General features: G+C 33.0%; 3 protein-coding genes and 3 long non-coding RNA genes across 6 annotated transcripts; 2 read left to right on the forward strand and 4 right to left on the reverse strand.

The window, feature by feature from the left end:
* The first annotated feature begins 9,868 nt into the window (after positions 1-9,868).
* LOC104883010 (trafficking protein particle complex II-specific subunit 120 homolog) lies at positions 9,869-24,748 on the forward strand. The gene is made up of 10 exons (XM_010667452.4): positions 9,869-10,501; positions 12,048-12,254; positions 12,355-12,537; positions 13,944-14,053; positions 15,691-15,750; positions 16,550-16,835; positions 18,784-19,076; positions 20,323-21,194; positions 22,852-23,766; positions 24,221-24,748. Exons 1-10 carry the CDS (start codon positions 10,091-10,093, stop codon positions 24,439-24,441), a joined length of 3,558 nt encoding a protein of 1,185 aa, XP_010665754.2. The 5' UTR covers positions 9,869-10,090; the 3' UTR covers positions 24,442-24,748.
* LOC109136559 (uncharacterized) lies at positions 24,702-29,503 on the reverse strand. Its single transcript, XR_002041453.3, has 3 exons — positions 26,550-29,503; positions 25,804-25,856; positions 24,702-25,256 (listed from the first exon to the last, which is right to left on the reverse strand). It is a non-coding gene; the product is annotated as an uncharacterized LOC109136559 (long non-coding RNA).
* A 1,448-nt stretch (positions 29,504-30,951) lies between these two features.
* On the reverse strand, positions 30,952-32,475 carry LOC130590389 (uncharacterized). Its single transcript, XR_008968210.1, has 2 exons — positions 31,590-32,475; positions 30,952-31,502 (listed from the first exon to the last, which is right to left on the reverse strand). It is a non-coding gene; the product is annotated as an uncharacterized LOC130590389 (long non-coding RNA).
* A 21,458-nt stretch (positions 32,476-53,933) lies between these two features.
* Positions 53,934-57,395, reverse strand: LOC104884327 (transcription factor MYB1-like). Its single transcript, XM_010668965.2, has 3 exons — positions 57,257-57,395; positions 56,836-56,965; positions 53,934-54,476 (listed from the first exon to the last, which is right to left on the reverse strand). Exons 1-3 carry the CDS (start codon positions 57,393-57,395, stop codon positions 54,026-54,028), a joined length of 720 nt encoding a protein of 239 aa, XP_010667267.2. The 3' UTR covers positions 53,934-54,025.
* Positions 57,396-61,419: 4,024 nt separating this feature from the next.
* On the reverse strand, positions 61,420-64,629 carry LOC125495228 (uncharacterized). The gene is made up of 2 exons (XR_007271907.2): positions 62,076-64,629; positions 61,420-61,676 (listed from the first exon to the last, which is right to left on the reverse strand). It is a non-coding gene; the product is annotated as an uncharacterized LOC125495228 (long non-coding RNA).
* A 96-nt stretch (positions 64,630-64,725) lies between these two features.
* Positions 64,726-70,211, forward strand: LOC104882999 (homeobox protein knotted-1-like 3). Its single transcript, XM_010667442.4, has 6 exons — positions 64,726-65,560; positions 67,840-67,960; positions 68,462-68,655; positions 68,749-68,880; positions 69,423-69,559; positions 69,656-70,211. Exons 1-6 carry the CDS (start codon positions 64,979-64,981, stop codon positions 69,657-69,659), a joined length of 1,170 nt encoding a protein of 389 aa, XP_010665744.2. The 5' UTR covers positions 64,726-64,978; the 3' UTR covers positions 69,660-70,211.
* Positions 70,212-72,089: the final 1,878 nt, after the last annotated feature.

Genomic DNA, 72,089 nt, shown 5'->3' on the forward strand with positions numbered 1-72,089 from the left:
ATAGAGATTTGTAATTTGGAAAGGGAAGGGGGGCATAATAGTCTATTCAAAAAAGGACACCACACCTCCCCCCTTCCCTTATGTAATAGATATATATATATATATATATATACATATATATATATATATATATACATATATATAATATATATACATATATATATATATATATACATATATATATATATACATATATATATATACATATATATATATATATACATATATATATATATATACATATATGTTATTTTTCTATATAAAAGTATAATCGAGCCTGTTCACGAGCTCTCAAGTCGAGCTTTGCCTAACTCATCTCGGCTCGTCAAACTCTTGAGCCGAGTTTGAAACCAAGTCGAGCCACCACGAGCTTGTCCCACTCCGAAAAAAGAGAAAGAGTATTCCCAGTAAGTTTAGTGGGCTCCTCCTCCAGGCGCCTATTACCAGGGTGTCAAAAAATACCCGATCCGAACCACTGATCCAAAAGTCGAATGAACCGGTCCAAAATTATGGATATCCGATCCGATTTTAAGTTTTTGGATATTTCAGATCGAATATCGGGAAAAGGTTCAGATTTTCGGATTGGCTACGGATCGAATTTTCCCAAAAAAGGCAACGGTACGATCTAAAAACCCGGTGATCCGATCTGAAAATTTTGGATTCGGATCACAATTTCCTCTGATCCGATATCCGACATTGAACAACCCTACATATTACCAGTTGGCTAGAGGATAGAACTCACCAACCTTATATGTAGTCAAACTCTCCTCAAGCATGAGCTTGTGTTAGGTTCAATGGAATTTATCATGGTATGAGAGTGGACGATTTGGACACACTGTTGTTTCCACATTGGGATAACTTAGTAAGTTGAAAATGTATTGGAATATGTAGCCCAATGATAGTGTTTGCCCCATGTGGTAGTTTCAGATGGACCTAAATGTAAAAAAAGGAGTGTTAAGGTGTTAACTCGCATGTGAGTTTGTCCCACATTGAATAAATAGATTGGATGACTAACATATAAGTTTAATGTACTATTCCTATTATTTCCAATTGGTTTTAGGATGAAATATCGCCAACCTTATATGTGGTTAAACTATCCTCCAACTTGGACTAGTGTTAGGCCTAATGAAGTTTATTAGAGAGTAAACTCAAGTCGTGGATTGAAAATTCTATTGGGTCCCGGGAGCACGGTGCACACCATGCACACTAGTAAATTTGTTGTATTTTCGATGAGTAAATGTTCTATTTCAACAAATGTTCATTTTAAGCATATTTTTTCAGCAAACAATATGTTCAATTTTTGTAAAAAATGTTTTGTTTTCAATAAGCAAATAGTATTTAGGCTCGGGCAATGCCCCTTTGTTTTTTTTTTTTGCTACAATCTAATAGTAGTTAAATAAGTATTCTCATACTCATTTTAAAAAGTCATCTTATTCGTTATGTGTATTTCAAACGTTTTCCATTCATATGTCATCATTAATTTTGATTGAAAAATCGATAATGGTATGGTGGATTAATGGTCGGATTTCTTACTTTCATACTTGAGGTTGTGGGTTTGAATCTTCACGTAAACAATTATTCTTTTTTTTCACTATATGAGAAAGATATGGATAGAATGTTATTGAATGAGGGATGGTGACACGTGGCATGTATACGTTCTTAGGAACGCCTTTCAATATATTAGTACTAGCTTTTTATGCACGCGATGCGTGCGATGACATTTTTAGGTCTAATTATTACTAAGTACTAAAAAAAGGGAAAATGCAAGCTAGTATTTAAGTTTACCTCCATTTTGTGAATAAGATTCTTTGAAATACAATCAAATAGTATTTAAAAACACTTTAATAAATAAAAATAAGTAATGAAATTGTATTTGTAACTACTTTTTTGTTGACATTAACTAATTTTCTTGAAAATCCACGCACACTCATCAGCCCAGTCAACTTCAAATATGTAATCAACGGTGTGGAACTGATTAATCTCCATGGTGTTACTTGGTGGATGTAAAAACCATGAGTATTCTTTGAAACCGAAAACTTTCATAACTTTGTTGAAAACTGCTGCTCTTCCATTAGGCTGCAATTAATAGAGATATTAGTTTTTAGTTGTAAAACGATACGTAAAAAAAATTGGAATACTTGACAAACCTGTTGAAGTAGTGATTTGATTTCAGTCGGAGTATGTGTTGAGTTAGGTCATTCAAATGTTACTCCCATTCTGCCACTCTTGTCAAAAATAATGAGTCGAAGCATTAATCTGACAACGGGAAAACACAATTAATAAACATTTGTGAATATTTGTAATATATGTAGATTAATGTTATAAAGTTTATACCTTGGAATAGTTGCAACATTTGTTAGATTGCACCGTACACATTTATAGACCGTTTGGGTGATGACAATTTTTCTTAGACAACGATTACATGCTTCGTAAATAATCTCATCAGGTTGTGACTCAATACGCCTCGCATGAGCGACTAATCGACAATAATGAACCTATCATAGAAAACAACAAATATTTGTTATTTTGTTTTGTATTGATAATTCCACTAATAAACAAATTGAAAAGGTTTATAGTTATTTACACTCTTTATAGTAGGTAATTTAGATATCCGAGTACGAATGACATTATAAACTGCAATTGATGAATGCATTGCAAATGGACATGAGCATAAAGCCGCAACCCGTTTCTGTGCCAGTTTCTCGGTGTCATACCTAAATCGACAGTATGTGAGAATCAATTTGCTATACATAGTAATGGTGCGTATAATAAACTGGTAATTTAGTTGATTGGTGTGAAACTGAATGTTGCATACCATGCAGATAATAAACTGGTAAATTTGTTCTTTGTATTTAAGTATATTTTGCTGTAATAGTCGGTCGTAAGATATACCCCTGTTAACATAAATGATTCCAAAAATTAATCTTGGTCAACCATATACATATACAAATTAAAAGCAATATCTTTGATGTATGAAAAGGGATGTTATTCATACCGTGGTAATTTTTATTATGAAGCCCACATGCGACAACAATTGAATGTTGTTTCCCATAATCAAATGGTCCATCTCTGAAGACATGAACACAATCATTCCAAACATAATCATTCCAACTTCAGTTTTTTCTTGGGTCGATTTTATCTCAAAGAAAGGTAATTCGCAAATTAATGTAATTTTTGTTTTAATCCGAAAAGTATAAATCAATCTTTCCAAAATTTAATCCGAAAAGTATAAATCTTTTTATTTTTTCCCCCTGCCTAACATCTAAATTATGATTTCACAAACTTATATTTAAAATTTTCATCAAAGATGAAATTTGAAATTTTCTGTCAGAGTTTGATATTGGAATTTTTTTGAAATAACAAAAATCATTACTTTTATCTTGTTTTTCTGATTTAACATGAAAGTGAATTAAAGTTAAATTGTATAAAAGCCCTTTTTTTCCATTTCAAAAATTTACAGTTGTCTTGGTGCTTAATTTCGCTGTTTGTTTTCGCAAAATAATCTATTTTTTTTTTCTGAAAATGGTTTTAGCAAATTAATGTAATTTTTTATCCGAAAATTGATTTTTGCAAAAGTGATTTTTTTTATCCTAAAAAAACTAAATTTGTTACTTTTATCTTGTTCTCTCATTTCATGTTAAAATAAAGAGTTAAATTTAATCCATTTAGTTATGATCTACTCTATGGTTAATGTTCATAAATGTAAAAATTATTATCTCCCTTATTTTTGTTAGTCGACTACATAACAATTGCTATTGTTTTTCAATTAATTTGAAATAAATTGCAAGATTCAAAGAATTGTGTACCTTTTTGGAAGTTTGCAAATTGTCGATGGACAAATGTGTGATATCCCGTCGAAATTTTATGTTTGTTTTACAGATTGTTATGCATATCGTGTATAGGTAAAGAATGATTTGTAAGTGAATTTTGTGAGTTTTTTAGAACAATTGTAAGTGAATTTTGTGAATGTTTATTATGTATTGACACCCTACTATAAATGATTTGTGAGTTAATTTTGTGAGTTTTTGAGAACAATGGTTTGTAAGTTATTTTTTAGTTTTTTTGTAAAGTTTAGTGATTTGTGTGATTTCTTCAACGTGATTTTCTCAATTCGTTTCCTGATATAAGTGATTTGTGAGTGATATAAGTGATTTGCGTAATATTTGTAAAGTTTCCTGATAATATTTGTGAGTGAGAGATTTTCTCAATGTCTAATTTATGTGATTTTGTTTGATGTAATAGAGATTTGTAATTTGGAAAGGGAAGGGGGGCATAATAGTCTATTCAAAAAAGGACACCACACCTCCCCCCTTCCCTTATGTAATAGAATATATATATATATATATATACATAATATTATATATATACATATATATATATATATATAATATATATAATATATATACATATATATATATATACATATAATATATACATATATAATATATACATATAATATATATACATATATGTTATTTCTATATAAAAGTAAAATCGAGCCTGTTCAAGAGCTTTCAAGTCGAGCTTTGCCTAACCATCTCGCTCGTCAAACTCTTGACCGAGTTTGAAACCAAGTCGAGCCACCACGAGCTGTCCCACTCCGAAAAAAGAGAAAGAGTATTCCCAGTAAGTTTAGGGGCTCCTCCTCCAGGCGCCTATTACCAGGTGTCAAAAAATACCCGATCCGAACCACTGATCCAAAAGTCGAATGAACCGGTCCAAAATTATGGATATCCGATCCGATTTTAAGTTTTGGATATTTCAGATCGAATATCGGGAAAAGGTTCAGATTTTCGATCGGCTACGGATCGAATTTTCCCAAAAAAGGCAACGGTACGATCTAAAAAACCCGGTGATCCGATCTGAAAATTTTGGATTCGGATCACAATTTCCTGATCCGATATCCGACATTGAACAACCCTACATATTACCAGTTGGCTAGAGGATAGAACTCACCAACCTTATATGTAGTCAAACTCTCCTCAAAGCATGAGCTTGTGTTAGGTTCAATGGAATTTATCATGGTATGAGAGTGGACGATTTGGACACACTGTTGTTTCCACATTGGGATAACTTAGTAAGTTGAAAATGTATTGGAATATGTAGCCCAATGATAGTGTTTGCCCCATGTGGTAGTTTCAGATGGACCTAAATGTAAAAAAAGGAGTGTTAAGGTGTTAACTCGCATGTGAGTTTGTCCCACATTGAATAAATAGATTGGATGACTAACATATAGTTTAATGTACTATTCCTATTATTTCCAATTGGTTTTAGGATGAAATATCGCCAACCTTATATGTGGTTAAACTATCCTCCAACTTGGACTAGTGTTAGGCCTAATGAAGTTTATTAGAGAGTAAACTCAAGTCGTGGATTGAAAATTCTATTGGGCTCCCGGGAGCACGGTGCACACCATGCACCTAGTAAATTTGTTGTATTTTCGATGAGTAAATGTTCTATTTCAACAAATGTTCATTTTAAGCATATTTTTTCAGCAAACAATATGTTCAATTTTTGTAAAAAATGTTTTGTTTTCAATAAGCAAATAGTATTTAGGCTCGGGCAATGCCCCTTTGTTTTTTTTTTTTGCTCAATCTAATAGTAGTTAAATAAGTATTCTCATACTCATTTTAAAAAGTCATCTTATTCGTTATGTGTATTTCAAACGTTTTCCATTCATATGTCATCATTAATTTTGATTGAAAAATCGATAATGGTATGGTGGATTAATGGTCGGATTTCTTACTTTCATACTTGAGGTTGTGGGTTTGAATCTTCACGTAAACAATTATTCTTTTTTTTCACTATATGAGAAAGATATGGATAGAATGTTATTGAATGAGGGATGGTGACACGTGGCATGTATACGTTCTTAGGAACGCCTTTCAATATATTAGTACTAGCTTTTTATGCACGCGATGCGTGCGATGACATTTTTAGGTCTAATTATTACTAAGTACTAAAAAAAGGGAAAATGCAAGCTAGTATTTAAGTTTACCTCCATTTTGTGAATAAGATTCTTTGAAATACAATCAAATAGTATTTAAAAACACTTTAATAAATAAAAATAAGTAATGAAATTGTATTTGTAACTACTTTTTTGTTGACATTAACTAATTTTCTTGAAAATCCACGCACACTCATCAGCCCAGTCAACTTCAAATATGTAATCAACGGTGTGGAACTGATTAATCTCCATGGTGTTACTTGGTGGATGTAAAAACCATGAGTATTCTTTGAAACCGAAAACTTTCATAACTTTGTTGAAAACTGCTGCTCTTCCATTAGGCTGCAATTAATAGAGATATTAGTTTTTAGTTGTAAAACGATACGTAAAAAAAATTTGGAATACTTGACAAACCTGTTGAAGTAGTGATTTGATTTCAGTCGGAGTATGTGTTGAGTTAGGTCATTCAAATGTTACTCCCATTCTGCCACTCTTGTCAAAAATAATGAGTCGAAGCATTAATCTGACAACGGGAAAACACAATTAATAAACATTTGTGAATATTTGTAATATATGTAGATTAATGTTATAAAGTTTATACCTTGGAATAGTTGCAACATTTGTTAGATTGCACCGTACACATTTATAGACCGTTTGGGTGATGACAATTTTTCTTAGACAACGATTATGCTTCGTAAATAATCTCATCAGGTTGTGACTCAATACGCCTCGCATGAGCGACTAATCGACAAAAATAATGAACCTATCATAGAAAACAACAAATATTGTTATTTTGTTTTGTATTGATAATTCCACTAATAAACAAATTGAAAAGGTTTATAGTTATTTACACTCTTTATAGTAGGTAATTTAGATATCCGAGTACGAATGACATTATAAACTGCAATTGATGAATGCATTGCAAATGGACATGAGCATAAAGCCGCAACCCGTTTCTGTGCCAGTTTCTCGGTGTCATACCTAAATCGACAGTATGTGAGAATCAATTTGCTATACATAGTAATGGTGCGTATAATAAACTGGTAAATTTAGTTGATTGGTGTGAAACTGAATGTTGCATACCATGCAGATAATAAACTGGTAAATTTGTTCTTTGTATTTAAGTATATTTTGCTGTAATAGTCGGTCGTAAGATATACCCCTGTTAACATAAATGATTCCAAAAATTAATCTTGGTCAACCATATACATATACAAAATTAAAAGCAATATCTTTGATGTATGAAAAGGATGTTATTCATACCGTGGTAATTTTTATTATGAAGCCCACATGCGACAACAATTGAATGTTGTTTCCCATAATCAAATGGTCCATCTCTGAAGACATGAACACAATCATTCCAAACATAATCATTCCAACTTCAGTTTTTTCTTGGGCGATTTATCTCAAAGAAAGGTAATTCGCAAATTAATGTAATTTTTGTTTTAATCCGAAAAGTTATAAATCAATCTTTCCAAAATTTAATCCGAAAAGTATAAATCTTTTTATTTTTTTCCCCCTGCCTAACATCTAAATTATGATTTCACAAACTTATATTTAAAATTTTCATCAAAGATGAAATTTGAAATTTTCTGTCAGAGTTTGATATTGGAATTTTTTTGAAATAACAAAAATCATTACTTTTATCTTGTTTTCTGATTTAACATGAAAGTGAATTAAAGTTAAATTGTATAAAAGCCCTTTTTTTCCATTTCAAAAATTTACAGTTGTCTTGGTGCTTAATTTCGCTGTTTGTTTTCGCAAAATAATCTATTTTTTTTTTCTGAAAATGGTTTTAGCAAATTAATGTAATTTTTTATCCGAAAATTGATTTTTGCAAAAGTGATTTTTTTTATCCTAAAAAAACTAAATTTGTTACTTTTATCTTGTTCTCTCATTTCATGTTAAAATAAAGAGTTAAATTTAATCCATTTAGTTATGATCTACTCTATGGTTAATGTTCATAAATGTAAAAATTATTATCTCCCTTATTTTTGTTAGTCGACTACATAACAATTGCTATTGTTTTTTTCAATTAATTTGAAATAAATTGCAAGATTCAAAGAATTGTGTACCTTTTTGGAAGTTTGCAAATTGTCGATGGACAAATGTGTGATATCCCGTCGAAATTTTATGTTTGTTTTACAGATTGTTATGCATATCGTGTATAGGTAAAGAATGATTTGTAAGTGAATTTTGTGAGTTTTTTAGAACAATTGTAAGTGAATTTTGTGAATGTTTATTATGTATTGACACCCTACTATAAATGATTTGTGAGTTAATTTTGTGAGTTTTTGAGACAATGGTTTGTAAGTTATTTTTTAGTTTTTTTGTAAAGTTTAGTGATTTGTGTGATTTCTTCAACGTGATTTTCTCAATTCGTTTCCTGATATAAGTGATTTGTGAGTGATATAAGTGATTTGCGTATATTTGTAAAGTTTCCTGATAATATTTGTGAGTGAGAGATTTTCTCAATGTCTAATTTATGTGATTTTGTTTGATGTAATAGAGATTTGTAATTTGGAAAGGGAAGGGGGGCATAATAGTCTATTCAAAAAAGGACACCACACCTCCCCCCTTCCCTTATGTAATAGAGATAGATGTTCTATTTCAACAATGTTCGTTTTAAGCTTATTTTCAATAGAAAATTATGTTCTATTTTTCCTAAAAATTATTCTATCTTCGATAAGCAAATGTTATATTTTAAAACCTATTTTGAACCCAAAAATATGTTTTATTTTTCCCGAAAATATGTTCTATTTTTCCTAAAAATATGTTATATATTTGATAAGCATATGTTGTATTTTAGTAATTAAATTATAGTAATGTTCCATTTCAACAATAAAATGTTCATTTTCGTAATTGTATTTTGTTAATGTCCCACTTCAACAATAAAATGTTATTTTTCGTAAACAAATTCTTCTAATATTTCATTTCAAAAGTAAAATGTTCGTTTTCGTAAATGTTCTATTTTGTATTGTGGAAGCACAATTCTCATCGTGCTCCTAGGACCACAATGCACGGATATGTAGTGGATAAATAATAAAACGCAAATGGTTTACCCAACAATGTTGATGCTCTTATGTAAAAAAAACGTTTGCATTTTTGTGTGTTGAGAATCTGAGTTAGGCATGGAGTAATAAGTTTGGTTTGGTCAATTTGAGTATTGCAAATGCATTTACAATTTTATATAGTTGGCTAATATACTAATTTGTGATAATTACCTTAATACACATAAATAGAAGGTGGGGGGAGAAAGAGAGATAAATAGATAGATAGATAGACCTATATGTAACAAGTATACACAAGATACATATAAGAATTTGTCACACTTATTTAGAGAAAGATAAACATATTTTAAGTGTAGATGTCAAATTTCGAAGTGATAAAAGAGTCTAATGGCATGAATTTCTTACACTATTTAGGCTCAAACTTTAAACGAACTTTTTTCTTTAAACCATTTATAGAAGACTAACAAACAACATGTCATATCAAGTAGATGAGAAATGCCTACATGAGTCCTCGCTATCGTTATCGCTCTCACTAACCCCTTTTCACATCCCTTACTTAGCCCCTTCTTAACAATGATGTTAATTGTTATATAATAGCATTAGCACAAGTAAAAAGATTGTGAAGAGGAAAAGTGATAGGGCTAGGTGGTGAAAATAGTCAATATGAAACGTGTGGAAAGGTATTGTTGGGTGGTTAAGATGACACGAGATTGAATTATTGTTTTATAGTGACACCATATAAAATTGAAAACAATAGAGGATTACCATATATGATTTTAAATTCTAAAGGATACCAAATATAAAAGTAAAGCGCAAAGGAGTACCCTTTAAAAAATTGCAAATGATTAAAATTAAATTATACCATGAACATTTTATGTTTTTCAAGGAAGGAATTGGGAGAAACTCCCAAGTAGATCTACTGAAAATTACCCTATTGTCCTCTCTCAAAGTTTGTGGGTTGTCAATTGCAAATTTTGCAATTTCCACATCACAAACCATACACGATTGACGATCCCCTCTTCATCCTTCAACAGTTTACTGTCATCACCACCACCTTCAATCTTCTGCATCTCCTAACTCAAATTCTCTCTCCTCCATTTTCAATTTTCACCCCTCAAAATTTGCCAGAAAAATGGAACCAGACGTGAGCATAGAATCAATGTGCACGATTCGAATCGCAGTTGTCCCAATTGGTCAAATCTCACCATCCCTTTTCAGAGAATACGCTTCTCTTTTAACCCTTCACTCAAAAATTGATCTTTCATCAATAAGCTCATTTTACACTGAACATCAAAAATCTCCCTTCACCCATCAACCCTGGGATACTGGGTGTCTTCGTTTTAAGTTCATACTTGGTGGGTCCCCTCCTAGTCCTTGGGAAGATTTTCAATCTAATCGTAAAATTTTGTCTGTAATTGGGATTTTTCATTGCCCTTCTTCACCTGATCTTGATTCAGTCAATGATCATTTTGGCTTGGTTTGTAAGGGTTATGCATCTTCTTTGGCTCAAAAGTGTTTTGGGTTTTGTCCTGGAGATCAACAGGTTATTCTCTTTTCTGTATTTGTCTTTTAATTTGATTGTTTATGTAATTTCGGTTCGCGAATTTTGGTATATGAAAAATTGTCTCATTGTGTTTTGTATGTGGGATGAACAATGATGATTCCCAGTTGATAATGTGATTTCTTCATTTGGGTAATTAACGGTTAAGGTAGATTTTGGGTTTATGTGGATAAAGATTAATTCTTTTTTGGAAATTTATCGTTATGTTAGGAGCAAGGTAATGTTACTATAATTGTTTAGTAATTGCTGATTTGGTGGTTGTTGATTTGTATGGATAGGTTGGATTTTTGGTTGAAGTGAGGACTGAATATACCTTGTGTTCATAGAACTTATTTATGTTCATAGAAATTTATTTATGTATCCATTGAATATAACTTTTCTCTAGACTTCAAAAGGAAGAGTTTAATTCCAGTCTAATATATTTGAACTCGGAAATTTGAGTTTAAATCCAGTTTATAATTATTCCGGTCCAGGCCAACAACTTTGGATTCTATTGATTCGAGACTTTTCTGAGTCCAATTGCACCCCCATGTACGACGAAGGCTTTTTACTTTGTTGAATATGAACAAAATTTGGTCGCTTTAGAGTTTGCATTGTTAAGGAAGAAGTGGTGTTTGATCTAGTGCACGAAAGGTTAGTCATGCCGAGGAGTTAGAAAATTAAGAGGCAAAGAACTAGGCTTTGGTTACATTATTGAAGCTTATGATAGATGAAATTTTAGATGTGGACAATATAAAGGCAATAGTAGCTGGAAAAACGTGATGTTTTGAGATAGGTGGAGGGTTAGTTATAGATGTAAGCATCTCAAGATCGTTAGCTTTACTCTTCTTTGTTCTTTGTAATTTGTAGTGTACTTATCGATATTGATTTACACTAGATATTATCATTCACCAACTGACTTAGTGTGTATACTCTATAAGAATTTTGGGGTCTAGGGTTCAAAGATTGATTGTTCCATGAACTTTTTGAATGGCAAATGTACATGATAGATTGCCAAGTCATGATCCCGCGCCAGCCGCCATATCACCGTCATGTTATGCAAGGCAAAGCCTTTTAATTCATAGTATAAATCTGAGCCTTGCATTGTGCTAAGTGAACACATTGCTCTTATTAGGTGAGTCATTGGCTACAATCTCTGTTTGACTGTCCATGGCTTCGTGCAGAAGCTGAGTTCAAAGTTTTTCATTCAAGCAGGTTCAGTTAGTTTCTGTGCTGTCATTCACTTAAGTTTCATTCACCCGCATAAGTTGACACATCGTCAAAAATTGTGAGACTTATCATATAGAACATACTGCGTTGCGAGGACTACTGCCATGCAATGGCGTCTTATAGCGGTGTTATAGTAGATCTACCTAAATATCCTTAGGCTTTATCTGGCTGGAGACAATTATCAACTGGACTAGCTACAGATTCAAAGTGTGAAACTGGTTGTCTTGAAAAGTTCTCTGCCCTCCTTCTTCGCCCCTCCTGTTTTTTTGCACGTGAAAATCAATGTTTTGTTTAATAGAGTCTATATCTCCTCTTGCAGCTCAAAGATGGCAATAAACGACAGGACAATTTGAACTTGTTTCCTCCTGCAGACAGGCAGACTCTGGAGATGCATATGCACACAATGATGCAGGATATCGCTGCTTCATTGTTGATGGAATTTGAAAATTGGGTCCTCAAAGCGGAATCTGTTGGGACAATTGTCAAGACACCTCTGGATTCACAAGCCAGTCTCAGCTCAGAGGAGGTTTATGGTTTAGGTGTTACATGGATTTATATTTAATGTTGTCTCGCTATGTAGCCTTATTGCCCTTATGGTTATTTTAACTTGTATATTATGGAAGCAGGTGATCAAGGCAAAAAAGCGGAGACTTGGTCGTGCGCAGAAAACCATAGGAGATTACTGTCTTTTAGCTGGTTCACCTGTTGATGCCAATGCTCACTACAATACTGCTTTAGAACTTGCCAGATTGACAGGGGACTTTTTTTGGTATGCGGGGGCCCTGGAAGGCAGCGTTTGTGCACTAATGGTAATCATATCTTTACTTAGATTTTATAAAGATGCTCACTATTAAGCCCTTTTCTTATCTTAATTATTTTTAAATATATTCTTTAAGTCTATCTGTGCACCAAATTAGCAGGAATTTACTTCACGTAACTTAAAGTTCTTTCATGAGGTATAATATCTGTTGAAATAAAATATTTCAAATTGTACCCCTTATATAGATGCTTGGAATGCAAGGAGTGTGGAACACAATTACCTGAACTTTAGTAAAAGTTTAAGTTGCAGATGTGAATTTCAAAAGCAATCTTTCTATTTCCTTCTCCAACAATGGTGGTAACAAGTTCTTAGTTTCCTACCCAGTATCTCAAATATCCTATATCAAGTTAATCTTTCCCTGTGACAAAATCAAGATTATCCTACATCACTTTCATCCTTGAAAAAAAAGTCTCAGCATGCTATCATTCCCTCGCTCCACATCATAACTGAACAAACTTAAGCAATGATGCAAGAAATCAATCAAGAAAATGAGAAAAAGCTGAAAAATCAACGAATCACAGAAAATTTGGAAGCCAAAAAGCAATTGAGTCAAGAAGAAAGTCAGAGATCTCAACAGAAAGTCCCAAATAACGATTGCAACAAGGAGTTCTCCAGAAAAGTGTGATTTCATTAAAATGATAATATCTACAATTTCAACAATCAATCAAACCACGACAACCAGAATTTAACCAAGAATTACCAATTCCAACATAAAAATTAAATTCTGCTGAATTCATTAAATTTTTTTACAGATTTAGGTAACCCAACAAAAAAAACTTCTTCATCACAAATCAACTAACATATATCACATAAACAGTTCAAAAGACAAGAATTTGAAGCTTAATTCACAATTTTAATAGCAAAATTAAACCCAAATTGAAGTGAGAGACACTAAATCTAAAATGAAATGTGTAAGAAATATCCAACAAGAAAAAGACAAAGAGAGAGAATTAGATTGACTTGACGAGGGAGACAATGAATTGAAAACTGAAATTTCAATCACAATGAAAGATTAAGAGAGAAAAAGCAAAAAGGTATTGTTAAGTTATTAGCTTCTCTCTCCGAAACATGTATCAACTGCTTAGTTTCAAATGGCGCAAGGTGAAGGCGCGCACTTTGGTGCCAAAAACCTTAAAAATCAATTAGAATATATTTTATACTCAAAACAACATGATATTTAAAAACATATAAGCTGCTGTAATTAATAAGATAGAATCTACTGTCTACTGATCAAAATTAGCTACTGTAAATTTCATAAATGGCATACATTTAGTCTAAATGAATTAAGCATCGAACAATAATATTCTTTTTGTCACCAAATTGCACTTGTTAGCCGACTAGCTTCTTTGATCCGGCTTTTGATTCTTAGCTTTTTTTTATAATTTTTGTGAACAGATGGACCGGATAGGCCACAGAGATCCAGTTCTGGAGGATGAGGTGAAGTACCGGTATAACAGTGTTATCATACACTATAGGAAGTCATTCATACAGGACAATGCACAAAGGTATGGTCTACTTTATTTTTGCGTTGTCTGTAATTCTGTATATTATCTCTTAGCGTTGGAATACAACCACCCCTAAATGCACTTTAAAGCAGATGCTCATTTTAAAGTGTAAAATCTATTTGAAACAACCTTTTAAGTCAAAACTCATTATGCAAACAAACCATCACCTTGTAATTGCTTCGGCTTACAAACATCAAACAAGAGTTTAAACTCAATATTTATCCTCTATTGTAAGCATTTCCCCAATCTTGTCTCATGTTTGCTCTTAACGGAAGACAATTATAATTAGTAGAACATGGATCAGAGGGTGATGTTGTAAAGTTAAGGGTAGATCTGAATTTTCTCGTTAAAACTATAAGAATAAATCATGAAATGATGTTGATGTGAACCTAAATGAGGACTTAGGTTGATATTTTCATGTAACTTCTGCAATAATGATGGTAGTTTCCTGATTCCCATGTAGCTTTCTACAAATTATCCTATCTTTAAAGTCATTTAGAAATTTGGGAACTTTGCTATCAATTTTTGACATCAACATGGAGGCTGTTAGTTGTTAAAGACAAATGTGATTCTAGTTATACCTCTAATGTGTTAACAGCTTCTGTTATCATCTTTTTTATATTCTTTTAGAAATGAGCGTCATATTGGCATCTGGCTTGTTGGAGCCTGACAGTGTTGATTGCTACATTTTGCAGTCTGTCTATCTTGGCTCTCTTCTTGGCTCTCTTCTTCACTAGTTGTGCTTGTTTATGATTGTTTCTCTCCTTTATCTTGTCTTTGTGAGTGGGATTTTGCATTTCACTATTATTTGCGCGCCTATTTCTTGATAAAGGCATGGATAAAGAATAAATGCAAGTAGTTTGATATGCTGAGATATATAGCTCAATCTGTTTTCTAAGAATAACAATTATGAAGATGTGGCCCACATGGGGAGGGGGGGGATAAGAAGAGGGGAAACCGAGGTTTTCCCATAAGAATGATCCATTTTGAGACAAAAGGTGGGAAACTTATCACTCCTCTTCCTGATACTAAGCATGTTCAATGTTGAGGTATGATGGCTTACTACACGATGGAATTTAGTTGAGTGTTTAAATCCATTGTTCTAACTTTACAAATTAACATTCTGCTATGTAGAGCGGAGGAAGTTGAGAATTTGACTTGCCTTTCTTGGTTTTGGTGATATGGAGAATGGCTTGTGTATTCATTCCAATTGAGCAGTGTATAAAAAAGCACGCCTGAGACGTTTTGGGTCAAGCGCTTTTTTTTTGTGTGCTAGGCGAGGCGATTTCAAAGAGGCGCAAAAAGTGCACCAACGCGCACCCAAGGCCATGAACGAATCTTTTTACATCAAAATTTTATAATCTCCTTTGTCGCGCCTCACTTCAGTGAGCCGCGCCTCCACTCCTAGGCGTACAAGCATCCTTATTGCTTCAATGTTCCTTGAGCTTTTCTAACATTGCAATTGGGAATAATTTTGCATAAACGTGTTGATAGCAATATGCTTTCTTGGATTGCGTCTTAAATGGGTGGACATGACAGTCCCTAGGTTCAAAGATTTTGTTTATACTACTATCTTCATGCACATTTCAACCTTTGATGTATTAGCCTGATCACATAGCCTCCTTACTTTCTTGCAGAGTTTCTCCCGTGAGCTTTGAACTTGAGGCTACTTTAAAGTTGGCTCGATTCCTCTGCAGGTGATTTCTATATGTGATTATTTTTTCTAGTTGTTTCGCCTACCTTTTTGATATTTTTTATATATGTTGAATGTTCCGAGGTATGTGTTGAAAGCTCAGAGAAGTTAGTAAAAATTCTCTCTTTTATTATACATCGTGATGTGGAATTCGGGTTGATGTAATGGTTGTTGTTTATTCTTTTTGATGTCGTATCTGAAAGAAATTAATCTCAGTGGTTGGATTGCTGCTTGCAACTTTTAGAGTATCACAGTTGCACAACAATTTTGAAACTTTTATGTTGTTCAGGCAAAGGTGATTTCCATTTGGTTGCAGTACTCTCCTATAAATATTCTTTTTGCTGAAATGATGCAACTGTATGTGATAATAAAGGTAATTACTATGAGTGATTATCTGATACATCTTAACCCTTGTCATGCTACTAGTTAAATGTTGATGACTTGATGTATATTGTCTTTGACCATTAAAGGGCCACACTTGAATGAGTGAATCTGGTGGTTTAAAGATTGTCAATTTCACATGTCAGGTTTGTCTTTGTATGTTCTGTGTTACCTGAAGATGGTTTTGTGACTCTAGTGTCTAAAGATGGAACATGTATTCTGCTTCTTCATAATTTTTTTGGGTTACATTAGTGGGCTCCCACCCCTTATTGCCTATCTCAGGTATAAGGAGGGGGGGGGGATGAGATCCGAACCATGCACCACGGAGTTGTGACATAAGTTGGATTATCAACTCATACACAAGGTTCTATGCTTTTGCATAATATTGTAATCGTAATCCTTCTTGCAATTTCTTTTTTCAGGAGGGAACTAGCTAAAGAAGTAGTAGATCTTCTGACAAATGCAGCAGATGGTGCAAAATCATTGATTGATGCCACTGATCGATTAGTACTGTATGTTGAGATAGCTCGACTTTATGCAAGACTGGGGTATGAAAGAAAAGCTGCCTTCTTTTCAAGGCAGGTAGCTCAGCTGTATCTGCAACAGGAGAATAGATTTGCTGCTATAAGTGCCTTGCAAGTGCTAGCTATATCAACAAAAGCTTATCGTGTTGAGAGCAAAGCATCTAGTGCCCGAGATTCACATTCTGTAAGTAATGGATGGGAAATTAAAAGTTTAAGTGACGTTAATGAATCTTGTTCTGAAACTAGTGTCTTGTATTGAATGATTGTTCTGAAGATGAAGAGTATACCTGTATTCGTGAAAGAAATTTCGGCTAACAATTGTAGGTTGTCTTCTTGCTCTCTTGCTTGTGTGAGCACGACAGCACGCACTGGATTTTTGCTCTCACTGTATAGAGTACATAAAGACAATCATGGAGTGCTGGCAGGGATTCCCTTGTATAAAAGTAATTAATGAGGGAACACATTGATTTATGCTACTGCTTTTCCTCCATTTGTACTAGTGCGACTGCTTGGTTACGTTCAGTTGAATTTTCTATATTGGTCTGTGGCATACCATGAAGACAGAATGCTTTGATCACACTAATTTAACTTGAACATGCTCTATGCATGAAGGTGGAAGGGAGAATTTTTCTTTTTGCAGTTTTCATGGCTGTAACTTGTTAAAGATTTTTGTAAATTGTAGAAATGTGAACTCCATTCCTGACATTCTACCCGTTTGTAAGTGTACCTAATAATTTCATTTTGTTTAGGGGAGAGACACAACAGATATTCAATCCGAATTTCATTTCGGGTCGATAGCTGACTTCTGAAAGCGACAATATCTGATATTCGTATGCGATAAATTTTGGATGTCAGATATATGAGAATTTCGGACCGGATTTAGCAGATGTCCACTATCCAAAACTTCTCTCATTTCTTATTTTTTAGAAACAAAACGGATTTTTTTTTCTTTTCCAAAAAGGTAAAAAACTTGAAACAAAATATGTCAACCTTACCCATCATTTCGGATAGTGGATTGGAGATCCAATATTCGCTATACGATCGTGTTTCGTATGTCGGATATTTGAATATGAATATCTGATATTCAAAATTCCGGATATCCAGTGCGAAATATTTCTTTGGATTAAATACCCAAATAATTGGATCGGGTTGTCTAATATTTGCCGTTTCAAATTGTCTTGCTCGGCCGTAATATTTTGTTGTCTTCCTAGGACCATTATTCTCTGGAGACGAAATTCGAGAAGGTGCTGTTGTTGCTCAGCCCTCTTCATGTAAAGGAGTAATTTTTGCATATTGTACCATTACCTAATGCCTCTTGTGAGGCTCGTGGCTAGGACATGGTCATTGCGCACGCGCGTGCGCGGGGGGGGGGGGCGGGTAGATTTATGTATTCTTTGCTTAGTTGCTCATAGCAAGAGGCTCTTGGAGCATATTGGTGCAAGTTTAGAAAAGTTCTTTCTACTGGACCCTTGATTAGAGAAGGTCTTTACTGGCATGTTCCTCTATAACAGATAAGAAGTTAAGGGTTATGTCTGGTGGAAACATTTGTTTTCTGTCTGCTGTTAGATGTTAACTGAAGTTGAAAGTTGCTTAACTTGCTTATATTGTTCAAAATCTAAGTCGTATACTTGGTATATCTCTTTTTTTTGGAGTCTGATTAAGGCTACCCATCTATTGTACTTTATTGATGGGCACTTCTATATCTATTCCTTGTGCACCTTATTGGATTGAGACCACTACCTCTATTTTTCCTGACGTCTGAGCTGAGACCAGCATTCTGTTTTTAATCAGTTGATGTACAGTCCTCCTGTTAAGGAGATTAAGTTTAGTCTTGCTATGAATTGTATGGCAAATTTGTTTCATTTGTGATATCTGAGGAAATAGTCAAATTGGAATATAGCTGGTACATTATGCATCTTGTATTTCAGTAAGTTTCTAGTCAATGTTCTTATGGTTACATTAATGTTAGAAGCTTCGATAATCTCTATTGGATTGTTCTTTTAACTTTGTAAATGTGATAAAGTCTCTGTACTTCGTTGCCTCCTTATTCAGGGTCTTGTAGGAAAATAAGAGCTGTTTCTAGTTGTCTCTTAGCTTCACCGTTTTACCTGTCCTTCCTCCATTGATGATAGGAAAATGGATCAACTCCTGTGGATGGTGGAAAGATGAATCCCAATTCTATTGTTTCACTTTTCGAGTCCCAGTGGAGCACTTTGCAGATGGTTGTGCTTCGAGAAATTCTTCAATCTGCTGTGCGAGCAGGAGATCCTCTTGCTGCATGGAGTGCGGCTGCACGGCTGTTGAGAAGCTACTACCCTCTTATTACACCAGCTGGACAAAATGGCCTTGTTACTGCTCTTACTAACTCAGCAGCAAGGCTTCCTTCAGGGACTCGTTCTGCTGACCCTGCTTTGCCTTTCATTAGGTAATCTCTGCTCATAAGTGTCTTGTTCATTTTTCTTGTATTCCTATAGAGCTGGAGAATATGCCCAGTCTGCAGAAGTGGTGCTATTCATGGTTTTGATTCTGCTATCTGATTTGATTATTGATGCCATATTCCTAAACTAAGTAAATAAACATGGCACCAATAGGGACGTTGGCATGTTGCAACAAGATATTCATTATTTATTGAATCTGAATCAATCAGTGTGATACTATGTGGTAGCTCGTGCTATAAATCAAGTAAAACCCAACGATTAGGAATCAGCAAAACAGATCAAGGCTAAGATAGTGATTTGTTTGATTAAATAGTAAAACTCTATCAATTACAAGTTTACAACCCTCAACCTCAAGCTTCCGAGAGGTTGAGGTTCTCTCCCACTTTCCATTTCTCACTTAATTATTTTGCGTAACCTTCTCTCTCTAACTAGCTAGTTTATATTACCTTTGATTCCTCCCCCTTTTGATCCTCTATAACTTCTCTTAACCAATGTGGTAGTAAATGACTTACTTGCCCTTCCTAACTGACTTACTACACTTCTCTAAGGATTTTCTTCTTCCGGAGCTCTTTCTTTCTTCTAGCATAAGTCATCGACACTGGAGGTCTTGCTTGATGCATTGCAGCTCGTCACATCGTAATAGATATGAGTTGCTTTCGTAAAGACTAGTAACATCCCGATATCTTTGTTTCCCTATTAATTTCATTTTGTGTTTTCCATAGGCTACATGTTTTAGTTGTTCAAGGACTTCAAATATTAAGTCAATCGAAGATGTTGTATAGCTTTGTTGCTAGTGCTACATTGTATTTTTGTTCTATTTATCTTTGTGCTGATTCCCAGAAAAGTGATCAAAGAAGAACCATTTGTCTTTGATTGTTGTTGTGAAATTGATGAGACCAATAGCAATCATAATATGGTAGCCCTCTACATAAGTCAATTTTCCAAAAATAACATTATTTTACAAGAAGATCTCTCTAGGGCTACCATAAATAATTTTAGAGTGCTCTTCAAAGTTTGGGTTATTTTAAAGGTAAAGCCTAATAAGTGAGGCTCATATTAGAATTATGTCAGGTGTAGGGTTACCTTGTGTGATTTTCCTGGTAATAATGGTACTAATTTGAAAAGCTATGTTCAATGGATTGGATTCTTTATAAATTGAAACTCCATGTGGCAGCTTGCATTTTCGCTTTCTTTCTTTGACGCAAGCTTGTTTTGTGTGCATGTGATATCCAGGTTACATTCTTTTCCTATCAGTCCATCTCAGATGGAAATTATAAAGCGAACTTCTGGGAGGGAAGATTGGTGGGCGGGGTCTGCTCCCACAGGGCCTTTTATCTACACTCCATTCAGCAAAGGGGACATCAATACTAGCAGTAAGCAAGAGCTAATTTGGGTTGTTGGTGAACCAATTCAGGTGCTAGTTGAATTGGCCAACCCATGTGGTTTTGATCTGGTTGTCGATAGTATATATCTCTCTGTTCCTACTGGGAATTTTGATGCTTTCCCCATCAGTGTGACTCTTTCCTCCAATTCATCAAAAGTTATTGCATTGTCTGGAATTCCAACATCAGTGGGACCCATAACTGTTCCAGGATGCATTGTTCACTGCTTTGGAGTTATCACTGAACATCTTTTCAGAGACGTTGACAACCTACTGCTTGGTGCAGCACAGGGGCTTGTTCTTTCTGATCCTTTCCGTAGCAGTGGCTCTCCAAGTTTGAGAAATGTAGCTGTTCCAAATATTTCTGTGGTTTCACCACTGCCATTGCTTGTCTCACATGTTGTAGGTGGTGACGGTGCTGTAATTTTATATGAAGGTGAAATCCGTGATGTTTTTATAAGTCTGGCCAATGCAGGAACTGTTCCAGTTGAGCAAGCACATATATCCTTGTCTGGAAAAAATCAAGACGCTGTCCTTTCAATCGCATATGAAAACTTGAAATCTGCCCTTCCACTTAAACCAGGTGCTGAGATTACTTTGCCAGTAACCATCAGATCCTGGCAACATACCCCTGTGGACTTTGATTCTGCTGCAGGGAGGTCTGGGGGTTTGGGACGACAATCAAAAGATGGGACTAGTCCAATGTTGATGATTCATTATGCAGGTAAGTTTTAATGTGGATGGCTTATTTTTTAGGCATATTTTATTGAAACTCGAGCACTAAACTATACCTATGCCCTCTCCGATTAAAACTATGTATACTTCATTTTTATATAATTATACCCAAAGGAAATGGCTGGCATCTTTAGAGTAGTTGTATAAATATATGTTGAAATTATTACACAAAGCCCATGTGAGGAGAAAACCTTTCTCAGAAAGGAAAGGCTACAATTAACTTAAAACATCCAAAAAGGAATATGGTATACCTATTAAAAACAGGGGTAGTATCATTCTAATATCTTCTGGTACTGGACACTGCGAGGGAAATAATCAACACTTTCGAACATAAGGTTTATTCATTTTCAGATAGTCTTAGACCATCTATTTTCATAACAAAAGAAAACTAATTTTTTCCCTTTATCTCCTACTTCTGGTCTCATCTGCATCGTCTTGTCCATCCTCCATTATACTTGAAACAAATTTCTACTCATGCTCACGATCAACAATGTTCTGTTCATCTCTCTCTCTCTCCAATTTTCCTTTTTAAGTTGGTTGAAAATGTGTGAGAGCATATCAAATTGGGCGTCTAATCATGAATCTCAAAAATCATAAATGCTGTTTTTTTTTTTTTTTTTCTGTTTTTGTTTTCTATTTTGAAAAAGAACTATAGCTAATAGAAATGTAACTTAACAATTTGTATGTTTCTATTGTTGCATGGTCAATACTTTAACTTTTCATTTTATGGACCAAAATTTATAGTTAATTATCTCATGAATAACTTCTGTTTGCGACTAGGAAGGATTTTTATTTTATATTTCAAGTATAGCCACAATCAACCCCTTCATGTGTGACTTTTTGTTCATGAAGATGGTTGTTTTTAGCCCGTAGGTCTTCATATTATATGCACCAACTCTACTGCACATATTACTGTTGTTTTACAGTTTCTGTATAGTAGTGGGTCACCTTGGTGTTCATGGTTCTATTTACTTCTGCATATACATAGGTGGGCACTGATCAGTGACTCAGTGTCACATAGTTTTGGTAGGCAATGCATTTTCGACCTCAAAGCTGTTGCATCTTCATATTGTACCCTTTTTGATGGGTGATTGATGGTGGCATTAGTTTCAGTTTTTCTCCTGTGCTTAAGGGTTCATGTATTTAGTTGTGTACTTGTGTTTGATGTATATGGGCTCAGTGTCTTATTGAATGATTCTGGGCTTATGCAATCCAATTTCTATGTGGAAGAATCTTTATTATTTGAACTCTTTGCATCTCAAGTACTTGCCTTGAGATTTTGACCTGAATTTGAACATTTGACCTTCATTTTGGACTAAAACATGCAAGATATTCACCAATGGGCAAAGTTTGACTTAACATACCCGTTCCTACTCTAATAACTGAGTATGAATAGAATGGGGCAGGTTTGGTGAGCTAAGAATAGCTAGATGGGTGACTAGATATTGCCCCAATTCACATGCTATATCTATATCATGAATCTCCTTTAAACTCTCTCCATCTTAATTCTTTTTTCAATTTTCGGAAAAGCAGTGGAATTCCAGCCACAAGCTCTTGTTCATCTCTCCCCCATCCTCCCCCTTTGTGCTGATGTCAAGAAGTGCAGATAGATTTATTTATTCGTTGTGATTGGACATTTTTGCCAGGTCCCATGGGAAGTAACACAGAGTCTCCAGTAAATAATTCTGTTATACCTCCTGGAAGACGCTTGGTTGTGCCGTTGAATGTTTGTGTTGCACAGGGATTGTCTTTTGTGAAGGCTCGTATGTTGTCCATGGATTTTCCTGCTCATGTTGGTGAAAACCTTCCCAAACCATCTCAAGCAGACAATACTATCGAGTCATCTCCAGGTTCTAACAGAATAGAAAGATTGGTGAAAAAGGATCCGTATAGAGGCACTTGGGGACTACGCTTCCTTGAACTTGAGTTGTCTAACCCCACTGATGTCGTGTTTGATATTAGTGTTTCCGTTCAGCTAGAGAATTCCAGTAGCGAGGATAGCTCTAGTGACCCAGAAGCTGCTGAGTATGGCTATCCAAAAACCACTATTGACAGGGATTCCACTGCTAGAGTGCTTATACCACTGGAACATTTTAAGCTGCCTGTTCTTGATGCGTCCTTTTTTATGAAGGAGCCTTTGCTTGATAGAACTTCTAGTCGTAGACATTCTAGCTTTTCGGAGAAGAGTGCTAAAGCCGAGCTGAATGCTTGTATTAAGAACTTGATATCTAGGATTAAAGTCCGGTGGGATTCTGGAAGGAACAACACTGGAGAACTCAACATAAAGGATGCAATGCAGGCAGCCCTTCAAACATCTGTTATGGATGTGCTGCTCCCTGATCCCTTGACATTTGCCTTCCGGCTTGCTCAGGATGGTTTAGGAGCCAATCCACAGAGGTCTGAAACCGAGAGTTTGGTTTTAGCGCATAACATGACTCCTATGGAAGTTCTGGTTCGTAATAACACGAAGGAATTGATCAAGATGAATCTCAACATTACATGCAGAGACGTAGCTGGAGAGAACTGTCTTGAGGGTTCCAAGGCTACTGTATTGTGGGCTGGTAAGTAGAATTTTGGTGCACTTCTCTTAAATTCTCCTATTTGTTGTTTTTTTTTGGATCAAGGGGGAAATTATAAGTTATTGTATACTTTATTTGCCAAGCTTTTATGTGTGCTTAATCGTTAATTTTCAACTTTTCGTTTGATCAGACAAATTTTGTTTGATGAAAACCCTAAAACAACCACCCATTGCGACCTCAATTTGTTCTCTTCTCATTTTATTTACCGAAATGATATGAACTAAGCTTATGTGAACTTATTGGAACTTAGTGAAACTTATCGAAGCTTATTTTATTAAGTAATGGGAACTTATTGGAAATTTTTTGACCTAAAATTAATTGTTCTAAGGTGAAGAGAACCACCCTAAATGTTAATTTAAGTAAAGGTGTGGCAATAGGCAATTTTTTCTGAATCCTTTCAACATTAAATAATTGTTCTTGTTGCTCCATTGTTTAGGTGTTCTAAATGGAATCAGCTTGGAAGTACCCCCGCTTCAGGAAATTAAGCACCCATTCTCCATGTACTTCCTAGTACCCGGCGAGTATACTTTAGTTGCTGCCTCACTGATAAACGATGCTAATGAGATCCTTAGAGCACGTGCAAGAAGTGATTCCCCCACTGAACCGATCTTCTGCCGGGGACCACCTGTTCACCTCCGTGTTTGTGGGTCTGCGTAATTGGTCATTAGCTTGCAATCCAGTGATTAGGCAGAGATTAGTAATTTTTAATAGGATTGAGCTGAAATCAAGTGCGGCTTCTGGGTGCCCAAGTATTCTTCGCCGAACTTAGTTAAAAGTTCTGTTTCCTTGCTGCAGACTTGCAGGGTTCATTGAGTTGCACTGTAGGAATTTGGAGGATTTGCTCTCCCTCCATAATCCACGCAACAATATTAAAGCATGCAACAGAGCAATTCGTCTGTTCGAACAACACTAACCAGTTGTCTGGTTAATATTTTTAGTTATATTATTATATCTAAATTTATAATTGTCTTGAACAAGAAATGAGAACCAATCATAAGCGGATAATGAGGACAACAATTTTCTATCTTGAGCAACAACAATTTGGGTAATCGGCGCACAAACTCAAACTTGTGATCACAAAAAAGGTTGGCTGAATCGGTGATGGCCTTCGCACCTCCAGGCTCTAATGCCCTTATCTGTAGAAACTTCTTGCTTGCTAACCTTCATGATGCGACACCACTGAAGTGACTCCGCGAGGTGTTTAATATTCATGATGGTGTGGCTGATCGATATATCCTTAGCAGTTGTCGTAGCTAAAAGTCGAACTAACACCTATCCTTAGCAGGCAACTCTTTGCGCTACTGGTGGCTTCCTAGCCTTCTTGGCCCGGCCTCTTGTCCTGCACAACAGCAAGTCAATGCATCTCTACCTCCGTCTGAATATGGGCTGCTAAGTACCCCAACTGAACTTGGTAATGCTATCTATACCATGTCCTACAGCCTCCTGTTTAGTGATGCAATTGGTACTGGTACCTGAGCATAATCTCATTCATCCATAATTTAGGTAAAACTTTTTTTTTTTTTTTGAAGGAACTTAGGTAAAACTTTAATCCTGTGTCAATCTAACTATCAGTATGAAAGATAACTTCTAAAGAGTACACGGAGTGTCATATAAAAGTAAAATATATATGGTATTAATTGATTTTGTGTAAAATAAGTCAAGAGTTTAAGAATGATGAAATATATTTATACGCTTCAGAATAAGTGAAATAAAGTGTGATGTTCAAATTTCAATGACCATCTTTGAATTTAATAGTAACAATATTAAGTATAACTTTTGCTGCATAATCATAAAGTCCATCTTTTTGTGATTGAAAAAAAAAATCTGAAATTTGCTTTACAATAATATTTATAAATGATTTTTCTAAAAAATTTGAAGTATGATTAAACTTGTAATAACTATTAGAAACATTTTATTAAAAGTACGACTATTTACAAGAATATATGAATTACATTTGGAGTAAAATAATACCATTATCAACGACAAATGACATAAAAGACGTAAATAAGAATTACTTACAAGTTCAGGTTGTAGCATCATCACATATACTTTTTCGTTTCACAATAAGTGAACTGTGAAACATAGAGAAAGTGGGGAGTTACTAAGGAATTTAAAGAGAGAAAGTTGGGACCACAAGTCCACAATAAAGTTGAGTGAAGAAGTATTGAAGTTGTGGTCTCCTCTTACTTTTTGGTGATATATTTGTAATAAGAGTGAACTGTTTTTAACATTTGAAGCTCGGTTTTACTTATTATGATTATTCCAAATAAGGAAAGTGTTTCACTTATTGTGAAACTGAGGAAGTATATCCTTCACCTAACAATTTCCAGAAAATATACAATTTAGCTAAAAGAAATGCGTTTTCCGAGTGTCGAACCCAGGTTTTTGGTTTAATTAACATCACATAAAAAACTTTGAGCCCAATATGGTATAATGGGGTCCCTTTTGGGCTGATAGCACGACAAGTGGTAAGGCCCGATATGGATGTTTGTGACATCAAATCATGAAACAGAAAAATATTCTCCCAAGCCATACATAGAGTGATCAACATCAATCCAACATGAGAAAAAGGGGAAAAAAAAGGAAGATTATAGATTTATAGACTATAATTATTTTTACCAATTCTATTTATAGGCCACTTCATGAAGGCTTAATAAAAAAAAAAAGTGTGACATCACATAAAATGGCAAAAAAATGTAATGAAAACTAATGATGTTATCTAAAATCATAAAAAATCCCATTATCTCTTCCTCTTTTTGTTGTACCTTTTTTTGCTCTTTCTTTCATGTGTTTGCTTTGCCCCATTTTCCTAAGCTTAGGCCATATCTTGTCATTCACCTATAATATAAGGATTTTCTTTGTGGGGTTTTGCATCTATCCTTTCACTTGAATAGTCTTAACTTGGACCATATTCTTCCAAGTATTAAGGATTGAAATTTGACATTGATATATGCATTGAAATATCTTTGTTTCTTCCCATACAATATTCTATACTTAGAAGGTGAAAGGATGTGAGTGTATGATTTTATCCTACAATGACCCACTTATTGTTATTGATAAGGCCAAGTCTTGGATTGCATGCGTTTTGTATACCTAACATTGTCCAAAGATATTCATTAGACTTGACAATCCATATAAACTGGGTATAACACGTTATCTGAAAGTCAATGAAAATTTTCTCTCCACCTCTTTTCTGAATCCGATTCTTATGTGGTGGAGAATGGTAAGGATTGATTTTTCTTCTTTACAATTATTCATTTTACGCCTTTTTTTAAAAAAGTAAACTTGAATTGACAACTGAGTTAACATATGTTGCCTTTACGCATAGTGACACATTTCTCATCTCATTTGTCCAATTCTCTACTCAAAGTCATTATCTTTTTCTCGAGAATTACTTTATAAATCCCATCTTTTTCTTGTAATATTGATTTGATATACGATAAATATTTTCTAATTTTTCTTACGCCAACCTTCACAACCACATATCATCGATCCAATTAAAGTGCCTCAAACAAGTAAACATAATAGTGTTACATACATACACATTCACATGATTATATTTCAAAGTACAAACTTAAATTCTAGCACCCTACTTTTCATATATTAGCTTGAAAAAAAAAATTATAAGTAGTCCAAAGAAATATTTTTGCAAGAGAGAATTTTAAAAGGTGTTTGGTATTGGCCATTATGGCCTTATGGAGCATCAATAATTTATGAGCTGGAGTATGAAGGGGACCCTTTTGTGTGTGTATGAGTGTGCAGGAAGCTCTTATTAGAACTGTTGAGATTCAGGTCTGAGTTTGTAAACACAAGAGAGGAGAGAGAATGTGTGTGTGAGAAAGAAAGAAAGAAAGATGGGAATTAAGAAGTGCTGTTGTGGTCCATGAGAAAAAAATAAAAGTTTGGAAGTGCTAATGTGGTCCAAATTTTGGAAAGCAACCTAAGAGAAGATGGTAAGGGTGGCATATAAACATGAGGTGCATATTTAGGGTTGGGATTTAAATGCCCACCATAGGAACAAATTTAAAGCTTCATCACTAACAAATCTCATCCTTGTTCTTAAAAATCTAACTCATTGTAATTCATCTTTTAGAGTAAATGCCAAAACTATCACATCCTTTCATTTAATCCTTTGGCTTTTCAATTTCAATGTATATCCTTTATCCCTAGGATAAATATGACATTTTGAATGTACGGATTGATTTGTCAAAATGATATACTTCATCTGTTATGTTTTAAATGAAACGTATGATCTTGTTACGAGATTTAGGAGAAAAGAGAGATAGAGAGAACGAAAAAGAGGGATCTATGTGATGAAGGGTCTGTTCTCTTTGGCATAAAACAACTGAACAGAATCGAACTGAACTGAATTGAACTGAACTGAACTGAACTGAATTGAACTGAAATGAATAGTGATATGTGAGAGTAAAAGTATTGTCAAGAGCTGAACTGAACTGAACTGAAAATAAGATGGGGAGAACAGACCCGAAGAGAGATAAAGAGAAGTAAATAGCTTAGCAAAGAGTACCATTCCATTTATTTTGAAACCGCCTAAGATAGTAAGTGTTTTATTTATTTTAGAACGGATGAAGTATTAGCTATAAAAACTTACAATAGGAAAGAAAAGGTGAAGTGATATAGAAAGAAGCATAAGGCCTAGAGTTAAAATAAGAAAAGTATATTAAAATATTAAAAAGGGGAGTCTCAACCAAAATACTTTTCGTTCATATTACTCGTTGCACTTCTCAATTTACGGATTGCTAGACAATTTTTGGAGAAGAGAGAGGTAGAGAGTAAAAAAAAAAGGGACTCATGTGAGATGAGAGAGATAGAGAGAGTTTATTGCTCAAAAAAAAAAGTGTAGCAAGTAATGTGAAACTTTCTACAATGGAAAGTGTAGCGAGTATTATGAAACGGAGGAAGTAAGAGTTTTGTTTTGAGAGTTCTGAAAGTTGAAAATGGGAGAATTTATGGATTAAGAGTAACTAAGAGTCACCTGGTATTTTTTGAGTTTTAAAATTTTGGTTTTAAGATTTTTGAAGTCATTTAATATAATTATTTCCCGTCATAATGAACTTAAAATTCGTCACAACACACAAGTATATTAATAATGTTTATGTTAGAAATTGAGATCATACTGTTTCTTCTTATTTTCATATCTCTATTACTTATTTTAAGAAAAACTAGAAATTAAAAGCAAAAGATAATAACGAATAGGTTTCAAATCTCTATTACATAAGGGAAGGGGGAGCAACGGTGTCCTTTTTTGAACCGACTATTTTGCCCCCCTTTCCTTTCTAAATTACAAAATACTTGCTTGATTAGCTTCTACTTGATTAGCTTATATGAGGAAAATTAAAGTTTCCTCTTATTATAACTTTATAGAAATAAAATACCTGCTTGATTAGCTTCTACTTTCACTGATCAACAAATATGTTTCATGTTATTATCATTGACGACTACACATACATAGCTTTTTATGCACGCGATGCGTGCGATGACATTTTTAGGCCTAATTATTACTCCCTCTGTTTTTTTTTATCATTCCTACTTTGACTTTGCACGTTTGCCAATGCACGTTTTAAAACTTAAATATCTTTCATTATATATTAGTAAAAATTATAACGATTGAATATTAATAAAGTACTAATTGAGACGAATCAAACAAGACCCCACATGACTATGTTTTTTCTTATAATTGAGAACATTTGAGAAGATTCTCTCTATGCATGAATAGTGTCAAGATTCTAAGTGAGAAAGATAAAAAAAAAAACAGAGGGAGTACTAAGTAGTAAACAAAAAGAAAATGCAAGTTAGTATTTAAGTTCACCTCCATGTTGTAGAAATAAGATTCTTTGAACTACAATCAAATAGTATTTAAAAACACTTTAATAAATAAGTATAAATAATGAACAAATAACGGTATTTTATTTCTATAAAATGCTTTGCAAAAACCATTTCATGCGAAATCAGATTGTGTATGAAAAATTTGAAATTTCATTTCACCTATAATTGAAAATCAAAGTGTTCAAATTTAGAAAAGGAGAAAAATTAAAAATCACCATTTCATGCAAAATCATATTGTGTATAAAAAACTTAAATTTCCTTTCAAATATAATTGAAACTCAAAGTGTGAACATTTAGAAAAGGAGAAAAAATTAAAATGATGAAAATTCTTAAATATCTGTGAAATCAGAATTTAGAAGTTAGACAAGGAAAAAAAAAATTGTATTATACTTTTCGGTTACAATTTTGGGATCATAGAGAAATTACTGAAATCCATATAAAAAACTATTATAAATTACAAAAATGAATAAAACCAAAAAAAAAGAACATGACGATATTTGGTAAAGAACATCATACTGATTATAAAAGAACATGCGCATATAAGACTTGAGAAACAAAAAACTATTCAAAATCACAAAAATGAATGAACATAAAAAGAACATGGAAGAATCTTATTCACAAAATAGAGGTGAACTTACATACTAACTTGCATTTTCAGTTTGTTTACTACTTAGTATTAGGCCTAAAAATATAATCGCACGCATCGCGTGCACAAAAGACTAGTAGTATATGATTCTGCACTAGCTTAGTAGCTTTCCCCTTTATCTACCTTTTGAAAGTTACAATTTTTATTTAATATATAACTAGAAATAAATACATGTTTATCATATATCAATTCAATCTTACTAAGAATGTAAAGAAGACAAAAATATAATAATCAGCGAGAAACAAATTTTGAAGTTAAATTTCTATACCATCTTCTATAGAGTCTACCGATTAAGGACATTTGAGGGGATAAAAAGGTTTATGTAAATGAAGAGAATATTAATTACTTCATGTTAGCTATTTTAGCTTTTTTTTTAAGGTAAGATGAATATGAATTGCAGAAGTGAGGGGAAGGGTTTTGGGGATCTCATTTTGTAAAGGACAAGAATCAAACCCTTGTTACAAGGGTAGAAGGAGGGTCTCTAACCAATTAGGTTAACTTTGATTTTTGTTGGCTGTTTTACATGACTAGTTTGGTCATTTACCATTATTTATTAGAGAAGGTATTGTGTCAGACTCGTCTGACACAATACAACTGGTCGGACCTTAGTCTTAATTTTTTTTCAGTTAATCTTAATTTTTTTCCAGTCAGTCTTCATTTTTTTCCAATTAGTCTTTATTTTTTTTCAGTTAGTCTTCATTTTTTTTTTCAGTTGGTTTTCATTTTTTTTTCAGTTAGTCTTAATTTTTTTCAGTTAGTCTCCATTTTTTTTCAGTTAGTCTTAATTTTTTTCAGTTAGTCTTAATTTTTTTTCAGTTAGTCTTCATTTTTTTCAGTTAGTCTTAATTTTTTTTGTTCAGTTGATTTCAAATTTTTTTCAGTTGGATGTCTTCTAAGTTCAGTTACTTATCTTACCTCTAAATGAAAGTAACTTACCTCTAAATGAAAGTAAGTTACCTCCAAATAAAAGTAAGTTACCTCTCTAAATGAAAGTAAGTTACCTTTAAATAAAAGTAACTTACCTCCAAATGAAAGTATTGGAGTATACACAACACTGGATCTTCAAGGCACTCCAAATTGAAGAAAGAAATTTGAACTCAGCCCAGATTATTCGTCGCATCATTGAAGAAGAAGAATCTATCATATGATATAATTTCGCATGTTTAAACTTGGATGGCTTCATCTGCTAAAAGAATGACTGAATCGTTTTTGTTGCGCCATCATCCTGCAAAAGTATCCATTTATATAACAAAGAAGCAGATATATCAAAGTTGATAAAAAGATCAAGGTTTGAAGTTAGAAGATGAGTTACCAGTTTGACCTTCAGATCTGCAATTTCCATATCCCTTTGATATGCAAAAAATCTAAGGGACTGACAGGAAAGAACACGAAATTTTAGTATTGGGTTGGACTCGTCTGACCATAACTTATGGTCAGACGGTCTGACCCAATACTTTCACTATTTATTATCATTTTTCCTACTATGTGCAAAAACTAAAAGCCGCGTGTTAAATATGGACCTAGGCCGCACCCATCATAAGGAGAGACACAAGTGATAAAATAAAGAAGGTTGCACCTTAAAATCATATGGCAATAAAGAGAGTAGCTCCTTTACAATATAAAGTGAATTCATTTTTTTTAAAAAATCATTATAAAGCACTCACATATACATATTGTGCGCTATAAATCATAACTTCAAAATCGCAAAAAATCAAAAGTTATTTACTAAATACTACCAGTCCCCAAAATTGATGAAAGAATTCGGAAAATCTACGCGACGAACGATTGAAGTCAATTATGATACTCGAAGAAGCACAAATTTGGGAGGCCACCTTTTCGAAATTCCCTTGATGATTAAAACCCAACAAAATTGAGATACCACCTTTCTTTGCATCCGACCCTATTAAAAAGTATTGGTGTACATAATAGCCCATGGAAGTATGTGGCCTATTGATAAATTATGACTATTAAGTTTAACGTCCTATCAATGATTACTTAAGTACAAAATAATGGTTCTGATTTTATTCGATCATTATGAATTATGATTACTTCTTGATGAGTTCTAAACTGTTTGAGAGGTTTGAATCTTGGTAAATGATTTTTAACTTGAGGTAAAATCATATTTGAATTTAGCTTTTTAACTACATTATTTGGAGTCCGGAGTGTGTGTTGAAGGAGTTTTCCCAAAAAAGTGCAAAATCATATACAAACTTTACAAAGCAAAAAAAAAAAAAAAACTTTGGAGTATATACTTCCTCCGTTTTTTTATAGATGCTACATTTTCCTTAAATGGAAATGTCATAATAGATGCTACATACCATAAAAATTCATTCCTTTTCACCATAAAAATCTTAAAATACTATTAAAAAGTTGGTGGTCCCCCACCTTCTCTTTTAAAACACTCATAGTTTTTCCTTAACAAATGGTTTTTTATTCAAAAAGTGGTGGTCCCCTACTTTCTCTCTCTACCTTTCTTAAAAACCCCCCACATTCTCTATGTAGCAAGAATAAAATCACGGAGGAAGTATTAGAATATGAATATTGAATGAAAAAGATAATTAACCCTTGTCAAATAAATCTTCAAAACTGGTAATATAAGAAACATCACAAAAGTAATTTATTTTTATAATTACCTCGTATTCTTTTTATAATCAACATAACAAATATGATGAAATTTCAATATATGATTAATTATAACTTATATTCAAAATTACACTAGAAAAGATGAATTATGTTTACTCCTCCTCCCTCCTAAAGAACAATAAACAAATTAACTAGTGTTGTACTACCTTTGTTTTTTGAAATTTATTGACTTTTCCACTTATTTAACATATAACTTTGACTATTACTCCCTTCGCTTTTATTTATTTGCTACATTTTGATTTACACAAGAATTTAGGAGATGTCATTTTCATTCTTTTTTAGTGTATTTTTTAACCCTTTTAGCATTAAATAGGGTGGGAAAAGAGAAAAAAAGTAGTACTTTTTGGTGGAAAAAGAGGGAAAACAAATATAATACTATTACTTTTGGTGGGCCAAGTCTCCTAATAAGGAAATGTAGCAAATAAAAAAAACAACTCTTTTTGGAAAATGTAGCAAATAAATAAAAGCAAAGGGAGTACATATGTTTCTTCATAATCTACCCAATTTTGACTTTCATGTTTGCGGCCGCATAATTTTGATCATTAATATCTTTAATTATGTATAAGTGAATATTATAAAAAAACATGTTGAGACAAAATTTAAGTTGATGACATGACTATTTTTTTTCTTCTATACAAATCACAAATGACAATCAAAATGAGTAAGTAAATATGTTAAAGCACACATTGTGTAGATTAAAAAGGAAATAATGGATATATAACAACATTCAACCTTAATAATTTCTAAGAGAAAATACTTTGTACAAGTGTGGAGAATAATTGTGTTAACCTTTTTGTAGGTTAACCTGGTATTCAATATTTATAATGTTTACAATACAAACCTATGACTAGTAAAGTGTCATTCTACCCTTTACAATATAATATTATCCCTTTACATATAATATTATCCAATACACCCCCTCAATCTTTACGGGGTGAAACGACGGATAGATGGGTACGATGTTTAGTAAACAAGTCAGTAGATAGGCCTTTAGTAAAAACGTCTGCAACCTGAGACTGTGTAGGAACATGTCGAACTATAAGACCTCCCTTGGCAACCATTTCACGAACAAAATGGTAATCAACATCAAAATGGTTTTGGGCGGGCTTTGGGCAAGCCAAAAACGATTTTTTAGTCTATTTTTTGGCCCGGTCCGTTTTGGCCCGCAAAAGCTCGCTAATTTAGGCCTGAAATAGCGGGTTTTGGACACAAAAATTCGGTCCGAATTTAGGTTTGGCCCGGCCCGGCCCGACCAATGGGCAAAATTTTTTGGCCGCGGCCCGTCCCGGTCCATGATCACCTCTAATTAATGGTATATCCTTTTCCCTTAAAAAAAAAAAAAAAACTCTTTCTCTCTCACGTGGCAAATTATATAGGAGAATAATTCTCCGGTGCCATTCACTCATTTTTTCAATAGAACATTTATTATAATTCATATTCTTGAAATTAGGCTGTTCATATCACATTATCACTATTCCAAACAACTGTTTTCCTTTTGAAAGTCCAATTTTATTAATCAAAATATTGTACCCTTTATCACTCAATAGCCAAAGTGACAAACAAAATGATGAAAAATATTTATGGCACTCTTTCTTCTTGTTATACACTCCTATACTGTATAGAAATAGGGAGAAAATGTCTCTATATTAGTTCTTTTCTCTTTTGCCACCCTCCTTTTAATCCATACATTACTGTTGAGTTTTTGGATGGATGAATTACAGGATAAGAGGTTAGATCACATCAATGTGGGACAAATAAATTGTCACGCGTGATGAAAATTATTGATATTATTGAACAATGTATTTATTCATTTGAACTAAAAAGTATTTCCTTTCTTAGGTAATACGGAAGCATGAGAAAAAAGGTTTGTGATTAGACCAAGTACTGTTTTTTGTCCATTTATTCACGTAGCTAAACTTCAATATTAGTCCCAAAAATGCCAAAAGTTGTTAACTTGGTGTTCCTCTTGCCTTCAAATTTTGGAAGACCTCAAGTTTCAACTTATAAGTTTTGAATTGACAACCAATAATTTATGTATATAGTGTCTTGTATGATCGAGATTTGGAGTTCACCATGTCTTTTAAAGTACAGATTAAAAGGAATAATTATATATATCAAATTGATCAATATGAGATAATTAGGGAATTCAATGTACGGGGAAGCATTAGATCGGCCTTCAGAGTAGGAGGTTGGCCTAGTTTTTCTTTCATTGGTAAAAAAAATGTAAGGAGAAGGAAAAGGGGTGATAATACTTCCTCCGTTATCCTAAACTCAATCCACTTCTCGTTTTCATCCATGTTTTCTAACTTTTATCCATTTCTACTTTATTCCCCTTATTGCAAACAATTATAATACTTTAATTATCCTTGACCCACAGAACAAGCTCAAGGAGGTTTCATCCTAAAATCAATTGATGATAGGAGGAGTAACTCCAAAAATATAAAATGGTTTAGTCTCTCCTCTTTCTCCAACGTGAGACACTCACATGTGGTCATCAATGAGATTCAACACTCCCCCTCCCATGTGAGTGTTTTTAGAATTTAGAGCTAAATGGAAAAGTATGTAATCAGAAATATGAGGACGAGGAGAGTTTAACCCACTTACAAACCTAAGGAGGTTCTATCCTAAAAGCAATTGGTGATAGGAGGAGTAACTCCAAAGTTTAGTCTATCATCTTTCTCCAATATGAGACATTCACGTGTGGTCATCAATGAGATTCAACACAAGGAGAGATAGTTCACTTCACAATAAAAAGGAGGTTCCACCTTAATACCATATGACAATAAAGGGATAACCCCTTTGTCTTATTAAGTCCATCCATCTCTATTCTTTTATCACAATAACATGTGTTGTACGCTATACATCATAGCTTCAACAAAGCTATATAGTTTCTTTAAAGTTTAACATATTCTTTTTGATAGAATATAACATAATGTTTTTACTTTGTTATCGTAATTACTAATCGTAGTATCATTTATGATTTACAAAAAGTAGCTCGAAATAATATTAAGATCAAAAAGTGTGTTATGTAGACATGTATATTAATTGGCTTAAACTAATTAATGGATGGAATGAAGCATATTGATTCTCCTATATCTTATGTCCCTTTCCAATGGAGGGAAGAAATATTATAGCCTTTTAAAGATAGAATTTAGGTTATAAAGGGCATCGTCCGAAGTAAGTGGTAGAATAGCAGGAAATAAACTACTTCTAAAAAGCAAGGAGAAGTAGAGAGTGAATTATTTATCTTTCTTAATTCTTACCTTCAACTTCGGAGCTTTAGGGCATGTCATAATTAAATGTTGATTTATCGGATCCATCGACCATCAGTATGTTGATAGCGATGGCTCTCTTTCCAAGGATGATTCTATTTCAAGGAAATAGATGTTTTGGAATTTGGATGAGTACAATGATTTTTAAGGATGTCGATTCTTAATTCCTTCTCCATGAAATTATTTTATTCCCTAGCTAATTGGTAAATGGTAATCCATCATTTTTATCTCATTATCTTTTAGTATAAAATCGCAATAAGCAATAAAAAAAAATTAGAATATGATGTTATTTTAGTAGGCTTTTCGTTTTTGTATGGAGATCCAATCGGCAATTGCACAATTGGCATTTGGACAATATCTCTATTATATTGCGGGACACTTACAAGTGGACTTTCAATGGGTTTCAACATTTACTAATATATAACGAAAGATATTTAAGTTCAAAAAGGTGTAATGAGAGACGCGCAATCGCGCACAAGAAAGTGAGAATAATAAATAATAAAAAAAGAAGTACTACACACTAGTACATGAAATGTTTTTTTTTTTTTTTTTGGGTGAACACTAGTACATTGAATGATGACACAACTGGGGTTTTGCGAGAGCAAAGATACTTCCAAACGAAGGTGGCTTCGTGGTCGGTGGTTGACAGAGTCCATGGGGAAGCAATGAATTTAGTTGTAGTTGTAGGAGGTATTGAAAAAAACAAGAAAAATTATCTCAAACATTGATTTAATCATGCTATCACTTTGTGGAAATTTAGAACTGCCTTAACTTCAGAATAAGAAAACACGAGGTTGGGTAATGGGTGGTCGAAACTCGAATCTATAGATTAAATTGGATACACCTAAGAAAATATATATCAATATATGCTACCTCCACTCCATTAAAATTGGCTAAGATGCATCTTATTCATTATAATAACTGACACGATCAGATGTCCTTGCATCTGAATTTACACAAACTCCATCAAATTACTAAGGGCTTATGTTATGAGGGGAAACATTCGCCCTTTGATATCTCTAGTATGGTGCATGATATTAAAATAAAGTGTTGTAGCTTTACTTTTTATGAAATTAGGAAGGTAGACATAGGAGAAGTTAAGAAGTTCACCTAGCTCATGAGTCATGAGTCATGTCTTGGCTACCAATGCAAGACAAGGCAGGTTTCTTCTCCAAGTTTGTTCTTGCTGTAAAAAAAGAAAAGAAAAAATTGAGACGAGTTTATAGCATTTCAGTTTATATATGTTTTGTTCACAATTTCTACAAAATTGTATCAATTTATGCATATACGTTATTATTTCAAACACATTAATTATCAGTTTGAGTTCATACATATTTTTATGTTCATTCAAATAAGTATTCTTGAAGGAATTAAGGCTATGTTTAGTTCACCTTATTTATGCTTATTTCAGATCTAATCAGATCAGATCAGAAAAAATAAGTTCAGATCAGATCAGTTCAGATTATGCTTATATTTAAAAATCATTATATCTTTCATTACATATTAGTAAAAATTATAATAATTGAATATTAATAAAGTACTCATTGAGACGAATCAAACAAGACCCCACATGACTATATTTTTTCTTATATATTGAGAAAAATCTAAAATATAAGATCTTGTAATCAGATCAGTTCAGATCAGATCAGACCAGATCAGAAAAAATAAGTTCAGATCAGATCAGATAAGTTCAGATCAGAAAATTTCAGGTGAACTAAACATAGGCTAAGCCCTTCTTTTGGACTTATTTTCAGTTAATTTCAATTTAATTAATTTAGCTAATTTAAGTTAATTTGACATAGGAAGATTAGCGGATAAGTTCGATAAGGAAGTTCGACAAAAGAGCCTGAAATGATTTCCACTAATCGGGCTTACGGAGTCCGATTGCTTATTGTGATACCTTTTTGGAAGCGGAACGGACCAACGAGTCAAACTCACCGCTACGTCGTGACCTATAGGCTTTTAAAGCCATCCGAGTTCGTTTAAGGCCCAAAATTAGCATTTTAATTATTTTCGGATTTTATTATTTCCTTAAGTTCGTATTAGGGTTTTGTGTTAAGTATTTAAACATTATTAGGTCATTAATGGGAGGCAATTTTTGACTTTTAATAATATCACAGAGTTCCTACTCTTTTTTGGTGGATTCCGGAGTTTTACAGATTTATCGCTTGTAAATCTGTTTGTTCTTGATCGAGATTAGCGCTTGCTTTTCTCCATAATTTCCGACTACGTCATAATTTCAATTAATATAATAATAGCAATAATAATAGTAATAATAACAATAATAATAATAACAATAATAGCAATAATAATAATAAGTATTGATAAATGTTAATACTTATTAATTATTATTATTCTAAAAAATTAAATATACAGTTCAGTTAATTTAATTTCAATTCGATTAATTTAATTCAATTTCAGTTTATTTAATTTAATTTCAATTCAACCAAAATAAGTTCAAAAGAACAAGACTTTTTTTTGAAAGAGAAATTTCATTAATTGAAGGTCAAACGACATCTACAATAGATATTAAAGAAAAACAAGATACAATTAGACAAGGTTAAATCAAATTTATATTTGAAGAAACTACAATGAACCAAATCGATCAATACAGCGCAACCCCTCTGTATTTGCTGAATCAAACATCTATTGATGAAGAAGTCTATCATTATGACATATATAGTTTGTGAAGATCATTTTTGATCGAGCTATGTTAACCGCATCCGAGATTCCAATACCTTCCTGTTGAGTCTCAAACTTTGAAAACAATTTGTCATACTTAAAAACCAAAAAACCATACTCAGAATTCCCATAGGGAAGAAGAAGATCTTCACAACAGAGACTAAAAATCTCATAACAGGGTTTGAAGAAATCTTATAAAGAGATAATTATTTATTTAACGAAATAAGAAAAGGAACTTAAGACTGTAAATAAAAGAGAAATATGGGCTTACCATAGATGAAATCATCAATAATAACCCCTAATTGATGAAGAAGGAGTAGGGGAGGCAAATATTTTAGAAAGAAAAAAAAAGGGGTTATGGTTTAAAAATTTGTGTCCAAAATTTTGATTAATGTTGGAAGATAGGGTATAAAGTATAATGACGGAAAAATATTATAGTTTGTACTGGGGTTTTAGTCAAAGCCATAGCATGATAGCAGTAGTCAAATAAGAAGTTGGTATTTACTATTTTGGACGTTGCTCTAACTTATAATTGCATTCAATTGATTCTTTCTATAAAAACTTCCCAGACATAAATGTGAGGAAAAAAAACACGAATGGCAGGACATATTGTTGTATTTCTATAAGATTACAAGTCTAGCACTCTAGAGTCTAGCCCTATCTCCCAAAATCAACTGGTCATTATGCTAGACACTTACCTAGAGAAAGATCAATCTGAGGTGACTAGGTGAGTATTAATGGAATTAAATGTTTGGAATTCAATTTCAATAAATTCGAATCAAGCATTTGAAATGAATTAGGGATTCCTAAACCGTACCTATATATTGGTTGTTTAATATTATTCTCTCCGTTTCATAATATAGTGTTTATTTTTCATTTTTTACGAGAATTAGATCACACAATAGCTACACAAGAAATTTTTTTCTCGTCGTATTTGACAAACCATTTTCAAGATATGTGCCTTCATAACTTCATTGATAAGGCCTTTAAGACTTTAAGGTATTTTAAAAGATTAAGGACGTTTGAAAAGTAACTTAAATTAAATTTAGGCAAAATTAACCTCAATACTACACAAATTATGTCTTGGATGCACGGAGCATCACAAAACATTGACTAGTGGCCAGAATATCAGAATCTATAGCGTTGATGCAAAGTGTATCATTAATGATGCTGGAGGTGGAATCTTCGACTAAAAAACTGATCTCCCTATATTACTATAGGAGAGAGTTTAAGACTCTTGGGTTATTTTGATTAATTCCTTATATTTCATAATTAGGGTGCATTCTCTTAACCTGAATTCTCTTGATTTATTTTAATTGCCCTTATATAAACTTATTAAAACTTATTTTATTTCAATTTATAAGGTGTTAAAACTTATTTGAACTTATAAAATATGAACCTTACTTTTCAAGGTGAAGAGAATACACCCTTAATTTAGAAAGACACCTTGAATTCAATATATAATTTCACAAATAATGAACTGATTTGGTATCTCTGGTGAAAGCTTTGAATTCAATTTCTATACATAAAAAGTCATATATGAATAACCAAAGAAACTATATTTATGATTACAGAATATGTGTATTATTTATACATGAACTCATGAAGGCATAATGAAAAGTTCTAATACAAAATATCTCTATCCCCAATATGCCTTGGATTCATTATGTCTCTACTTCGAATAATAATCCCCTCAATATGAACACATAAAGTGATGGGTGGTCCAGCAGCAAATTAAAGCATTTTTTTAAGAGGTACCCATCGCCAACTTTACTTATTATGTAATTGGAGGAAGTTGAGATCGAACTAAATCTATCAAAAAGTGTCGACCCATACATAATTTTCGTCGATGTGTACTTGATATAAAAGGTTACGTAAAAACAAAGTACTCTACATATGATTAGATGAAAGATCAAGTAAAATTTGGCTCACTAATTGAGACTACTAATACGTATTTACCTAATATTCTAAAGATGTTAAGTTTCATTTTACAAATTTTTGCCATTGGGGTGGGAATCCGATCCTTTATCGTTTTTCCTATGCTTCAAAGTGTCTGACTTGCAAATTAAATATCAAACCAAGAATCGTAATTATTGAGTCTAATAAGGGTCCTTTTCTTATTGTATCACTATATTTTTTTTTAAAAGAGATTATTTTTTTTACATTGTGAGTGATTAATTATTAAATAGATATGGAGAGACTGCTAATTAAACACTATGAAGCGTCCTAGGATTTTAACAAGATTATATGACATAACACAAGACACTGTGAGTGACACGAGAAGACACTATGAGTCACACGAGGATAATATTTGATCCAGACACAATTCATGAACCTTTCCTTCATGATTTTGTATTACGTGAACATGAATGTTAATTTTTTCAGAATTTTTTTTCTTAAACTCAAAGATCAAGAAGAATATTTTCCCTAGATATTGTCGAAGGGAGTTCTAATTCCCTGTATGCGCCAATTAATTCCTTGCACACCGTCCACGTAGGTCAGCACACTAAAATTTGATTTTTATTATACTTAAGCAAAACCGCTACTTAGGGTAGTAGAGGTTAACCACAATGAGCCGCAAATTACAGTGCAGTCAAGGGAAAAGAAAACCGCTACTCAGAATAGCGATTCATCAAACATGACCGCTATTCTTAATAGCGTTTTACAATGCGCCCACAAACCAACTTGAGTCACCCATCTTCATTTGACGAAGGGAAACCGCTACTAAGAGTAGTGGTTAATTAAATGATAGAGAACTAAAACTGGGTAGCAACAATAGCTAATCAAAAGGGAACCACTACACCTTTGTCAATTTAAAGTAAATAACTTCTATTTTAAGTAGCGATTTCCTCTTGTTGACCGCTACTCCAAGTAGCGTTTTGTTTTGTTATTGACCGCTACTTTGGATAGTGGTTTCTTTTGCCGATTTTTTTTTTCTAACATGTTATCTTACGTAGGCGCGCGGTATGCATGATATTAATTTTACCTTTGACTTATAAAAGGAATTAAAACACCTTTTGATAATATCTAGGGTGGAAAATTAAATTCTAAAGAAATAAATATCAACTGATAAATTGATACTATGTATAATGTATGTCGTCTGGTAAAAGTACATTCCCACTATTTTAAAATAGAGATGGAAATGGATCGGGTTCGGGGCGGGTGGATCGTCACCCGCATCCATCACCCGCATCCACCCGCTTCACCCGATCCATCCATCACCCGCATAAATGTTCACCCGAATCCATCCATCCATCACCGCGGGTGAAACGGATGGATCGGGTGATTATCGGGTGACGGGAGAAAAAAATCCAGTAGCCCAACAACATAAAACCCACAACAATTTGCATAAGAAAATAAGTTATATATATATATATATATATATATATTATATATATATATATATATATATATATTATATATATATATATATATATATATATATATATATTTATATATATATATATAAACGGGTGATGGGTCGGGTGGTGGTGATGGACCGGGTGATGGATGAAAAATTATCACCCGAATCCGACCCGAATCCGTCACCCGTTAACCCGTCACCCGCCTCTCATCCGTTTAAACCGGGTTTTCCATCCGTTTAATAGTGCGGGTGAAGCGGGTGATCGGATCATCCGCTGGATATTTCCATCTCTATTTTAAAATCAGTAATACTTCACCTTGCATTAGCATGTTGAAAAAGAAAGAACTTATTGCTAAACCTGCTAAAAAGGCTCAATTAGTGCTAATTGTAATGTTAGCACTTGATCCTTTTCTTGTTAACATCAATTAAAAAATTAAGATTTGCTCCAAAAGGAGGCACAAATGGAGACAAAAGCCTCACATATACGACTTCTTTTTCGTCCACAATCATGCATGATGTGAACTCTCTCCTCCATCAAAGCCTCGTTTCTAGTATTTTTCTTTGTTAATTCTATCCTTGATTTTATAGCATTAGTGGGCTCCATTTATTTAATACTATAATTTATCTTAACGTACCAAACCCGAATTTTTAATTACTTTTATCAAATGTACTCTAAACCTACCCAATAATTTATTTTATATGTTAGATACTCTATGCATAAATGAATTAGATGAAAATAATAAGCTTATAAAAAAGCGACAACAACAAAATAAAGTTCTCATGTTGTTTGATCTGGGGTGCAAAAGACATTCATGGGGGACCTATGCAATTCTGGATATATATGCATAGAGTTGGTTGATTTTAATTGGATTGATGGTACCTTTCACAAACAAGTTTTGTATTTTTCATAACCATGTTTAATGACTCACTTATTAGAAGGCTAAAGCTACAAGTTATACTTCCAAATCAGCTCCCTTTTTAACTTATAACTTTCACTTATTTTATTTATAATAAAGTACCCCGTCTGTTCTTATATATTTAGTTTTTATCCACGTATGAATGTCTAAATATAACTTTTTCATCTTTTTTTGTTGTTCTTGGTGTATTAATTAAATTATTTCTTAAACAGAATATTATGGACAATAAAAAATAATTAAGAGACATCCTATATATAAAAAAAATCCAGCTGAGGTTGCTTTTTGTGAGTTTCTCCAATTTGCTCTCGTATTCTCTTCAAGAACAATTAGGTGCGGAGGGAGTGTGATTTAGTTTCCACTAAGTTTATATTAATGTATGATATTTTTGTTGTTCAATTGAATTACTATTAATTCAGAAGTTTAGGTAATTATATATTATTTTCCAAAGTTCTTCTACCATGTACCACAAATTATTTGTTATACTCTTTTTAATTAATGACTAATGTGTATGGATGTCATCTAGCTTAGTTAGTAAAGTCTTATGAGCCAGGAGTGATCCAAGATCTGAGATCGAATTCTGTCTATAGTACTTGCTTAGTCGCTCGCTTACACACACAAAAAAAATTAAGAAAAATGGTATACATAGCCCTAAAGGCTATGTATAAGGTGCTTAAAATGAAAATAAAATATTGAATCAAGCATTTATTACCTCAGTTGATGTGAAAATGTGTCTTGAATTCTTAAACTATTTCAATTTAAAAAAATGTATTTAATGCTTATATGTAGCCCTTAGGGCTATATAACATTACCCAAAAAAATAATGATGAGGGTGGAACTTTGACTCTCATCTAAATTTGCCTACAAATTCCCCTTTCCTACTCTTAGGCTATGTTCAGTTCACCTTATTTTTGCTTATTTCAGATCTAATCAGATCAGATCAGAAAAAATAAGTTCAGATCAGATCAGTTCAGATTATGCTTATATTTAAAAATCATTATATCTTTCATTACATATTAGTAAAAATTATAATAATTCAATATTAATAAAGTACTCATTGAGACGAATCAAACAAGACCCCACATGACTATATTTTTTCTTATATATTGAGAAAAATCTAAAAGATAAGATCTTGAAATCAGAAAAAATAAGTTCAGATCAGATCAGAAAAAATAAGATCAGATCAGATCAGAAAAAATAAGTTCAGATCAGAAAATTTCAGGTGAACTAAACATAGCCTTAGTCACTCAATTATTAGTTAGCTTGCAAATTGATTCAAACTTCCAGATCATGCAAGACCTTATACTACAGTCAGACATTTCACATTATTAAACCCAATATCTAAGCTGGGGCCTCTTTTCAGCATCTCTAAAGAATTCATTTGGTTTTAGGAGTTATTTATTGATTGAAATAATCCGAATTTTCAAACACTATTTTGAATTGTTGGAGATGGTTTGGCTTGTAAGAAGCTTTTGGAGATTAACACAACCGGTGGAGTTTCAAACATGATGTAGAGGAGTCGAAAGTTTGTCAAAAATACACCGGGTTCTTAATAGTAGTACTTGCATCATATACATAGTTACCACTTACCACTATTTATTAATCAACCTTATTTCATATTTTCTCACAAATATATAAGAAATAATATAATATATGATTTTACTTTTATAATGGTCATATTTGATAAATGACTTTTTTATTGGCTTTTGACTTTTGGCTTTTGAATTTGGTAAAACAGCCAAAAAAAAGTGTTAGGTTATTGGATTTTTGGTTGGCTGAAAAATTGACTTTCAAGCTAAACTTTTAGCTTGTTGGCCCACAAACTCTCTATAAACAAACAACATCCACAGTTAATTTTACCAAAAACTTTAGCAAACAACTAGCTCAAATAACCAACTTAAAAAGCCAATACTTACGGTCAATGCTTCCAATTAGTCAAACTAGATTTTTTTGCACGCGATGCGTGCTTGAATTTTTTTCGAAACAAAAACTCTATTTTTTCGGCATAAGAGTCAAAATTTGAACATTAGACATACGAAGTATAATTATTTTTAGTTGCAAAATTTGATTGATTTAATTTCTGTCACTTAAGTCTCTCACCATTCTTTTTGTTTTTTTTTTTACTTTTCAAAGTTAAATTCTATGAACAAATAGAAATTTTATTGAATTTATTTATGATTTCTAATATTATAATTTTTTAGTTGATTTTTGAATTAAGTACAATACTTCATAAATTGTAAAGAAAGTGGACACTTTGATTTCAAGTCAATTTTTTCATAGGTTGTAGTTTGTAAGTGAATTTTAAGTTTTTGTAAAGTTTCCTCATTTTAGTGATTTACATAACGTAAATTTTATGCAATTTTATGATTTTAGTTGACGTGTGAGTGATTGTTATAATATATTTTTGGTATTTTTGTTTGAAGCCCCCTTTGATTTGTAAATGAGTTTGTAATTTAGAATGGGAAGGGGGTAACATAGTCTCTTCATTCGGGGACACCATAGCTCCCCCCTTCCCTTATATAATAGAGATATGTTGTACTTTAATTCTTGAATGATATTTTTCATAAACTTTTTTACCTTGATAATTAATTGCTATTATATAATAGAAAAAGATAGATCCAAATATATGTAAAAGTTTCATTATATATAGGAAACACTGTAAAAAAAAGTAAATAATTTTTTTCCTTGTCTAACTTCTAAATTCTGATTTCACTATAAATACACCTCTATTTTTTTTATCATGTCCCACCATTAATTGTGAATAATTCTAGAGAATAGTGATCAAGTTGTAAGTAAATTTTTGTAAATGTTTTTGTATGTATTGACGTTCTAGGTTATTAATTTTAGTTTGTACGTACGTTAATTTTAAGTTTTAACAAAGTTTTCTGATTATTTGCGTGATTTTTATAACATGATTTTCTCAATTGTATGAGTGTTTTGTAAACTTTCTTCTTTTAAGTGATTTGTGAGTGAGTGTTGTAAATTAGTTTTCGATAGTTTTCTTTGAGTGCCGATTTTGATTTTGATATTCCTTTTGTAATTTAGAAAGGAAATAGGGGGGCAAAATAGGCATTTCAAAAGAGGACATCATTGCTCCCCCCTTCCCTTATATAATAGAGATAAGTCAACTAAACCAGCCAAAAGTCAACCGCCAATAGTCGATTGCCAAAATCCTTATATCAACTTTTTATAATTTCTATCTATATATAATTAAAATTATCAAAGAACAAAGTAGTGCATTGAATAGCGTGCAGATAGAAAATGATGCAAGTGTTAATAAATAGAGGAAATACTAGACAACCTTGTAGTACTCTTATTTTATCCTGAATTACAATTTTGCCAAATTTAGATTAGGAAATCAGGTGTCGTAATATAAATATGATCTTCATTTTTTTGTGCACACGATTCTCAAATTAGTAAGTTGTCAAAACACTAATGAGAGAATTCACGCATCTATACTAATATATTACAAGACGTTCTTAATCAAGGAATGACGCCACGTGACGCTCTTCCTTAGTATGTTTACCGCATGTAATCTATATACAAAAAGATCGTAAATGGATTGTAAAACATTTGATCTCGTGACTTCAAGTTCATATACTAAAGTCTTAACAACTAAACCAAATGATTTTTGGTGATATCATTTTAAAGTAAAACAATAATAATGAAAGCTATAAGTACTCGGGATATAGCCCGTGCATATTATAAACTAGTTCTAGGATTAAACGCAGTTTTGTCTTAAAGTGAGAGATATTGAGAGTCTTGTATTATATATATTCTCACATTGTTCACATTCCTAGTCTAATTTTAGTGTTTCCTTGTGGTTCTCGTGTTTTCTCATCAATCTTCTTAGCTAGAGCATCTCCAACGGCAAGCTAATTGCGAAATTAGCTTGATATGTGACATAAAATTTCCACCTATTTTCATTTATAACTAATTAGTATTCCAATTTTTTTGGCTTAGGAAATATAATTGGCCCGAAGGCCAATTCCTGCTAGGCTACTAGCTATCATGCAGAGCACACCAACTCTTAGGCAGTGTACAAGGTTGAACAACCTATAAGATATCAAGCTGAAGACCCATTGCCACCACAAGATTAATGCCCAACATGTTGTTGGGACGAGGATTCGAACCCTTGCAATGCTCTGAAATTCGGGGTGGTACTCCACTGAGCTACCGCCTCTCCCTCCTAATTAGTACCCAGTAGTTAACTAAACTTTTCATTTAAAAGGGTCCCACTTGCCAGTAATGAGATCCACTTTCTCAATAATATTGGGTTTGCTTTTGGTAAATTTTCTCATAAGCAAATTAGCTTGCCTTTGCTTGACCAAGCTAATTTCTAAATTTGTCTCCAATGATCAAGCTAGTATTTAAGGACTTTTAAAAATTGTAAGAAAGTCCCTAACTACAATTATTGGATATGCTCTTATATTTTCAATTACATTTTGGTATTAATTTCTCTTCACAATTTTTGCATTATTAAATTGTTCAATTACACAATTTTGTGACTCTCAAATAAGAGAAGCTCTTAGAGTGCAAAAAAGAACTAAGGAATTCCAAATGTAAACACATGTATATACTTCTCTAGTTCTATATGATAATATGCAATCTAATTATTATTTGAGCTTTTTTATATTTGAGGCTCTAGATCTTCAATTTTACATACTATTTTTGGGAGGACAATCAATTATGTCAATTTTGATTATCAAGTCAAGTCTTATGGTAATTATTCTTAGTATTTATGAATATTGGCCGACATATACGATGTGAAAATACATCTATACAACTTCCTCATGCCACACTACGTACTCATAGGACGACATATGTGATTCACGCATAGGTCAGTGCACAGTGACAGTAGTATTATTCATGAAATCCTGAAAGGGGAATTTGCCTAAGAGAGATCTAAAGAATCAAACAAATTCTTCTTAAAATCCTATTGATTTCCCTACAAAATTGATGCCACGGCACCCATTTAACCATTGACGTTTACTAGAGGATGACCCCAAAAAATAGAAAAGAGGGTGGTGGGGGACCCTGGTTATAGAGGGGTCGTGGACACTGCGCAAGTCTGGAAACTTGCCGTTCTCACAAGGGCAACGAACCAATTAGGGTAGGGGACCATACCCATGCCACTCTTACTCATACTCCACGCCATATTCTTCTTTCCATCTTTATTTCCATTCTTTCAGCCCCACAGTAAAAATCTAAAAGCAATGGGGGTAATGCCAAACTCACCATATAATTATATGGAAATGGAATTAATATTAAATATTAAATTTTCGATGGGCCTCTACGCAAGTAGACTAGTTTGGTAGGCGATGAGCCGATGATAGTCTTATATGTTAGTCATCATCTCCATTTTGTTTTTCATTATGAGATAGCTAATTCCAACTGAGTTATGTATCTTAACACTTTCCCTTACAAATTATGATCATCATCACAAGCGGCATCTCTCGACCTTATAGTAGATTGGGGATCATGCCAAAAGCAAGCTAGACGGGGCTTTGCTTTGATCGAGTTGTTCTTGTTCCCACGCACGTTATACTCAAATAATAATAATAATTCAATGTGAGACAAGTAATCCTAACTAACATATAAAATCGTTGTCACTCAATTACTTTTGGGAATTTCCCGATTAGGTCCAATAATGCTAATTCTAACGAGTGTTTCATATTCGATTAAATCAATATTTATTCCCGAGTTTAAATTGAATTCTTTAACTAGTTCATTAATACTTTTTGGGAGTTTAGTTAATTTTTATTCAATTTTCATTCACCAAGGCTTGTTAAAATTTAATATCTACACACTTCTCTAACAGCTCTAGCCTCTATGGGTAAATTATATAATACTTCCTCCATTTTGAAATAAATAAAACACTCCACTCAAAAAACTCTCACATAAAAGAGGAAACTGTTTCATTTATTGTAAAACGGAGAAAGTATAGAAGTATATAGCTAGTGACAATGGTAATCAACCTCTAGTTAGAATCCTCTTCCTATTGACCTATTTCCACACAACCCTTAGCTATTTGCCCATTCCATCGTTCTTTTGTTTGCTTCATTTCACCTATTTTACTTTGTGTTACTACCATTTTTATATGATAGCTAACATTTTACAATACATTATATTAAGTCCCAAAGGGTTTAATGTTTATGTTAATATGGAGGCTCAATCATACTAAGAAGCCCATAACAAAGAGTCAATGACCAGAATTAAGCCCATAAAAGAAAGTCTATAGAAGTTAAGAATGTTCAGGAGATAAAAGCCAAACAACATCAAGATGTGGGTAACTATAAATCAGATTATGGAGCATGCAAATTACGTGGGTAGTGAGACGTGACCACTTTAGCGCCAGAAGAAAGTAGTTAGGATTTGAATCATAAATGATTCAAATCATTTTCCTCCAAAAAGGCAAGGAAGTTATGCGTAATGATGAAGTATAAATAAAAGGAGAAGGATCAATTGAAAGGCAACAAACAGAACACACAACAACGTGCAATTTACTTCCTTTCTAGCGTAGCTTTAACCTAGATTAGCCAACCCCCTTCTGGGGTTAGTTCCTAGCCTAGACTTAGAACATGTACTAAGTGACGAGTTTGTTCATCTCCAGTTTTGGCCGGAACTAATGGAGGTATATATATTCATTTTCGTGTTTTCCCTTTAATTGTCCAGCCTGATTTATCTTCATATGTGTTATAGAGAATTTCTTTAAGAAGTTTGTGATATGAGTGGGAATATTCATCTCTAATTAATAGATTAATTATTGCATTTTTGTTCTATTTAATACCTATCACCTGAATTTATTAGACTTTGTAGTTAATTAATTTAAATTATAACAAAATACTTTAGCAAGATTTTAACTAATTAAAACTGGTAATTCTCGTGGACTAAGACTCCCGTAATGCTCAGTATCTCACTATTGAATGTGCATTGACTTGTTTGCAAAGTCAACCAACTGATTTTACACCAACTCTTTGATAAAGTTGTACCATTGAATACTTATGTAATTGTGAGTCATTGTGAAAAAATATTCTATCGTAAAAGAAAATGAATCAATGTTCTATCAACAAATCAAACTGAAAAAGTACAAAAAAAGTATTACTTTTTTTTCATAAAAATTCAAAAGAGTGTTACTTTATTATTCAAGGTGATTGTCCAAAAAAAAAAAATACTCACTTGATGACAAAAAGGCAATTACAACATAACAAAATTACTTAAATAGTTTTACTGTTATTCTGTCACTCTTAACCACAGTATAACAGTAAAAAGCTTAGAATCCTCCTACTCAAAAGTAAAAACCCACATAATTTTCACCTTAGCAACTAACAAGGTTGATTGGGGCCCACCGGAGGCAGAGGGCCTAAACTTTGGCCGGCGGCGGACTCAGCAAAAGCCGGGCACCACCTGTCTGTCCCCCCTTCTTTCTCACATTCACTCAGTCTTTCTGAAAGAGTTTCTGTACATCTGTTTCTACGCTGACCTACTTACAGTGATAAGCATGCTTTCTTTACATTATACAGTAATATGTTTTCATGTTACAGTATTCAACTTTAACATGCTACGAAAACTGATTCTTTTTTTCTTTTTTTTTTGTGGTTGTTGGTGTGACCAATGGAGTATATTATATATATGCTGCTAAAAATTAAAATGAAAGGTTTGGATGGTTCGTTGTCGAACTTCCAACATCATACAAAAGCAGGGTTAAAAAGCTAACTATACTGTGACAAAGTCAGTAGAGAAATATAGCATGTCATATTTGATGAAACTTGGTTTTCTAAGAGTATGTAGTAACTTGTGTCCTACTACTGTTTTTTTTGTACTTTCTTCTACGGGATCCCAATGATAAAACAAGATCAGTTAGTGCATGGTGAGTCGATTTGATCACTATCAGTAGGGGTGTATTTGGTTAAAAACCGAAAACCAAACCAAACCAAACCGAATTAGTAATTTGGTTTCGTTTTTTTGAAATTCGATTTGGTTTGGATTCAAAAAAATTATTTTTTCGGTTTTTCGGTTTGGATTAGTTTTGGTTTTGGAAAACCGAAAAAACCGAATTATTGTCACTTAACATACGAATTTTGTCTATTATTTTTTTGTGTTTTTTTTTTAATATTAATTACGAAAATACAAAAATATTGTCACCTGAAATACAAATTATCAAAAAATTTGGTTTAAATTCGGTTTGGTTTTTATCTTGGTTTGATTTAATTTCATTTCGGTTTGGTTTGGATTTTGGAATATGAAAAAAAATTGGTTTGTTTTGGTTTGGATTTTGAAAGATAAAAAAAATCCGGTTTGGTTTGGTTTGGTTTGGTTTTTGGTTTCATATTTTGGTTTGGTTTGGTTTGGATTGAGTCGAATTTCGGTTTGGATTTGGTTTGGAAATTTCAAAACCGAATTTATTTCGGTTTGGTTTGGTTTTGACCTTAAACCAAACCAAAAACCGAACTTACACCCCTAACTATCAGGGATAATATTATAATTTCAGCATATTAACACACACGAACAAGTATTGATTTATAAATAATTAATAAGTGTCTCAAAACACATAAATATAGGTTGATTTTTATATAACTAGTTTCCTGAATACACAAATAAAGGTTCTTGTAGGTATCCAGTTGCACTTTTTTAGGAGAAAAACTAACGAAACACGCTAATTGATACAACTTTTACCTTTTGTCATATATCATATTCTTACTTTTTGACAAAAATTAAGATTAATAAAAAGTGTCTTTAATGCACAAATAGGAATCAATAACTTAATTTCTTTGACATACATTTATCAATTAGAAAGCCACCGCCACCCCCCCCCCAACCCCACCCCCCTTCGTTTCTTTTCCTCTAAAACCCTAGTCTGCTCTACCCCTTCTTAATCAGTTAGGGACTGCCATGGATGATTTCATTCATGGTAATCCTCTTTTTCTCTTTTATTTTCAGTTTTTAATTCATTTTCTTGTTTTGTTGAATAAATTAGTATCTCTTTATGAGATTTCTTCAAACTCTGCTATGAGATTTTTAGTCTCTGTTGTAGACATCTCCTTTTTTTCCTACGAGAGTTATGAGTATAGTTTTTTTGTTTTAGGTATGAGAAATTGTTCTCGTTGGTTGAAGTTCGAGACTCAACATGAATGTATTGGAATCTCGGATGCGGTTGACATGACTCAATATAAAATGTTCTTCCCAAATTATGTCAGAATGATAGACTTCTTCATTAATAACTGCTTGATTCAGCAAATAAGGTGGTTGCACTGCATTGATCGATCTGGTTTTCATTTGATATATCCTTGTTTAATTGTATCTTATTTTTCTTTAATATATATTGTAGATGTTGTTTGGCATTCAATTAATAGAATTTCTCTTTTTTAAAAAAATCACAATTGGAATTTACAAGATTATCCCTACTAGTTGCGAGGCTCACCACTTAATAGTATTTAGGCTATGTTTAGTTCACCTGAAATTTTCTGATCTGAACTTATCTGATCTGATTTGAACTTATTTTTTCTGATCTGATCTGAACTGATCTGATTACAATATCTTATCTTTTAGATTTTTCTCAATATATAAGAAAAAATATAGTCATGTGGGGTCTTGTTTGATTCGTCTCAATGAGTACTTTATTAATATTCAATTATTATAATTTTTACTAATATGTAATGAAAGATATAATGATTTTTAAATATAAGCATGATCTGAACTGATCTAATCTGAACTTATTTTTTCTAATCTGATCTGATTAGATCTGAAATAAGCAAAAATAAGGTGAACTGAACATAGCCTTAATCTTGTGAAACCCGTAAAAGGTGCATAATGTTCATGACGAAAACATTCTTCTTACAAGTTTTTGACTTTTTGTATGTGTAGTTATAAGATCATGAGTGAAATTAGCTACATTCAAAACTTTAAGCAACTATCAGTCATTTTTATGTTAACTAGCATAAAGCCATAAAGTAAGGGTAACTAATGGTCAGCTTCAATAAAAAAACGTTGATTGAGTGAAAATGACAAAGTCTCCTTAATTTAAACAAAAACCTTATTACAATTGAGGACACTATTATGAACCTTCTCCTCCGCAAATTGCCCTCACTACCATTTATTAATCTATATAAATGTATGCAAATATATTAAAAAGCGTGCATAAACAAGAAACTGTGCCACATGACACTCTCCTTAGAGAGTTTTAGTTCATCTAATCCATGTATGATAAAAAAAATTTAGAAATTGCGTAGTATAATGTTTGATCCCGAGACCTCAAGTACATATACTGAAGTCATAACCACTAGACTAAGTTGTATTTGGTGTTATTATCATAAAGTGTTATATTAATAAATGAAATCTTTTCTTACACGGGACATAGCCCGGGCCTAATAACTAGTTACAAATACATACCCAGTGTAATAATCTGATGTAAATATGTGGAAAAAAAACTAATTAACTTAAATATTTTAGAATATCATGTATATCAAGCAGATGTGATAGCTGATTAAATAGAAAACTTAATAGTGTAAAATGTTATAAGTACACGATCCACGTATATAATTTATATGATATAGATAATAAAAATACACATATAACTATCTTTATTTTATTTTTGACCAGGTAAAGAAAAAAAATATACATATAACTAGTTGAATATTATTACATTACACTCATCTTTTATTAAAAAGAAAAAAAAAGATTGCTAATTAACTATTGCCACCTCAAACGGATAAAGTACTTAGTGAATAGATCAAATATTTTCCTAGATAAATAGTGACATACCTGTCTACATTTATTGATTTATATATGATATATAATTAGATAGTCATAATACTAATATGATCATAAAAATCTAGGTAGTTTATTTGAAAACTACTCTAGATCAGTATATTAATCATGCCCACAAGTTTACATGTTCGAATTCCAAAAGATTTTCCTCCCACTCATATGGCAATTTTGGCACTTGATCACTTAATGAAGTAAGCCATTTGTCCATATTCTCATTGGTGTTGGTAGGTTCATCCTGCCCCAAAAGATCAATCCCGCTACAATTTTGAGAATTTTCATCTGTCTCTTCCTTTTGCATATTTATTGAGATATTCTCCAACCATTTTGCATGATCATCATGTTGATTCTCATATTCCACCTCCTGATCACCGTGCAATGGCTTCTCAATTGAGTTTCTTGTAGTTGTAGTTGTTGGCTGTGCAATGTTTTCGGCAATTTTAGGATCGCAGTTTCCGCTATCAATAATAATGTTACGCTTCTTGTAGATGTGAGTGTTAAAATAATTTTTCACGTCATTTATCGTTCGTCCAGGAAGCCTAGATGCTATTAAGGACCATCTACATGAAAATAACAGAACAAGTCAAGAACTTTGTCTGAAAAAGTTAAGTGTTGGAATGAACTTTGATGCATCAAACCAAAAAGCCAAGTTTGATGAAAAAGAAAAAAAACACAACTCCCCGAAACACTTATTAGGGCTTGCTCGGCACAAGCTTTTTAAATACTCCACTTTTAGTGTATTGACTCGGTCAAAACACTAATTAAAGAAAATACTAAATGGAGTAGTAGTGTTTGGTAATAAGGTAGTGGTGTAAGGGGGAAAACTTTATCCACCCGGTGGGTCAACAATCTACCACAAATAGAAATAAATAAATTGTGGAATCCAACTCATCATTCTTTATGTAGTTTTTAAATTTTCTATTTCTATGTGGGTTAACTACCCACCGAGTAGATATAACATTGCCTTGGTGTAAGTAGCTTTTAGTGGTATAAATAATATTTTAGTAGTGTTTGTCAAACCTACAATTTAATTTGTAGCTTTTGGGTAGCCTTTAGTGATGTATAAATATATTAAAGTTTTGTTTGAGATACTTAACTAGTTATTCATAAACAACTATTTTGACAGCTTTTTTTTTACCGAATATCAATATCTTATACCGCTACATAGACAACTAAAAGCTAACAGCTATGCACTAACCACTAATAGCTACCAGCACAACTAACAGTTACTCTCACAGTCAAAAGTTACCACTACAACTATCATTGTCCACTACAACTATCATTGTCGAACATGCCCTTCTTATAGTTCTACTGCATGTTGACATCAAGTATAAAGGCACCTAATTGAATTACATAAAGTATCTTATCTAAAAGATGGAAAAAGATGAACCAACCCGATAATTCGATTCGAACCTAAATCGAAATAAGCGGATTAGTGTTGGGATAGTTGACCAATAAAAATAAGCGGGTTAAAATAGTTAAGCATTTAATTAAGCGATTAGAATCAGGTTGACATTTTCGACACGAAAATGACTTGCTTTGACCTTATTAACTTATACATATAGAAAATTCTCAAAGAAAACATATCAATGAATCTAAAATTTGGTAAAAAAGAGAGTAAAATATCGCTAAAGCAGGTCATAATTATTATAAGAAACACTAAACATGCATACTTTCAATAGTGAACTTGCTCATTTATCTTTTTTTAAAAGTATTATTTTTCAATATAATAATTATGATTAAGTGAGTTAAACGGATTATACCTATGATCAGTTTATACTGTATAGGACAAGTCATGGTTGAGTTTTTCAACCTATTTATTAAACGGGTTAAGTTTGAGTTATGGATTTTTTTTGACCCATTGATTATCGATTTGCACATGAATCTGCCAACCCGGTCTTATTCCCAACCCTATTTCTTACCCCCAAAATGGAACAAATATCATATATACTTTTGAAGTAATGCATTTCAAATTTTCAATGACATCAATGTAGTGACACATATTGTAAATTATATGGTTTAAGATAATTAATATAAATGCTAAATAGAAGTATAGATGTCTAAATATGGTCAAAATTCTAATTTTACTAGTACTTAACCCTCTATATATAAATATAGAGTGAAAGATTGGATCCACGCACTGAAAACAAGATTTAATTAGCTGCAACTTAAAAATTGGACTTTTTGCTTATTTTTAAAAAAAATCTTATTTTACAAATTTTTGTCCATTTTATGTTTTCTTTTGCTTATTTTAAGAATTTTTTTCTCATTTTACAAATTTTTGTTCATTTATGTGTTATTTTATTATCTTATATTTTTGCTCATTTTAAGAAATGTTTTCTTATTTTATATTTTTGCTCATTTTATGCTTTTGCTCACTTTAAGAAATTTTTGCTCATCTTATATTTCCGCTTTCAGTTTTTAACATAAGTATTGGTGTTCACATGATGTCGACTCTTTCTCCGATGTGCTCCTTCTCTCTGCCACTACCACCCCACTTCTACACCAACCATTAATCCCACTTCTATACCCACCACCATCCCACTCCCACAATCACAACGCATCCCCTCTTTATAAAAAAACCTGTCCACTCACCTCTTTTGTTGTGTATGGGAAAACGAGGTACCACTTTTTTACAAACTCAAAACCCTAAGGCATTCCAAAATTACTATAATCCACCACAAAAATACATTATGTATAGTAGATAAGAAAAAGTGGTACACAAAGTATAGGATATATAAATGATTGATTCAAGTTTAAATGTTATAGTTGAATCTTCCTAAGCTTAAGCAATAACTAAAAACCCACATAATCTATTTGTGCACACAGGACAGGGAGCCTACAACTATTTACTTTGGTAGTTAAACATAGTGAATTTATTCTACTTAAACCAACATAACCGTATATGAGGTTCCTTGCCTGTTTCCGTGAAGCTTGTGTTGTTGGGTGATGAACTCAATTTCATCTTCGCCAAAAGGCCCTCGTTTAATATTAGGCTTTAGATAATTCAACCAGCGCCATCTGCAACTTTTTCGATCCCTATTTAATCCTGAAAAATTATTGCACCACACATTAACATTATATTATGGGCATATGTTGTATATATGTTTTCATACAACAAAATCCATATATGCATACATTGATTCATAGCATGCAAGTACATAGAAATCACAAAGAAACTGTGCAACATGCAAAATATAAATATATATCACTTGAATATATCGTAGATGTTTACGTGCTTATACTATACATGAACATGCCAACATGCAAAAACGTAACCAAGCATATATGAAATCATATAAAATACTTCTATAAATGTCTACACATATTATGTATACACCTGCCCTTTCAGAAATACGTTTCCAGTTGCCCTCTCCATATTTCTCAATGCACTTGCAAAGGAGTTTATCTTCTTCATCTGACCACGAACCTTTTTTGACTTTGCCTAGAGTACGAGCAATATTATCATTTTGGATCATTTTTATTATTTTAAAAAAAATATTAAGGAAAAAGAGTGGACTTATATTCAATTTCTCATCATATTCTTACATTTAGCAATTTTTATAGTGCTATACCTTGTTAAGAGATATTTTTATATATATAGACGCTGGACACCCAACTAACTGTCAGTGTAATTTATGAATTGTGCATAGCACAAACATTAAATTATAACGAAGGAAGGATACTTTTTTAGCTCGTGCATAGCACGAGTTTAAAAAATATAGTATTATATGTGCATAAAAGAGAAACATTTTGTGAATATAAAGAGAACCACGTAAGCAGGTAATAAAATTATTAGAGTAATATTGTATATAAAAAAATAGATTCTATAAAAATTAACTGGTTATTTGGTAGACATAAGAAAGCATGGAGGGTAGGAATTCTAAAGAAAAACAAAGTAGGTGAATGGTTTGGTACGTTGTTAGAAAAAGGTGAAATGGGGGAAGGCTATAAAATCCATCATTGCTAATCAAGTCACTCTAGGATATTCCCATGAAGGCTATTTTAAGATTGAATTTCTCTAAATTCGAACTTTATGGAACTTCTTCCTCTTACGTCAATCAAATTAAACAAAATTTTTGTATTTTCACCCTAATAATAGTATTACTTTTGTTACCTAATTCTAAATATTTTTAATATAAGATTCACGTATCATATATCTATGCAACCTGTAAGAATATTCTTTATCATTAACCCATGTATTAAACCAGATCATGACAATAAAAGTTTTATAGAAGAGAAGATTTACAATAGTGTTATTTCTAGTTCATGACCTAAATCGAATTTGTATTGTTTTATTCTTAATTTGTATAGATTGCACATATATATTCAAATAAGCTAATAAAAATAATATTTAAAAAACCACGAAAATCCTATATTACCCTGTATAAATAGTTAAATACTTGAAGACTGAATCCGACAACTGCCACTATCCATTGCCAGAACCAGGTCCAGCCTCCAGGATATCCATATTCCATAGTTATTTCTAACACCTTCCAATTTCCAAATATTTACACAATATAAGAGTATGTATTTTTCTTTTGGCTTTTCCCCCTCATTTTTCTTTCATTTATGTGTACTATCATATATGCCATTTATTTCTTCAATTTTTTTTTTGTTTTATCCAAAAAAGTTAGGTAAAATTTGATATTATGGACATTATGTCCAATAATAATGACTGATACAAGTGACATATATAATGATACAAAATAGTGGAAGTACAATTATTAATTCTTTCCCCTTTGTCCCTCCTCCTCCTCTGATAATTAACACCATGTTCGTAGCTTTCTTTTTCATGGATGGGCTACCATATATCTTTTTTGTCGTGATGCTGGTAATTAATTTTGAATACAACTTTCTGATTAACATCATAACCGTAGCTTTCTTTTTCATGGATGGGCTACCATATATCTTTTTTATCGTGATGGTAATTAATTTTGAATAAAACCTTCTGATTAACACCATAACCGTAGCTTTTTTTTTCATGAATGGGCTACTATATATATCTTTTTTATCGTGATAGTAATTAATTTTGAATACAACCTTCAATAATAGTCTTCAAAGGAGAAGGTAGGTGTGGGAATTTGAAGTCCCACATAGGAAGAATGGATTGAAATTGCTCACTTTATAGGTTGTTTCTTTCCTTATGTAGTAAATGATGAAAATAGACTTGCTATATGCTAATTCATGAATTGGTTATATATATTACTATTATATTTAGCTAATCAAGATATAGCACTTAGCACTTGGCACATGCGCATGTGAGATTAACAAATAAATTTAAACTTCTTTTAATGTGTTGCTCTAATTATCAAATAATTTTTTGGATAATGCTTCAATTAAGTTTGAAGTGACTAAAGATAGTATAATTTCCAAAGTTAAGCAAAGTCTTACTAATAAAAATAAATCCCGATATCTTACTATTTGACACATTAAAAGAGTTTATGATACATATGCTCATGTGAGATTAACAAATATTTTAAACTTCTTTTTAATTGTTGCTCTAATTATCAAATAATTTTTTGGATAATGCTTCAATTTGAAAGTTTGAAGTGACTAAAGATAATAATCTAATTTTTAAAGTTGAACAAATAAATCCCGATATCTTACTATTTGGCATGTTAAAAGAGTTTATGATACTTTTTTACGATCAAACAACTATAATTACGATGGGTAAATGGTTTTGTGAGTCTAGTGAAGTAATATTTTGTACACCACGTACATGTAACACCCTTAAAAACGTAAAATAAAGTGCTTAATCAATATGAATATATGCATGCATTACATTATTACTACATATTTTATGAATGGCCTAAACTCCTCTATGCAATTGTCTAAGTGCATAATAACATGCAATATCTACGTATTTAATTATTATATAGACCTTGTTTTTAGTTTTTAGGAGGGTGGGGGGACGGGGAGCTACTGACTAAGCTGTCCTTTATTGCTAGTAATTCGACATTGTCTGCTTCTCTTAGGGTAAACATTGAATCGACCTTTAATGTCGATTTTCTTGAAATTGTGGTTTAATTTTCTAATAATGCACCAACAATTCAATTGAATTATATGATGGATCTTATCACCCGAAATCTATAAACGTTTACTGCTTAAAAGGCTGGTGATGTGACATAGAGTGGTTCAATCCATGTATGCTAGACTTTACAATTACGAGGGCCCGAATGTCTTGCTTGAGTTGAGTAGTCATTTTATCATTTTTAATGGTGTAATTACAAACAAACAAATCAATTAGTAGTTTGTTAATCACATATGTTATCCTCTTTAACTTTCTCCATGGATTGATTTGACATCTAACAAGAAAGGTTATGACATGTATATGAGAGATGTCAATTTGGCATCTCTTCTCTCCGTTTTTTTTAAAGATAATTCTACTTTCTTTTTAAATTCGTTTTTAAAAGATTTTTTGATTTTTACTTTATTTCTTTTGATAAATGTTTGTTTCGTTTTTACATTACGTTATTACCTTAAACTTTTTGTTGTACCTATACAATCCTACTTAAAATATTAAAAAATGATCCACTCTCTCGCCTCTCGTATATAGATAGTTAAAAAGGAAACTTTTTCACGCTCTTTTTCCTGTTTTAAATTACTACAATAAATAGTGAAATCTTTAAGAAAATGAGAGAGTACCCGATAATTGGTACCAGTATATTTTTTCAGTTTGTATCAAAGTAACAAGTAACAATTTGAAAGAGTTTTATGTATCAAACAAAAAGGAAACCACTATAGATAGGGCTCCCCTAATTATCATCATATTTCTTAGTAGTGAGTATTGTGAATCTTAAAAAAAATAAAGGTTAGAAGCTTCCTAGGGGATGTCCACCAACAATTTTTAATGTAATATTTTACTTTATAATTATAACACCAAACATTATTTATTTTAGTGGTTAATACTTTAGTATAAGCTTGAAGTCATAGGATCAAATCTTATTCCATGTATTTCTAATTTTTTTTTGGATGCGAAGTACATGAATTAAACAAATAAGGGATAGCGCCACATTGTAAAGTTCCTTTTTTAAAAACGCCTTTTAATATATTAGTATAGATGGGTAAAATATTGTTTCATAAGTCTTATAGTAATTAGTTATTGAGTTCAAGATACAATTTCAGATTCGGGTATCCGTTCCCAATCTCGATTTCACTAGGTACTAGGGATGGCAATGGGTCCTGGACCCGACCCAGACCCGCCAGGATCCGACCCATTTATACGGGTCTGGGTCTAAAAATTTTAGACCCAATGAGTCCGGGTCGGGTCTGGGTCCCGAAGAGCGTAGGTCGGGTCTGGGTAGGGCTGGCAATCAGGTCGGGTTGGGTCAATTTCAGGTCGACCTGATTTATATTTCAGGTCGAAAACCTCAACCCAAACCCGACCTGATTTATATTTCAGGTCGAAAATGTCAACCCAAACCCGACCTTATATATTTCGGGTTGACCCGAAACCAACCCAAAATGACCTGAAATAAGAATCAACTAAATACTGCCAACTTAATTCGCAAAGCACTTGTAGATGTAAAAGTTAAAGTTTCAACTTTCTACATTCAAAACCATAAATTGGCCACCAACTTCAAATTAAAAAACATAAATTCAAGATTTAACTATTTCTTGCAAAAAGTAATATAAAATAGTTCAATTCACTCAGTAGTTGCTTTGTTCTTCTTCTCTGACTTGCCATGACTGTCACTGATATCAGAATCCGAATCATCTCCAACATTAATGGGTCGCTCACGATGAGAGTCAACCATCTAATAAGATTAAACACAAAAAAAACCATCACTACATGTCTACTGTCTAAACAAAGAAACAGCAAAAAAATGAAACCATCAACATTCAAGTTTCAACCATGCGAGCACAACATTCACAGAAACCAGCAACATTTATAGAAACCAGCAACATTTTTAAAAAAAAGTAAAAACGAAAATAAAACGAAACCATCAACATTTATAGAAACCATCAACATTTATAGAAGAATCAGCACACAAATTTAAAGTCTAAACACCCGAAACTTAGAGAAGAAACAACAAAAAAAAACGAAAATAAAAACGAAAGTAAAAAATTAAAAATGAAACCATGAAAGATGAAACAGAAAAAACACGAAAATAAAAACGAAAGTAACTAGATTTAGTCATTTAAAGAGAACTTACTGTTAGCCTTTGAAGATTTAGCAGAACGGCGAAGAATTTCGAAGAACTTCAAATCTTCTACTCTCTAGGGTTTTTTTTAGAGAAGTCTCTCTCTACTCTAGGGTTTTGATTTTTCAGCCTTTGATTGTAATTGCACAGCGGCAGAGTAAAAAGTAAAAAAACGCTTAGCCTTATTAGGGTTATTGACTTATTGGGCTTGGCCCAATATTATAAGAAAGTTTATGTTATTTTTATTTCAGGTCATTTCGGGTTGTTTTCAGGTTCAAAACCTCAACCTGAACCTAGCCCATTATATTTTCAGGTCGGGTTGGGTCGACCCATTTTTTTTTCGGGTCGAAAATCTCAACCCAAACCCGGAATTTTCAGGTCAATTTCAGGTCGGGTTATCAGGTTGGGTCAGTTTTTGCCAGCCCTAGGTCTGGGTCCACATATGCTAGACCCAGACCCGCCCCGCGAACCCATTTACATATTAGAAATTTTTTTTTACCTAAACTCTAAAATTTTATGAGAGACATTAACTTTATAAGTTGTAACATTTTAATATTTTATCAGTTAATTCTTAAAATTTTATTTAGAGAATTCTTTAACCATGGATACAAGAACCTACATATATTAGGGGGAAAATTTTTAATTACATATATTTAAAAATGTGATGAAAACTTAAAACTAAGAAGGACCCATTTAGGACCCAGTAAGGACCCATGTAGACCCAACGGGTCTGGGTCTGGGTCCAGGTGGACCCGACCTAGACCCGCCCCATTGCCATTATCCCTACTAGGTACCAGCTCCAAAACAGTTCCACCGGATACCTAATGGGTACTGAATCACAAAAATTGAGACACGAGGAACCGGTTATAACCGAGTCCTTGTTTTTAGAACCAAACCTGGTCCTAGTGAAACAAGTTCTAGGTCCGGATTCTAAATGGTTCGAAATCCATGATCAGGTATCCATTATTTTTGCTCACCTCTAATACTATGGACAATGATGTTATGTTTTTTTCAATATATATTATCTGTAGTATTTTTCTAGAGGTATGTTTTTTGTAGTATAAGTATGCAGTATTCTATCAAGTGGTATTTGGTATAGTGGTAAGGAGAGCACCCTTCTAACCTCAAAGTTGGGGGTTCAGTCTCCACAAGAGGTACTTTGAGAGTAGGGATTCCCCTTTCCCTTCCCCTTCCCCTTCCCCTTCCCCTTCTTCTTACTCTCAACTCTCAAGTGTCTGACCTATTAAGACTCGAGTGAGTCCAGGCCACTTCTTAACAAAAATAAAAAATAAAAAATAAAAAAATGCAGTATTCTACTAGCTATTGTGATGCATAACTTTGAGTTTCCTTTTATTTGTTTTTTTACAACGGGTATTGACCTATTGTCAAATTGTCATGCATAACTGCTACCGTTGATGAGAACATATTTCCCATCGGCCATCGTCACGTTACAGTTTACACGCGCTTCGTGTAATAGTACTGTCAACTGTGTATAACTATACTGTGCAATGAATAACGCCAACTTAAGAAACTGTGTCAAATAATATAGCGTTACTTTAATCCAAATAAAATAAAATAAAATAAAATATAGCCCTTGCCCCTTACTAGAAGGAGAAGAAAATATGGTACCTGGATTTGTAACCAATACAATCAAAAATTTACAATACTAGTTCTAGACTTCTAGTTCTATCGATTTCGTATTCATTAAAAAGGATGGATATTTGTTGAACTGGTTCCATTTCCCAACTTTAGAAATCAAATAAGTTAGGGCCCGTTTAGTATTAATGTAGTTTTTTTATTTTCAAAGTCATATGATATAGGTCTTATAATGAATAAAAAATTAGTCAAATTTATTAGGAACATGATGATTTCAAAAATATCGAGACAAATCTAACAAGACCTCACATGACTACGTTTTTTGTAATATATAAATCACCAAAGATAATCTAAATGTAAGATGTGAATAGTGAACAAAATAAAATTGGTGCAATTTTGAGTACTTTGAAATTTACTTGAAATACCTTAAATGTCCTTTATCTTCTTAAATTTTTTATATCTGATACATTGGGTTATGCTATAGCCTATATGCAACCCTTAGGGTAAGGGTTGCATATAAAACATAAATACACTACCTAAAATGAAAATAAGTTGTGAATTTATGGAAAATTTTTGCATCAACCATTATAATAAATGATCAATTAATGCAACTTATTTCATATTTAACTTCTTATATACAACTTTTAGGACTGCATATAGCTTTTTTCTCAATGTAAAGTGTTAGAGTAGTTAAAAGCTTCCTTAGCTTATTACATGAAAATTAGTTGAAATCAATTTTCTTTAGAAAAAGTAAAATGTAGTAAGTAACTTAAGTAGTAGACTAGTATACTACTCCTAGTCTCCTACTAGTAGTAGTGCATTTAAAACCTCTACCTAAAAAGAGAGCCAAAATGTCAAAAAAACGACATGGAAACGACAAACTATCCACGTTGTCTTCCCTCTTACCATCCGATCATTAAATCAATCCAACGGCTCTACTTTCTCCAATTAACACGGTCCCCCCCCCCCTCCTCCCTTCTCTCCTTCCCCCACTAAAATTAAAATTAAATTCCAATTTAATTTCGGCGGCTTCCTTTAATAAAATAAAAATAAATAAAAAAACTCCTCTCATTATCATCATCTTCCCTCTAAATAATAATCTTTCTTCTCCCACCATTTTCCCGACCAATTTTTCTCTCTCCTATTTCAGAAAACCACCCCTTCTTCTTCACCTTATTATATACACATATATTTTTATATTTATGGACCGTCTTTTCTATATATAATCTTTCCCTCCTTTTTTTTCCTACTTTTTAGCTTTGTGTTATGTTCATGTACATCATCATCTGATAAAAAAATTTCCTTGCAAAACAAAAAAAATGGCGTACCATCACAACCAACACTTGTTACAAGCGGAAATGGCGGCACAATTCGCCGGAGATCAAACGACGTCGTCAAACCAACAACAACAACAACAACTACAGCACCACCAGCCGAGCTGGTTAACCTCGGCTTTACTCGGCTCATCAGCCGGCGCCGGTGGAGCTAGCAACTTCTTGAACCTACACTCAGTCGATGACTCAGCTGCGATGTCGGCGATTCCTTCGCAACATGGAAAGTTGACTCACAATGAGGATTCCGGTAAGCCGGAGATCGGCGACGGTGAAGTTTCAGTTGGTGGCGGAAATAGCGGTGGAGGAGGAGGAGAGAGAGAAGGAGAGCAACAACAACAACAGGTGAATTGGCAGAATGCGAAGTTTAAGGCGGAGATATTAGGTCATCCATTGTACGAACAGTTGTTGTCGGCGCATGTTGCGTGTTTAAGGATCGCAACTCCGGTGGATCAGTTGCCGAGAATTGAGGCGCAACTTACGCAGTCGCAGAATGTGGTAGCCAAGTATTCTGCGCTTGGAAATGGTCATGCTATGGTTGGTGATGATAAAGAGTTGGACCAATTTATGGTATAATACTCTTTTTCTATCTCAATTTTGGTTATATTATGGTTTTTAGTGAATCATATGGTATAATTAAGAATTCAATTGGTTGAGGTGTGTTAGATAAGATGAATTATGTTTGTTTTTTCAAGAAATTCGTCTAATTGGATATGATTAGGTTGTTTAAATATAAGGTTTTTAAATGGGGTCATGCTTGACTTGATTGTTTTTTGAATGTTATAGCTTTGGGTTTCCTGATTTCAACATTTTGAGATTCTAAAGAAAAAGCTAGCTATTTCATGAAAGTATGAGTAGAAATTGTTTTTTTTCTTTACAAGTGGTTTTTATTAGTCTAGGTCTCTAGGATAGGATTGTGGACATTTGGACCTTCTTAATGAAGACTTGTGACGACTTACGTGTCTAATGTTTATTCGAGGAGATTCAAACTTGTGACCTGATAAGTCTGGTGTTTATTCAAGGAGATTTAAACTTGGGACCTAATATGTCCATTGTTTATTTGAGGGGAATTGAATTTGGGACCTAATAAGCCCGAGGTTTACTCGAGTGATTTAAACTTGGGACCTAATAAACCCTGTGACCCGGGGTTATTTGAGGGGATTTGAACTTGGGACCTAATATGGCAGTTAGCAATGTGGGAGATGAAGTTGTTCATGAATTTAATTTAGGAAGGGTTGTTAATTTGGTGAAACACGATTGATTATTTTTTTGAAAAGGGTTTTGAGGGGGTGGGTTTTTGGAATTCAATATTGGGAGAAAGAAGGGGGATTGCTTTTTGGCATTTAGCTTAGCTAAGCAAGCGTTTTGTATTTGTTTTTTACGTCTTCCCAATAGGTGTTCTGTTGTTTCAGCCTTTTAAGGAGAAGATAGATAGGAGTACAAAGATTCTTCTATGATAACCTTTTTCATGGAGAGAATAAGCAGTTTTCTTTTTCTTTTTTTATTCAAGTCCTTAATTTTTATGTATTTTTAAGCATTTTTTGTTGTATTTGCATTATCCTAATTGTTCTACATTGTCGAAGTATTTGGTATGTCTCAAATTGGAAACTTCATAGTTCCACACCAAATTTCATGTATCTCACCACCAAAATTATTTGACATTGGAAACTTCATGATTTCAACACAAAATTCCATGGCTCAAAACACCATAAAATGATTTCAATATTTCTCTGTTTTCCCTAACCCCAAAAAAGCAAGAGTTCTAGTGGTATCTTTTCTGGAAGCCTAACGTGTGATTTTTTTTTGAAAAAGTTTAAAACAGAGAGGAGTCCTAAATGTAATTTCTTAGCCTGTGGGTTGCCAAATCTCTATATCACTGCTCATTGGTCTTGTTTGTGGCACTCGGAACATTGTACGGCTAATTGAGTGAGCGCGAGTACTAAGTAGTATAATCATTGTCGTTGGCTTGAGATATGACATTTTGTGGTGTGTGGTCGGTCATTAATCTTCATTTATTATGTTGAGGTTGAATCTAAGTGGGAATTAGGGATGAATGCAATGCTACTACTAGAAACTCGCACAAAATTTCACTTAACTGTTTTAGGAAATGAACTTTGATCATGATGATGCTGAGGAAAAATGTGAAAGTGTGAATTACTTTTATTTGGTGGGAAACATGTCATGGTGGCATGGAACCTTTTTCCATGTCAGGCTTCTTTGTTGAAACTAGCAAGTAACATGTACAGTCAAATGTATGTTCGTCATATGTGAAAAAATTTCACTTAAGAATTTGTGGTGTTTTGTAATCAACTAAAAGATGTATCAGCATTTACACTCGGTTTTATATTAAGTTTGATTTCAAAAGAGAGAAATGATAAGTAAAGAACTCGTAATGTTGGCGGAGCACATCACTACACCAAGCACAGAATAATTTTTTGTACTTCATGCTTTCTGTCCCTTCGAGAATCCTTATTATTCTTGAAAAATTGAAGATCCATTGCTTGCTGCTTAAAAAAAAAAATACTCTTACCATCTCCAAAGTCCAAACGCTTATCTTACCAATTCCAAAAGCTTATATAGAATAGAGGTTGAGATGCAAGTACTTATCAGCGTAGAATTCCTAGTGTAATTTTCCTCTGAACGATTTATGAGTTCTTTTTAGCATCTCCCTGTTTCATCCATGTTAAAGATAAGCCCATGTAATATCTGAAGTTACTGTATAAGTTTCTCAATCCCCTTTTACTCCTCTTTGTAATTTGGGATTGCTCTGGTGCTTGTGCTGGTCATCTACTATTAGAGGATAGCTTTTGGTAGCCAATATCTTACTTTTTCCTTGCTTGACAATGTAGACACATTATGTTCTGTTGCTGTGTTCCTTTAAAGAACAACTACAACAACATGTTCGTGTCCATGCAATGGAAGCTGTGATGGCATGCTGGGAAATTGAACAATCTCTTCAAAGCTTGACAGGTGCATATAGCTTTCCATTCATCTAAAAATCTCTTCATTCCTGTGAGCTAGGAGTTGATTCTAGATTCCAGCTTGAAATGGATCTCATGGACAACTTCCCAGTATCATGTTTGTGTTAGTCTGGCCTGAAACTCTGGCTTGTCGCTTACTGCATTTGGTGGAACTGAAAATATTTCAACTAGGGCTACAAACTTCTTTTGTTACCACTGTCTGTTTCATGCTCTCTTGTGGGAAATTTAAAGTTAAGAGTATCAACTTGAGCAAATTCATGTGTAGCAAGAAATTAAGAACTTAACTGGAAATGCCTCAAGTGCCTGTTCCAAATATATATATATATACATAATAAATATATTGTGTATATATATTATATATGTATAGTCGTGTTTCGAGCCAAGAAATATGTACCTTAAGTTTCTACGATAGGGGGTGGAGCCATGGAGGAAAGGTACTTCTGTACCTATGTTTAGATACTAATGTTGGCGCTTTGTGTTCTTTGTGCAGGAGTTTCTCCTGGTGAAGGCACAGGGGCAACTATGTCTGATGACGAAGATGATCCCATAGACAGTGATAGTAACTTGTTCGATGGAGGGTTGGATGGTCCAGATACCATGGGATTTGGACCTCTCATCCCAACAGAGAGTGAAAGGTCACTTATGGAGCGTGTGAGGCAAGAGTTGAAGCATGAGCTAAAACAGGTGAGACATATTGTTAATCATAATTTTCTGAAAAGAAAAAAAAAGCTATTTCAAGTGCAAATCACTGATTCCTTTGCTATTCTTTCCTAAAAGGGATACAAGGACAAAATCGTGGACATAAGAGAAGAAATCTTGCGCAAAAGAAGAGCAGGAAAACTACCTGGAGACACAACCTCCGTCTTAAAGGCGTGGTGGCAGTCACATTCTAAGTGGCCATACCCAACAGTAAGTAACTCTTTTTTGTGGTGCTAAAAAAGGAGGGGAAAAACAGTAGAGTTTACTATTTAGTTAGCAGTTTCTTTTATGTTATTAGGCTTGGTGGCACTCACATACTAAGTGGCATTTGGGAACTGTCTCAATTTGTGATAAATACTGGCATTCAGTGGGTAACAAATAACACATACCTCAAATTTTGGCAAATTGGTTCATTGAGCAATTGCATTGCAAGTAGAAAAATTCTTCTAATTTATAGCTTCTACATTTGTATACTAGACATGTACTTGTATAGTTGTATATAAGATAACTAGCCTACATACAGATTATCCCTTTCCTCCACTCTCAATATGGTCTGACTATCTGACATGCTATGCCGGATAAGTTGACCTGCGAGTGGTGCTAATGTACAGGATTTTTTTTTACCATATTATTCTAAGAACAGTACTGTATCATATGCTAATAAGTTACCGAAAGCATTTATTGGATCTCTGTCCACCCTCTATTTCTGCAATGTAGGCAACTAAAATACTCATCTCTATAATCTTTTGCAGGAGGAGGACAAGGCAAGGTTGGTGCAGGAGACAGGCCTGCAGCTAAAGCAGATCAACAATTGGTTCATCAATCAGAGGAAGCGGAACTGGCATAGTAACCCTTCAAGTTCTACTGCATTAAAGAGTAAACGCAAAAGGTATTTCGACCTGTTATAATCCTGTACACAACATAATCATCTTCCATTCCTTGGCTTTCACCCGGAATCTAATTCAGTAAAGATATAAATTAACAGGTAAAACAGTGGATATAGTTTCGTGTAGATGAAGAACAAAGCTGGAAATCATCTGAATTTTGTGCCTTTTAACATGATTCTATGATGTCGTGGGACATTGAAGGACTTAGCAGTGGCAAACAATTCCATCAATGCCACATGAAGGTGTATATGGGCATATAGGGTGAATGGTCTTTCTTATATATCAAATCATCCACAGGGTGCTGTCGTATCAGTAGGAAGATTTGCTGAATGATAGGAATGAAAATATATAATATATATATATCAGATGAAGTGCAGTAAGAAACTAAGAATCACCAATCTTTGGCGATTCTATATTTTTGTAACCTTTTATATATAGTATTTGAATCAAAAACACTTGTGAGGGTGTGGATGTACAGATTAAGCAGTTTATTGTTCAGTTTACTACATATAGTTGAGTTATGGAACAAAAGATTACTACATTGTCTACATATATCTTCATATGATATATTGTAGTATGAAGTTGTAGCAACCCAGATTTCGAATGCTATCTCTTGAAAGCATCACCTGTAATTAAAGATTTTCTTATCTTTGATTTTTTGGGTCATTACTCCTCCCAACATACAGTGTGCCGAATACGTTGTAACAAGTAGAACAGACAAGTTGGGACATGGTAGATGCTATGGAAAGATTTCCAGGTAAATTAAGCATAGCTTAACCAGCCAATTGGCCACGTTGTTATAACAGAACATCCCTATGCTGTTTTGGAACCAAAAAATGATCTGCAACCTCCATATTGGTCTTTTTTCAATAAACTCTTTGAAGTACGGGCGTACGGCGTGTATTACACAATTTCATATTTTTTTTTTCTCATTTAGTTACTAGTTTAATTTAAATGTCTGAGTCGATTTTAATTTAGATTCGATAAGAAACAAGTGAAAAATTTCACGTAATAGCATGATTATTGAAGAAGCGAAAATATGAAAAAGAAAAGAAAATGATAGTGAGCATTTGAACAATACATGCAATATTTGTAAGATATGGCGAAAAAGTAGGCCCATAGGTCATACGTGGTCGAATGATTACATAATATATATTCAGATGTTATTAACAATTTTTATCTTTATTGAAATGGCAAAAAGGTATGTTTTTCTTGTTTTTTAGATATAAAAATATAAATAATATATGTGTTGCAATTGCAATGTGTGCATGTTAGTGATACAATTAAGTCATGCTTGGATTTCTAATTAATATGCATGATAAATTGATAATGATTGAGCTCTCTGAAAATTAAACGATATGTTAATAATTGCTCATTGAAGTTTAATTTTCAATGCAAATACATATTTAATATTGTTTATTTCTTTAAAGAAACTTATAGTTATATGTAAAACAACTTATATTTGATATCTTTTATAAGACCTCCATTTGTATTTCCAAGAGACTCATTTATCAAGGCTTAAGTTTTTTTTTTTTTTTGAAAAGAGGCTTAAGATTTTTAGGAGAGAGTATTAGGAGGAAAAACTGCGTTGATATATATAGATCATCAGCCATATGCAGTATGCTTTCCTTCGCCTTTAGAAAATAAATTTAGCACCCCATACTATATGATTCAAATGTACACTTGGTCTCGTATTCCTTGAGAAAATATTGCGACGATACAAAAGAAAATTCTACTTCATAGAACGGATCAAGAGATTATTAAATGGCTTAGCATCATTTAAGAGTATTTATTAGTTATTAGTTGTTACCATCATCAAAGTTAAAAGAGTGTAACTTCGAGGATCATAACCAAATTGTTGCAACCTTTTCTGTTAATCATAACTCCTACATTTGAAAAACCTTGGTAACTATAAGTCTATAAGTTGCACCAAAGTTTCTAAGCAATGTTCGAAACAGAAGCTAACACTAGCGGAAAGTCTAACTGATCCTGTCCATTCGGGTTTAACTGATCCGAAATTAAACCGGATCAGTTGGGCTTAGCTCTTCATCATCATTTTTATTCGAAATTCGTCTTCAAGAAGAAAAGGTTATCATCTTCACCTGCTTCTGCTGCAGTGCTGTACTCCATGCATTGTACTGTAACAAATAAGATACTGATTGTAAATGGTGGATTCTAGAAGAGGCTCTCTTTTGAAGCAAAAATGTTGATTTCCTATAAGAGATTGACATGGGAGACGCAAAAGAAAGTAGAAAGGGAAAGATGGCTGAAGTTGTATGAGTCCCACGTTTGAAAAAGGAGAAAAAATTATGATTATCTCTATTATATAAGGGAAGGGGGAGCAATGGTGTCCTCTTTTTAAATGCCAATTTTGCCCCCCTTCTCTTTCTAAATTACAAAAGAGAACGTATTGTGTCGGACTCGTCCGACCATAATCTTGGTCGGACGACTTTCAGTGTTCAATTTTTTCAGGTAGTCTTCATTTTTTTCAGTGGTCAATTTTTCGTTCTCATTTTTCAGTTAGTCTCTTTG

This window comes from Beta vulgaris, chromosome 2 (genome assembly GCF_026745355.1).
Source record: "Beta vulgaris subsp. vulgaris cultivar EL10 chromosome 2, EL10.2, whole genome shotgun sequence".
In the NCBI taxonomy this organism is placed as follows: Eukaryota; Viridiplantae; Streptophyta; class Magnoliopsida; order Caryophyllales; family Amaranthaceae; genus Beta; species Beta vulgaris.

Coding starts and splice junctions, on each gene's coding strand:
- LOC104884327 (XM_010668965.2), bottom strand. CDS start 57,395: ATGATCCAAAATGATAATATTGCTCGTACTCTAGGCAAAGTCAAAAAA. Junction 56,966..57,256: donor ACGTATTTCTGAAAGGGCAG/GTGTATACATAA, acceptor ATAATTTTTCAG/GATTAAATAGGGATCGAAAA. Junction 54,477..56,835: donor CACAAGCTTCACGGAAACAG/GCAAGGAACCTC, acceptor ATTTTCATGTAG/ATGGTCCTTAATAGCATCTA.
- LOC104883010 (XM_010667452.4), top strand. CDS start 10,091: ATGGAACCAGACGTGAGCATAGAATCAATGTGCACGATTCGAATCGCA. Junction 12,255..12,354: donor CCAGTCTCAGCTCAGAGGAG/GTTTATGGTTTA, acceptor TTATGGAAGCAG/GTGATCAAGGCAAAAAAGCG. Junction 19,077..20,322: donor CCTGCTTTGCCTTTCATTAG/GTAATCTCTGCT, acceptor TGTGATATCCAG/GTTACATTCTTTTCCTATCA.
- LOC104882999 (XM_010667442.4), top strand. CDS start 64,979: ATGGCGTACCATCACAACCAACACTTGTTACAAGCGGAAATGGCGGCA. Junction 65,561..67,839: donor AAGAGTTGGACCAATTTATG/GTATAATACTCT, acceptor TTGACAATGTAG/ACACATTATGTTCTGTTGCT. Junction 68,656..68,748: donor TGAAGCATGAGCTAAAACAG/GTGAGACATATT, acceptor CTTTCCTAAAAG/GGATACAAGGACAAAATCGT.